The sequence below is a fragment of the Erinaceus europaeus genome, chromosome 11 (genome assembly GCF_950295315.1).
Source record: "Erinaceus europaeus chromosome 11, mEriEur2.1, whole genome shotgun sequence".
In the NCBI taxonomy this organism is placed as follows: Eukaryota; Metazoa; Chordata; class Mammalia; order Eulipotyphla; family Erinaceidae; genus Erinaceus; species Erinaceus europaeus.
The window spans coordinates 53614625-53675572 of NC_080172.1; the positions used below are offsets into that span (position 1 = coordinate 53614625).

The 60948-nt window shown below is 46.4% G+C and overlaps 3 protein-coding genes across 5 annotated transcripts; 2 read left to right on the forward strand and 1 right to left on the reverse strand.

Moving 5' to 3' along the window:
- Positions 1–11899: 11899 nt before the first annotated feature.
- SELENBP1 (selenium binding protein 1) lies at positions 11900–30463 on the forward strand. Its single transcript, XM_007530648.3, has 12 exons — positions 11900–11989; positions 16338–16394; positions 16609–16721; positions 16890–17075; positions 19559–19679; positions 22806–22988; positions 23991–24169; positions 24835–24913; positions 25007–25128; positions 26666–26758; positions 26896–27014; positions 29566–30463. Exons 1-12 carry the CDS (start codon positions 11986–11988, stop codon positions 29726–29728), a joined length of 1419 nt encoding a protein of 472 aa, XP_007530710.2. The 5' UTR covers positions 11900–11985; the 3' UTR covers positions 29729–30463.
- LOC132541367 (proline-rich proteoglycan 2-like) lies at positions 29328–53223 on the reverse strand. 2 transcript variants are annotated; one of them, XR_009552569.1, is made up of 3 exons: positions 52507–52614; positions 49865–49953; positions 29328–29453 (listed from the first exon to the last, which is right to left on the reverse strand). XR_009552569.1 is itself a non-coding variant. In XM_060201697.1 (3 exons), exons 1-3 carry the CDS (start codon positions 53221–53223, stop codon positions 29429–29431), a joined length of 531 nt encoding a protein of 176 aa, XP_060057680.1. In that variant the 3' UTR covers positions 29328–29428. The 2 variants fall into 2 exon arrangements, 1 of the variants encoding a protein (XP_060057680.1); XM_060201697.1 differs by lacking the exon at positions 52507–52614 and adding an exon at positions 52807–53223.
- On the forward strand, positions 52667–60615 carry RFX5 (regulatory factor X5). 2 transcript variants are annotated; one of them, XM_007530647.3, is made up of 10 exons: positions 52667–52784; positions 54104–54232; positions 54412–54445; positions 54834–54916; positions 55632–55751; positions 55861–55980; positions 56091–56172; positions 57679–57880; positions 58045–58145; positions 58281–60615. In XM_007530647.3, exons 2-10 carry the CDS (start codon positions 54114–54116, stop codon positions 59268–59270), a joined length of 1851 nt encoding a protein of 616 aa, XP_007530709.1. In that variant the 5' UTR covers positions 52667–52784; positions 54104–54113; the 3' UTR covers positions 59271–60615. The 2 variants fall into 2 exon arrangements, with proteins under 2 accessions (XP_007530709.1, XP_060057679.1); XM_060201696.1 differs by lacking the exon at positions 52667–52784 and adding an exon at positions 53147–53285.
- Positions 60616–60948: the final 333 nt, after the last annotated feature.

Here is a 60948-nt window from a genome sequence, read left to right on the forward strand (position 1 = left end):
CTTTTTACCCAGACTACACCTTGTTAAAGCTTCTCAGTACGTTGGCACTACCCTGTGATGCTGGGGCTCAAATTTAGGCTGTGCACATGACAGGGCATGTCCTCTACCAGATGAGACGAACCCAATCTCTCTTTCAAAGATGAGAAAACTGAGAGCCAGAGAGATACAAATCCACACAGCTATCAGTACTTGGTGGAGCCCAAGCTCAGATTCAGGCAAACTGTCTGCAGAATTTCTGCTCCTCCCTCTTCATAAAAGTGGGTTAAGTGCATGTGGTGCAAAGCACAAGGACTGGTGGAAGAATCCTGGTTCAAAGCCCCCGTCTCCCCACCTGCAGGGGAGTCACTTCACAGGCAGTGAAGCAGATCTGCAGGTGTATCTTTCTCTCCCCCTCTCTTTCTTCCCCTCCTCTCTCCATTTCTCTCTGTCCTATCTAACAACGACGACATCAATAACAACAACAATAAAAACTACAACAATAAAACAAGGGCAACAAAAAGGAATAAATAAATATTTTTAAAAAGAAATAGATAAGAATTTTATAAAACTATACTTTAAAATAAAAGTCTTTAAAATAAAGTGATGTATACTCCTATTAACTTGTAGTCTCATATAAATCACTATTTAACTAATATGAGAAGGGAAAAACTAACTGAATGTCTCAAACCTTCTAATGCACAGACCATAGGCTGAATATATATTTCCTCAGTCTAAGCACTTAAGACTTCAAACATGTAATCAGACTGAATTTTAACAGTGGTCTCAAATTGTTAATACATTTTTTTTCTGCTTCCAGTGTTATTGTTGGGGCTTGGTACTTGCACCATGAATCCACTGCTCCAGGAGGCTATTTTTTCCCCTTTTGTTGCCCTTGTTTTTTAAGTCATTATTGTGGTTATTATTACTGGGCCATGCACTCCACAGGAAACCATTTCTTGTGTGCAAGCATTGGTATACTGATCTGTCTCCACAGTGCAGACCACAATATGTAGATTTCCATTTAAAATGTTACTGAGTGTTACTGAATTGTGTTTTTAGCTGTCCCACCATTTTATGCTTTTGTTGACAGAATATAGGAAAGCCCTGCCTCCTTCCTTCCAATACTTCCATTATCAGTCTCTCTCTCTTTTTAAAATTATTTTAACCTAAGCACTGCTTTGCTCTGGCTTACAGTGGGGCTGGAGACTAAACCCAGGACGTCAGTCTCAGTCATGAAATTCTTTTGCAGAACCAGGCAATGAACTCAGTGCCTCCCACATATGTGATATTGCTGAATGGTTTCCCAGGCCAAATTCCTTCATTCTTTTTATTTCAGAGAGGGGAGAAGGAAAGAGGAGAAAGGGAGAGAGAAACACAGAAAGAAGAGAGACACCACAGCACCAAGGCATCATCATCATCCTTAGAGTTTCCCTGGTGTCTCTCTCCCCTGTCTTCTGCTGAACTCTTGGAAGTAGAGGCCAGACTCGAAACTAGGTCTTGTGTGTGACAAAGCAGGGGCACCATCTAGGTGAACCACATTGCTGGCCCCCAGATAACTTGGACAATTTCACATGTGGCTGGGGCTAGGGAGGTGTATGGGGTAGAACATGAGTGGGACATGATTTAGAGAAAGCAGTCCAGCATCAGCTATCTTCCACAAAGAGCTATGGACACATCTCCTAAAGCCTCAGGCCCCATCTCTCCTGGACACTGGCAGGAATAACTTCTCCCTTCGTCCCAGGCTCCATTTTAGAGCTGAGAGGAGAAAGTGAGGCCCAGACACCCCAGGGCAGCTGGGATCTGTTCCTGCCCATCCAGGGCCCCAGCAGAGAGCCTGACTCAGGTCTGTGACTCCAGGAACCAAAAGGTCCTTCCCACCTCCAAACAGACAGGTTTTATTTTTTCCTTTGGCTATTTGATTTACAGTTCTGGAACCTGTCCAAAATAAGGGCTTGATGAAGAGGTTTTTGATGGTTTCATTTGGGCCATTAAGTGAAACTGATGCAATTCTTTCCTTCACAGGGCTCTTAACCAACTGGGTGGAAGCCACACTGGTTTCTGCAAAGGTTGGAGGCATCGTATAAAAGCTGTTTTATGGCCTTCATCTCAGCTTTGCTGGAGCCAGGCTTGGCACAGAGAAAGGCTGGGAGCAGGGGGTGTCTGCACACTCAAACTTTCACCTGTGCCCTTGTGTCCCTGCCCTTGGTTCTGCTCCCACATTTAGCCCACAGACTTTGTTTTCAATACCAAACCACTAATTTCAAATGTGCAATAAGAAATTATTGTGCCTTTGGTCCTAGTCAGAGCCTGGGAAATCATTCTGCAAGCAACTGTCCTCTCATACTTAGAGAGTTAAAAGATTTATTGAAAGAGGCAACTGAGACATGTAAACCCTCTTCAGATCTTGATTCAAATAAATACATGGTAAAAGACAAAACTGAAGAGAACAGAGGACTCTTGGCCATTGATTATATAGTTGACCATAGGAAATATTTAATTATTTAAGTGTGAGAATGATAATATGGTTTTAAAAAATAACTCTTATCTGGAAGGGATGCATACTAGAATATTAATGCAGGGGCCAGGGGATGGCACACCAGTTGAGTGCATACATTACTATGTACAAGGACCGAGGTTCAAGCCCCTGTTCCTACCTGTAGGCAGAAAGCTTCACAAATCATGAAGCAGCGCTGCAGGTGTCTCTCTTTTTCCCTTTCTATCTCTCCCTCACCTCTCAGTTTCACTTTATCTCTATCAAATAAAAGAACAAAAGAGAGAAAGAGGGGGCCGCGCGGTAGTGCAGCAGGCTAAGCATACATTGCACAAAGTGCAAGGACCAGCTTAAGGATCTGGGTTCGAGCCCCCGGCTCCCCTTCTGCAGGAGTGGTCACTTCACAAGTGGTGAAGCGCATCTATAAGTGTCTATCTTTCTTTCCCCCTCTCTGTCTTCCCGTCCTCCCTTGATTTCTCTCTGTCCTATCCAATAACAACAACAACAATAATAATAACAGTAACAACAACTATCATAAACAAGAAGGGCAACAAAAAGGGGGGGAAATGTCCTCCAGGAGCAGTGGACTTGTAGTGCAGGCACTGAGTCCCTGCATTAACCCCGGAGGCAAAAGAAAGAGAAAGAGAGAGAGAAAGGAAGGAAGAAAAGGGGGAGGATAGGATAGAGGAAGGGAGGAAGGAAGAAAGGAAGGAAAGAAGGAAGGAAAAAAACTAGCATTGAGAGCCAGCAAGAGAGCTTAGTGGGATACCGCACCTGCTGCTTTGTCACGCGTATGACCCAGCTTCAAGCCCATCCCCTCTACACTGGGGGAAGCTTCTGTGCTGGGATGTATCTCGCTCCCTCTCTCTCTTTTTCTCTCTCTCTCTTTCTCTTTCTCTCTATCTCACTCTCTACCTGACATAGTCAACCTGAAGCAGTGAAGTCCTGGTGATATCAAGAAAGGGGGGGCAGAATGTATAGAAAGAAGAAGAAAGGAAGAATGCAAGGAAGAAATGAAGGAAGGAAAATCTAGAATCCAGTAAGGCTAGGAGGCAAAATGGAAGCATGACAGGTACTGAGCTCTTTTTTTTTTTTTTTTTTTTGAGCTGATTTTTATTGAAGGTGGTTGGCCTGGGAAGTGTCCCAGTGAGTTAAATGTTGAACCCTTAAGCATGAGGTCCTGAGTTCAGTCTTCAGCATCACATATACCATAGTGATACTCTGGTTCTCCCTTTCTGTCCTTCTCTTCTCTGGTTCTCATAAATAAATATTGATTGATTGATTGATTGATTGATTGATTGAAGGTGGGTGACATACCTGCCTTTGTAGTGTATTATTTCTTCTATGCCAGGGGCTAGCCCCAGCAGGTTATTAGGGTAACCTGAAAGATGAGGGGCATCGGCGTGGAATGAGAAAGAATGAGAGACAAGTGAATTGATGCTGAATCAAACTCAAGCAGACATCTCTGTCATACTGAAGCAGAGCTTTATTTTTATAATCTCATAAGGCTTAGATCATTAAAACAAAAATCACCAGTTCTGGTACTTGTGTGGGGGGCCGCACAGCAGAAGTAAGCCATACTGGCCTCTCGTGTTAGCTTCAGTGGCTAACAACAGGAAAAGACCAGGTGACCATTTAGTCACAAACGATCTGATTATTGTACAGAAGGCAGGGTTTAAATAGCAGAAGGGAACAAAGGACATTTTTCACATGTGGCAGTAAAGGTGGGCTTTGGAAGGTCAGAACGCCCATGGTGAAGGTCCTAAGGAATTGATAGTGGTAGAGGGGAGAGTTCTGGAATGATCAGTGGCAATTGAGTAAGACAGTCAATTAGCTGAAGGTCTTTAGAAGGACATGTTAATTATCTCAACAAGGGAGAAGTAGACAGAGAGGAGCCTTGAAGGAAGATAGACGAGTTAGATCAAAGTGGATGAGGGGTTTAAGGAAATAGGAAGGAAGGGCCTTTTGGTCAAAGCTGAATGGTGATATGTGGAGTATGTGTGATCACAGCAGGTAAACTATAGCGAACTTTAAGCAGGCAAACCATTTGGTTTATAACAAGGAAATGAGTTAAGTGTTAGGGGGTGATGCTTGTGATGCTTGGGAGACTGACAAGGGAAAACTGAGTCAGGAATGCTTTTCCCTCCATGCTTGACCCCTGGAAGGGAGAGGCTGACAGGTGGGGTATCTTTTCAGATTTCTGTCTTTATGATGGGAGTTGCCCTATGCACTTACCATGCTTTCACAATTAACCCCACAACCAAGGCTTTGATTATTAATACAAAAATCACCAAGGCTTTGGGCACTAATACAAAAATCACCAAGGCTTTGATTATTAAAACAAAAATCACCAAATAAGAACAACACAGGTAGGGAACACCTCCTGCTTTGTGGAACATTCACATTCCAGGGGCACTTTTCTCCCTAGAGATCACATCACAGTTTCTGTTTTCTGTTACTCCTGTACCTGTGTGCTAGGCAGATGTCCTACTGATTAAGATTAATATTCTACCTGTATGTTTATGCCATTCTTTTGCCCCTATGCATCAGAAGCCATTGTTCATAGAAAGTTCAAGCTTGTTATGTTTCTAGGGGCCTTAAACAAATTGAGCAGCCCATTTTTCATAAAATCTGTTCTATTGTTTGATCAAGGAGTTTTGTTTTGTTCCTTACTGAGAAGGCACCAAGGTGGTGCTGACCTGGCCAGCCTCTTCATAAGGTTAAACTCTCTAGCTAGAATCCATCTTCTGTGTATGTTCACTGTGTGACCTAGTTTCTTGTGTACTATTCCTGCATAAGGAAGTGGGAGCATAGTGGTGTGAGGTAGATGAAAAGGCCCACTGTATCTAGGCAGGTTCCATAACTTTCCATTAATTAATTATGCTATGTAAGGTGGCCCCTCCACTGAGGGAACCACCAATCTTTCTCTATATTTTAAGGGGAATACTAAAGGAAGTGGTGTAGATAAAGGGGAAAACATTTTTTCCTGTATTGGAGCCTCCTGATAAATTCTGCATTGCTGATACTGCTTGTTCCATTATGATCACTCTTACAGAGTGCAGTGCAGGTTTTGTCATTACTTTAGTTATTATTGGTCAGGCTCTGAGCCTGGCCATAGGTAAATATTATTAAGACCACACAGAGCTTAATCCCAAGCGCTTTACATGGCAAAAGGCAAGATGGTTTCAGTCTGGCCTGGAGAGTCCAGCCATGTTGAACTCCCTACGAAGCTGGTATCGTGTCAAGCAGCTCGTATGGCGGCGCCTGCATCACTTCTGTATTTATTCATCATTAGTTTTTCCACTACAAGAAAGACACTGCCCTCTCTCATTTTATATTCGCTCAAGAGAGGAAGATAAAGTAATCACAGAGCTATCATCTGTTGTTTTTAAAAGATTTATCCATTTATTATTTTAATTTTCTTTTAAAAATGTATTTATTATTAGATAGGGACTGAGAGAAATTGAGAGGAGGGAAGATAGAGAAGGAGAGAAACAGAGAGATATCTGCAGCCCTGCTTCACTTCTCATGAAGATTTTCCCCTACAGGTGGGGACCAGGGGCTTGAACCCAAGTCCATGCACACTATAGTGTGTGCCCTTAACCAGGTGCATCACTGCCTGGTGGTGACATCTGGTTAAGCACACACATTACAGTGCACAAGGACCCAGGTTCAAGCCCCTGGTACTTCACAAGAAGTGAAGCAGGGATGCAGGTGTCTCTTTGTCTCTCTCCCTTTCTTTTAAAAAATTTTTATTACTATTTTCATTTATTTATTGGGTAATGACAGCCAGGTGGGGGTAGATAGCATAATGGTTATGCAAAGAGACGCTCTTGCCTGAGGCTTTGAAGGCCCAGGTTCAATCCCCCACACCACCATAAACCAGAGCTGAGCAGTGCTTTGGTTAAAACAACAAGGGCAACAAAAGGGAATAAATAAATAATAAATAAATATTTTAAAAGAATAGGAAGGCTATCAGAGAAGAGGAGGGGATGGGATACGGAGCTCTGGTGGTGGGAACTGTGCCCCTCTTATCCTATGGTCTTGTCAGTGTTTCCATTTTATAAATAAGTATATTTTAAAAAGAGAGAGAGAGCCAGAAATCAAGAGTGAAGGGAGTGATAGAGAGAGGGGAGAGACAGAGAGACACCTGCAGCACTGCTTCAACACTTCTGAAGCTTTCCCCCTTCAGGTGGGGACCAGGGGCTCGAACCTAGGTCCTTGTACATTATAACGTGCACTCAACCAGGAGTGCCACAACCCAGCCCTGTCTCTCTATCTCCCCTTCCTCTCTCAATTTTTGTTTCTATCCAATAATAAATTTAAAAACTCTTTAAAATTTTTTTAATATTTATTTATTTATTCCCTTTTGTTACCCTTGTTGTTTTTTATTGCTATAGCTATTACTGTTGTTATTGATGTTGTCATTGTTGGATAGGACAGAGAGAAATGGAGAGAGGAGGGGAAGACAGAGAGGGGGAGAGAGAGAAACACCTGCTGACCTGCTTCACCACCTGTGAAGCGCCTCCCTGCAGGTGGGGAGCCGGGGGCTTGAACTGGCTGGGATCATTACGCTGGTCCTTGCACTTTGCGCCACTATGCTTAACCCACTGCGCTACCACCTGACTCCCAAAAAATATTTTAAAAAGAGAGAGAGAAAGGAAGGAAGGGAAAGATAATATAATATGCAAAAAGCTTCCATGCTAGAGGCTTTGAGGTCCCAGGCTCAATCTCCAGCACCAGCATAAGCCTGAGCTGAGTAGTGCTCTGGTCTCAATCTCTGTTTCTGTGTCCCTCTAGCAATAAAATAAAATAAAAAACAAAAATAAAATAAATAGGACTGAGGGAGGAAGGGAGGGCAGGAGGGAGGACTGATTAACTTAGTGAAGAAGTTTCAAGCATCTGACCAGAAAGGGTGGCTTGTAGGTAAGGAGGCAGCCCTCTAAGTGCCTCTCAGATTACACTGTGGATAAGGGGCAGAAGGAATTCTGTGCTCCTGGATTTCTCCTGAGTTGTCCAGAGCAGCAGACTCTGCCCTCAGCATTGTGCTGCTGGATGGAGCCATAAAGCACTATATCCTTGTGAGGTGAGGCAGTTACACAGAGCTGGGGGTCATGCCTGTGCCAACTGCTGGCCTGCAGGGCCTGGCCAGGTGCCCTGCTAGCACTACAACCTCCCTCCCAAGATGTGTCGTGGGTTTGTTAAAACAAAGAGAAATGGGGGCCAGGTGGTGGCACACCTCATTGAGCCCACATGTTACAATGTGCAAGGACCCAGGTTCAAGCCCCCAGTTCCCACTTGCAGGGGGAAAGCTTCACAAGTGGTGAAGCAGTGCTGCAGGTGTCTCTGTGTCTCTCACTCTCTCTATCCCTCCCTTCCCGCTCAATTTCTGACTGTCTCTATCCAATAAATAAATAAAGATAATAAAAAATTTTAATTTAAAAAAAACAAAAAGAAATGATCAGGATGGGACTGAGGAACCCTGCTCAGCTGGCAGAAAGCTCAACCCATCCTACCAGACCGGTCAGGCTACCTAATGCCATGGGCACTTAGTGCACACTTATCTTGTTCTAATTTGTTTGTATGCTGTTCCTTTGAATTTTTAAAAAAATTTTAAGTCTTTATTTGTTGGATAGAGACAGTCAGAAATTGAGAGGGAAAGGGGTGATAGAGAGGGAGAGAGACAGAGAGACACCTGCAGCACTGCTTCACCACTTGTGAAGCTTTCCCCCTGTTGGTGGGGAGCAGGGGCTCGAACCTGGGTCCTTGCGTTCAACCAGATGTGCTACCACCTGGCCCCTATATGCTGTTCCTTTACATACAGATCTGTGCCCCACACATACCAGATATCACTGCCAAATTCTCATTCTCTGTTTTTGTTGTTGTTGTTGTTGTTTTTTTGTCATTGTTGGGACTTCCCAGCTCTGGGCTGGGCCTGACATAGATAGATAGATAGATAGATAGATAGATAGATAGATAGATAGATGATAGATAGATAGATATAGACAGATAGACAGACAGAGACAGGAAGACACCACAGCACCAAAGCTTCTTTTGATGTAATGGGGGCCAGGTTCAAACCTGGATTGCACACATGACAAAGCAGTCTACTACGCAGATGAGCTATTTTGTCAGTCTCCTCTAATATACATGTTTTTTCGTTTTGTTGTTGTTCCCTCAGAGCAATGCTCAACTCTGGTTTACAGTGGTGCAGGGGGTTTAAACCTATAACCCTGGAGCCTCAGGCTTGAGAGTCTTTTTGCATAACCATTATGCTATCTATCTCTGCCCCTAACATGTATGTTTTTAATTATTCATTTATTTGAGAAAGAAAGAGACAAACACCAGAACACTGCTCGGCTCTGGTCTATGGTAGTGCTGGGAACTGAACCTGGGAACGAGGAGCCTCAGGCATGAAAGTCAGTGGCATTCCTCTATGCAAACACTAAGTTAGAAAAAGTTGAAATCCAGAAATCAATTCTTTTTACTATAGCAACAAAAACAATAAAATATCTAAGAATAAACCTAACCAAAGAAGTGAAAGACTTGTATACTGAAAATTATTAGTCACTACTCAAGGAAATAGAATGGGAGTCGGGTGGTAGCGCAGCGGGTTAAGCGCACGTGGCGCAAAGCACAAGGACCAGTGTAAGGATTCTGGTTCGAGCCCCCGGCTCCCCACCTGCAGGGGAGTAGCTTCATAGGTGGTGAAGCAGGTCTGCAGGTATCTGTCTTTCTCTCCCCTTCTCTGTCTTTCCCTCCTCTCTCCATTTCTCTCTGTCCTATCAACAACAACAACATCAAGAACAACAATAATTATAACAATAAAACAACGAGGGCAACAAAAGGGAATAAATAAATATTTTTTTAAAAAGATAGAAAAAGACACAAAGAAGTGGATAGATATTCCATGTTCATGGGTTGGAAGAATTAATATCATCAAAATGAATATACTACCCAGAGCCATCTATAAATTTAATGCTATCCCCATCAAGATCCCAATCACATTTTTAGAAGAATAGAAAAAAATGCTACAAATGTTTATCTGGAACCAGAAAAGACCTAGAATTGCCAAAAACAATCTTAAGAAGAAAGAACAGAACTGGAGGCATCACACTCCCAGATCTCAAATTGTATTATAGGGTCATTGTCATTAAAACTGCTTGGTACCAGAACATGAATAGACACACTGATCAACGCAATATAATTGAGAGCCCAGAAGTAAACCTCCACGCCTATGGACATCTAATCTTTGACAAAGGTGCCCAGACTATTAAATGGGGAAAGCAGAGTCTCTTCAACAAATGGTGTTGGATAAAATGGATTGAAACATGCAGAAGAATGAAACTGAACCACTATATTTCACCAAATACAAAAGTAAATTCCAAGTGGATCAAGGACTTGGATGTTAGACCAGAAACTATCAGATACTTAGAGGAAAATATTGGCAGAACTCTTTTCTGCATAATTTTTAAAATTCTTTTCTATTTATTTATTTTCCCTTTTGTTGCCCTTGTTGTTTTTCATTGTTGTTGTAGCTATTATCGTTATTGATGTCATCATTGTTAGATAGGACAGAGAGAAATGGAGGGAGGAGGGGAAGACAGAGAGGGGGAGAGAAAGATAGACACCTGCAGACCTGCTTCACCGCCTGTGAAGCGACTCCCCTGCAGGTGGGGAGCTGGGGACTCGAACCGGGATCCTTAGGCCGGTCCTTGTGCTTTGCGCCACCTGCGCTTAACCCGCTGCGCTACAGCCTAACTCCCTTTTTTCACTTTCTTTCCTTTACTCAAGTTTGTAAACCCTTTGGTCTTTTATTATTTTTTTTTCTTTGCCATCAGGATTACCACTGGGACTCAGTACCTGCATAACTCTACAGTTGGCATTTTCTCTGTGTGTGATAGTTGTAGAGGGCAAGAGAGTCAGAGAGAGATAAAAGAGAAAAAAGAGATAGAGAGAGAGAAAAGTCACCTGCAGCACTGCTCCACCACTGGTAAGACTTCCCCCTTGCAGGTGGGGACTAAGGATTTGACCCCAGGTCCTTGTGCATCATAATATGTGCATTCTGTCAGGTACACCACTGCCTAGCCCTCCCTGTGGTCTTACTTATTGAGTCTCCACCTCAAACTTTGGCCCCTTTACTAGCCAATAAAAACTTTACTTCAGAGCTTTCACCTGAGGCAGTGAAAGTGACTCCAGTAGACACAGTGTCAGCAGTTTCAAAGAAGAGGGGGGCAGGTACCCCAGTCAGCAATCACCTTTAAAGAAAGAGGTGGGACCCCTGGCTTCAAGATGGAGATACTCTGGATGGGGAACAGATCTTGCAGCCGGGAGCCTCCCTCTTTAGTAGACAGAGCTGCTGGCAGTCCTGTGGTTTGTCATAGCCCAGGGAGAAAGAGTGGCACTGTGCTGGACTGGCTTTGGGCCCAGTTCTCTGTCTTGGGCTGCTACTAAGCCACCAGGCTGGGAGATGGGGGAGGTGCTCCTCTTCTACTTCCTGAGGTTTCTGAAGAGAATCAGGAAGCCATGCACACTCAAAACTTTCTCCCCACTGTAAAGCTCCAGGGAGTAAAGGAATAGGTCTGGGGACAGTAGAACCTGTTCTCATCACTCAGCCCACTAGACAGAGAGGAGCAGTCCGTGTGTGTGTGTGTGTGTGTGTGTATGTCTGTGTATGTGTGTGTGTCTGTGTGTGTGTCTGTGTGTGTGTGTATGTGTGTATGTGTGTGTATGTGTGTGTGTATGTCTGTGTGTGTGTCTGTGTGTGTCTGTGTGTATGTCTGTGTGTGTCTCTGTGTGTGTGTATGTCTGTATGTGTATCTGTGTGTGTATGTGTGTATGTGTGTATGTGTGTGTGTGTGTGTGTGCACTTTTATTTGTTTGTTGTTCTTTGATCCTAGGGTTTTTACTGGGGCTTCATGCCTGCACAGTCCTAGCCATCCTGGCACTCCATCTATATTTATTTATTGAAACAATTGTTTAGACACAGAGGAGAGAAACGGCACCATTCCACTAGTCACAAAGCTGCCCTCTGCATGATGTTTCCATGTGGTGCCAAGGGCTCAGACCCTGGTCTTCTCACAGCATCCTGTGTGTGCCCTACTGAGTGAGTCCCAACCCCTGAACTGTGCCATTTAGAGCATTTATGTCTAAAACAAGAGGACACCCTTAGGGAAGCACCAACCTTGGCCATGGAGGTAGGAACAAGTGGGTGCAGACCTGGAAGCCTCTGAAAAGTTAAGAGTTAGTCTTTTGTGCATGTGTTCACATGTCCACTCAGGCCTGAATGCTCTGGCAGTCACACACACACACACACACACACACACACACACAGCCACCACTTGAGAGCACTTGGCAGGCTGCCCTGTCATTCCTGCTAGGCTCTCCCTGCCCCACCCCATTCCCCTATTGGTTGTATAAATTCCCTCCCTCTGACCCTTCTTTCAAAGGAATACTGGCACAGCTCTCCTCCATCTATTCTGCCTCCTCTGAACCAGCACTGTCCAGAACCCAGCATGGGTAAGAGGGGGCTGCCTACCCTGGAGATGAAAGGAGACCCAGGGAGAAAATGGTTGGGGGAAAAGAGCACCACTTGCCTCTGCTTAACCCAGGTTTCTGGGAGGGATGGCAGAGGAAAGGCTGGGAAGTGTAACCCTGGGTTTCTAGCCAGCTACCCAGCTGAGGCCAAGGCAGCTGAGGAAAGCAGGGGGGCAAGGCTGTGTGTGGGGGGGAACTTCCTGAATGGCTGACACGACACCGAAGGAGACAGACATGCTGCTTGTATCTGGGGTCGGGGTCTGTCAGCTTGTGACTCTAAGCCCAAGGTGCCCCCTCACTCTGTAGGGAGCCCCCATCGCCCCTCACTGGAGGAGGAAATCAGGGAGTTTACTCTCTTGCTGAAGGCTTGTTTCTGTGTCCCTAATGTCCTCCTGTCCCCACCCCTGCTCGTGGAGATGGAGATCAAGCTGAGAGATGTGTGCCTATGTCCCTAGGAAGTGCTTCCTTCCTCGGCTGGGGTCTTCCCGGCACTCAGCCTGGCATCAGAAAGTCCCACCAGCTGGCTCTGGTTTCATCTCAGACCAAAAACACTCCGAGATGCTTGGGGGGAATCAAGTGACACCGAGGCCTGCTCGACTTTGAGAGTTTCAAGGCAGCCCCTTTTCATGCCCATGTCTCCTTGTGACCAAGCAGTGTATACACATGTCTTAATGCCTTCTTTTTATTTTATTTATTTACTTATTTTCCCTTTTTTTGCCGTTGTTGTTGTAGTTATTGTTGTTGATGATGATGTCATCATTGTTGTTGGATAGGACAGAGAGAAATGGTGAGAGGAGGGGAAGACAGAGGGGGTGAGAAAGATAAACATCTGCAGACCTGCTTCACTGCCTGTGAAGTGCCTCCCCTGCAGGTGGGGAGCCAGGGGCTTGAACTAGGATCCTTACTCCGGTCCTTGCACTTCGTGCCACGTGCGCTTAAGCCGCTGTGCTACCGCCCCACTCTTATCTTAATGCCTTCTATATATAAACATATATTCTTTACTTTTAATGCAAGGAAAAAGACCAGAGCACTGCTCAGCTCTGGCTTATGCTGGTGCTGGGGTTTGAACTTGGGACCTGAGAGCCTCAGACATGAGAGTCCAATGTATAAACCGCTCTTCAATGTTTCCCCCACCCCCAGTGCCAGCTCTGCCCTAGCAGAACAAATCTCCTTAGTTCTTTTGGAGATGACAGCTTTCTCACCCTACCCTACCCCCTTCTCCACACTCATCCCCATCCTGGTCTCTGAGCATCAGATACTGCTTGGGGTTGTCCCTCATTTCAGTTATTTTAAAAAATACTTTATTTATTTGTTGGCTTGCTGGCTTTATTGGAGAGAGAAATTAAGAGGGAAAGGGGCAATAAAGAGGGAGAGAGATACCTGCAACACTACTTCACTGTGAAGCTTCCCCCTGCAGGTAAGTAACGGGGGAGGAGGAGTGGACTTGAACCCTGGTTCTTGTGTGCTTTGTAACATGTACACTTAACCAGCTGCATTACCTAGCAACCACCACCAGCCCTTCATAACTTAAAAAAAAGTTATAAAATACTTCTTTACCAGAGAGCTTCTGCATACCTGGTCTTATCTGACCGTCCTGGCCACCTGGAGCAGAAAACAGGATATCATTACTGGCAGGATATCTTAGCAGGTGAAGGTGACAATCACCAAACATGAAGGAGCTTTGACACTGGTCCCTGACACCACTGCTGCCTCTCAACCTCCTAAGTCACAGGCCAAAGCAAATTTTGGGGTGGGGGGACCCACCTCCCTGCCCCAAGGCCTGCACACCAGGGTGGGGTTCGGTTCTGCCTACTCTAGTCTCCCCATGTGTGGTCAGTCCTGAGAGCTCCATTCCAGGATTTCTTCCAACCTACATCACCCTGCCTCCCTCCCTTTCAGTCTAGCCCTCCTCCCAGTACCTCCCAGGGCGCAAGCTCAGACCACCTTATCAGCCCCTAAGACTCTGGGCCAACAGGTCAGTGTGGCTTCCCTGCACACTGCTGGGAACCAGGAGGAGTGGGAGGATTAGAAGGGCCTCTCACTGCAACACTGTTGGGGGCCTCTGAGAGTCTTAGAATTGGTCCCAGCACCTGACTTAACAGATAAAAGTGTCTGGCTCAAGACCAGGTGTGCATGGTGTCCATCTGGGGAATATCCAGCTGCTCTCAGCTCCACAGCCTTGAACTTCAGCCTCTTAGCCCCTCCCAAACTCTTGGTTATATAAACCAGGATCTGGACTGCAGCCCCAGGTCCTGACCCAGAGGAGAAAGGAGGAAATTCCCCAGGTCTTGCAGGAGGTGGAGCCCAGCAGGCCTAGCCCTCTCCTTCTGAGAGGTGTTCACCACTACCCAGCCTACTGGCTCCCTCCAAGCAGGATCCAAGCTGCCCCTCCCTGTAGACTACATATAAAACCCACTCTAAGGGCTGCAGGGATAGCTCACTGGGTAGGGTGTCTGCCTTACCATGCATGCATGTGGCCAAGTTTCCAGCCCTGGCACCTAGGAATGCCACGGCACAGGGAGAAGTTCTGGCTCTGTGTGTCCCCTTCTTCCCAACACACACGGTCTCAGAATTTGAATTGAAAAAAATAGTTGTCACCTTCTGTACCCCATAATGATCCTGGGTCCATACTCCCAGAGGGATAAAGAACAGGGAACCTTCCAATGGAGAGGATGTGATACAGAACTCTGGTGGTAGAAATTGTATGGAATTGTACCCCTCTTATCGTACAATTTTGTCGATCATTATTAAATCAATAAAATAAAAGAAAAAGAAAAAAACTGAGCTGGGTGGTCTGGAGGTGGCACAGTGGATAAAACACTAGATCTTCAAGCATGATCCCTGAGTTCATTCCCTGGGAGCACATATACCAGAGTGATGTCTGGTTCTTTCTCTCCTCCTACCTTTTTCATTAAAAATTATTATTATTATTATTTTAAAAACTTAGCTGGGAACAGTGAAATCAAACATTCCTCTGACTCCTAAAAAGAAAAAAAGTAGTTTTTTTTTTAATTCTTTGTATTTTATTTATTTTTTAGAAGCAGAGAGAAATCAAGAGGGAAGGGGGATGATAGAGAGGAAGAGAGACACCTACAGACTTGCTTTACTGCCCATAAAACTTTCCCCTTGGGGGTCAGGCGGTAGTGCAGCTGGTTAAGAGCACGTGATGTGAAGTGCAAGAACTGGCATAAGGATCCTGGCTCCCCACCTGCAGGGGGTTTGCTTCACAGGCGACGAAGCAGGTCTGCATATGTCTATCTCTCTCTTCCCCTCTCTGTCTTCCCCTCTTCTCTCCATTTCTCTCTGTCTTATCTAACAACAACAACATCAATAATAACTACAACAATAAAATAACAAGGGCAACAAAAGGGGGTAAAAAGAAAAAAAAAACTTTTCCCTTACAGATGGGGAGAAGGAGTTTATACTCTGGTCCTTGTGCACTCTAATGTGTGCACTCAACCAGCTGTGCCACAGCCTGGTCCCTTCTTTTTTTTTTAACCAGAGCACTTATGATAGTGCCTGGGATTAAACCTGGGGCCTCTAAGCCTCAGGCATGAAAGTCTATTGTATAAATTGCTATGCTGTCTCTCTGGCCCATTGTAATATATTTTAAGATTTATTTGTTTGTTTATGAGAGAGAAGCAGAGCATCTGGCAAATGCAATATCAAGGATAAAACTCACCTCATTCTTGAGAATCCTCACTAGTTCACTGCTTTATCTACTCTACCATCTCCCGGGCTTTTTACAGATGATGGAAGTTTGAAGCTGGAGAAGTTTTTTTAAATTTTTTTAATATTTATTTATTTATTTCCCCTTTTGTTGCCCTTGTTTTTTATTGTTGTTGTAGTTATTATTGTTGTTGTTGTTGTTGATGTTGTCGTTGTTTGATAGGACAGAGAGAAATGGAGAGAGGAGGGGAAGACAGAGAGGGGGAGAGAAAGACACCTGCAGACCTGCTTCACCACCTGTGAAAAGTTGGAGAAGTTCATTGGCCCAGGCTTTATGGCTGGGAAGGCAACCCATGTTGAGGTCATAATTCCTACACCACACAGCCTCTGCTGCTGCCTGACTGACTGACCCCTCCTGGGGGCTGCTGGAATACCTGCCCACCTTCAGGCGTCATCTCTGAGCTCTGCCGGCCTTGATCACACATTCATCAGGGTTTTGAGGGCACTGGGAAAAGAGGGTAATGATGGTGACCTGGGACTGCAGGAGGAAGCTGCTTTAGCAGCGAGGCAAGCTGGATCTGAGTTGCAGCAGGTAGGAAAGGAATCTTCACTGTCCAGAGCCTGGTCCTGCTAACCATCCCACCCCTACTTGTTTCACCAGCTAAGAAATGCGGGGATTGTGGTCCTGGCTACGCTACCCCTCTGGAGGCCATGAAAGGTAAATGCTACGCGTAAGCCAGCGCCCCCTACTGGCTGGTGGCGGGGCCACAGGCAACACTGCATACTTTCTACTGGTTCCTGGGCTGTTGGGCAGGGTCACATTACTGCACAACCCTTATTGGTTCCCGGCCTAGGGGTCGCGCCCAGTTCTGCACCTGCCCTACCACCTACCCCACTGAAACCCTGCCCACTGCCTGCTTTTTACCCTCCAGGACCCAGAGAGGAGATTGTCTACGTGCCCTGTATTTACCGAAGCACTGGGACTGAGGCCCCAGACTATCTGGCCACCGTGGATGTCGATCCCAAGTCTCCTCAGTATTGCCAGGTCAGGAGGGGCTTGGGCACCCGAACACCCTGAAACGCCTCAGACCTGGCCGGCGATGCCCTCCCTGGGTGCACTGTCCAAGAGCACCCCCTTTGTCCCAGAGTGGGGCGCGTCCTTCCACGTGCGATGTGGTGAACACAACCCTCTCCCCCCACACCCCCGTCTCAGGTCATCCACCGGCTGCCTATGCCCTACATGAAGGACGAGCTGCACCACTCAGGCTGGAACACCTGCAGCAGCTGCTTCGGAGACAGCACTAAGTCACGCACCAAGCTAGTGCTGCCCAGTCTCATCTCCTCCCGAATCTATGTTGTGGACGTGGGCTCTGAGCCGCGGGCCCCCAAGCTACACAAGGCGAGTTCTCTAGCCTGGCTGCCCTGGCCCTTAATGTACCAGCTGCCACCTGCAGCCCGAGGGCAGGAAGCTGGTCCTAAAGTAGCCACTTTCAGCTCCTGCAGGGTCTGGGCTCAGCAGCAGGCAGAGAGGTTAGTTTTCAGAGTACAGTTACCCAGATGTGCTTCGTGTGGCTGGGCACTGAGTAGAAGGGAGGAAGTTGTCTTGTTTTGTTCGCTTTGCTCTGCTCTGCTCTACTTCATTTCTCCCTGCCACCCAGGGCTTGGCTGCAATTCCTTGTCTTGATTCCACCACTCCCAGTGGAATTTTGCTTTCCTTTTTTTCAAATAAAGACCGAGACAGAGAGGGAGAAAGAGGAAGATAAGGAGAGACACCACAGCATTGCTTATGAAGCTTCTTTGTATGGTGTCCCCATGTGGTGCCAGGCAGGGCATAACGTCCTCTCTACTGGTTTAGCAATCTCATCCACACTCCCTAGCTCCCCCCGCTAAAAAAAAAAAAATGTTGTTGTTGTTTATTAACAAAAGAGAGAACTAAAGCATCACTCTGGTATACATCATGCCAGGGACTGAATTTGGGACCATAAGCCTGCAAGTCCAGTCCTCTGCCTGCTGACATTTGTAGCTTCTTGCTTTGACTCCAGGAGGGGAAGGAGCCATTATTTCTCAGGCAGTCATAGGCCCTCACTTCCTTTAAGCAGGTGCCTCTAATCCTTAAGCACATGGTTGAGTACGTCTTACTTGGCAATTAGCTGACTGCCAAGGATATAAAGTCAGTGAGCCCGGCATCTGATCTCCCAGGACTGTGAGCATCTTCCAGACAGACAGAGCAGTCAGAGCTGTCTGCCTGAAGACTCTGCAAAACTCTGACTCTCCCTCAAGAACAGAATCTTTGCCATCTCTGCCCCGAGAGAACAGTGCCCCTAACTTGAAGGAAAAGAAGTCAGATTCAGGGCAGGGGAGAGAGCATAGTGGTTATGCAAAGAGACTCTCATGCATGAGGTTCCAAAGCCCCATGTTCTCTTTATCTAAAAAGGAAAAACCTGGTTAAACATACATTGATATGGGGGGGGGGTGCTTCATGAGCAGTGAAGTAGGCCTGAATGTGTATATCTTTCCCTGCCCCTCTCTAGCTCCCTTCCCTCTCAATTTCTATCTTCTCGAGTAAAAAGGGAAAGAAAAACATGTAAAAAGTGGTAGGTAGATTCATAGTGCAGACATCAAGCCCCAGCGATAGCTCTGGTAGCAAAAAGAAAAAGAAAGAAAGAAAGAAAGAAAGAAAGAAAGAAAGAAAGATTAAATAAACCAGGGTCAGATGGTAGAGCACCTGGCTGAGCATACACAGTACAGTGCATAAGGACCTGGGTTCAAGCCCCCATCCCCATCAACAGGTGGCAAGCTTTATGAGTAGTGAAACAGGTTTGCAGGTGTCTTTTTCTCTTTCCCTCTTAATTCCACTTCACTCTTAATTTCTCTCTGTCTCTATTCAAAATAAATGAATATATATATATATATATATATATATATATATATATATATATATATCATAGAGATATAGGGGAGTGCCGGAGAAGTGAATGGGAATCCCAAGCTCTGGAAGATTCTGACACATTTCTGGGGCACAAAGAAATGACTTACCTGGGGAGTCGGGAGATAGCGCAGTGAGTTAAGTGCACGTGGAGTGAAGCACAAGGACAGGCGTAAGGATTCCGGATCAAGCCCTGACTCCCCACTTGCAGGGGGAATGACTTCACAGGTGGTGAAGCAGGTCTGCAAGTGTCTGTCTTTCTCTCCCCCTCTCTGTATTCCCCTCCTCTCTCCATTTCTCTCTGTCCTATCTAACAACAATGACATCAATAACAAAAATAATAACTACAACAACAATGAAAAACAAAAGGGAAAATAAATAAATATAAAAAATTTTTTAAAAAAAGAAAAAAATGACTTACTTGGGAGTTGGGCGGTAGCGCAGCGGGTTAAGTGTAGGTGTCCCAAAGCGCAAGGACCAGTGTAAGGACCCTGGTTCGAGTCCCCGGCTCCCCACCTGCAGGGGAGTTGCTTCACAAGCAGTGAGGCAGGTCTTTCTCTCCCTCTCTCTATCTTCCCCTCCTCTTTCCATTTCTCTCTGTCCTATCCAACAACAACATCAATAACAACAACAATAATAACTACAACAATAAAACAACAAGGGCAGCAAAAGGGAATAAATAAATAAATATTTTTCAAATGAATGACTTGCTTGGTAGAGGACATGCTTTACCATGTGTGGGGACCTAGTTCAAGCCCCTGAACACCGCATGGGAGTACCACAGCACAGGGGAAGCTTTCAAGTAGTGCACCAGTGTTGTGTTGTGTCTCCTTCTCTCTGTCTTTCTCTTTCCCTCTTACCCGCTACCTAGAAAAAATTTAAAGTCTGCGGGGAGTAGAATCATATAGATGTAAATCCACAATGAAAATTCTGAAACCTCCCTTGCCTCCCTCCAGGTCATCGAGCCCCAGGACATCCATGACAAGTGTGGCCTGGGCTACCTCCACACAAGCCACTGCCTGGCCAGTGGGGAGGTGATGATCAGCGCACTGGGAGACCCTAAGGGCAATGGCAAAGGTAACGGCAGACTCAGAAGTCACATCTGTGGAAGAAGCAGGTTCCAAGTGGGGGGAGGTGGGGGGGGGAGAGGAATTCCAGGGAGAGCCACAAGCTGGGTCTCGTCCCGTTTCTAAGCTAGAGTTGAGTCTATGTTGTTTCAGTTATTTCATGAAGTTCAACCTTGACTTGTGAATTCACCCAAAAGCTACAGTCTAGGAGACCAGGACATGGCTCATTTGGTAGAGCTCACAAGTCACCATGCACAGGGCCCTGGTTTTGATCCCCCAGCTACCACATGGGAAATCCTGCAGTGGGGGAAGCTTCATGAGCAGTGGAGTGGTACTGTAGTGTCTCTCTTCTCCTCCCTCTCTGTATATCTCTGCCTCTCATCCTCTATCTAAAAAAAAAGAAAAGAAAAAGTTGCCTTAAGCAGTGGAGTCAAGCCCCAGAAATAATACTGGTGGCCAAAAAAAAATTACAGTCTGAGATAGGTCAGAGCATTAGTGCCTGAGAACCCAGGTTTAATACCAACGTATGCCAGAGATCAGAGAAGAGTTGTATTCTGGTCTCACTGATAAAATAAATGAATAAAAATGTTATCTTTAGAATGGTGTGATCTAGGGGAATATGAGCTCAGGCATGACCCCAGAAAACACATGTATTTAGTATCGGCCTTCCTGACTTCATGAGCAAACCTCAGAGTCCTTAGAATTCCTTCCCTTTTTTTAAAAAAAAAAAAAATTTATTATCTTTATTCATTTATTGGATAGAAACAGCCAGAAATTGAGAGGGATGGGGGAGATAGAGATGAAAAGAGAGGTCACCTGCAGTGCTGCTTCACTACTTGCAAAAATTTCCCCTTGCAGGTGGGGACCAGGAGCTTGAACCTGAGTCCTTGCTCGTTGTAACATGTGAGCTCAACCACATGCACACCACCCGGCCCCCTAGAATTCCAGTCCTCACATTTGCTGTCTTGTTTAGGGTCTGATGAGAATTGACATTTACAAAATGTCTCCTATGTGCCAGACACAACCTATTTTAAAAATTTGTATTTATCTAGAGGAGGAAGAGAGAGAGAACCAAAACATCCCCCTGGCACATGCAGTGTCAGGGCTTGAACTCAGGACCTTGTGCTTGAGTCCAGTGATTTATCTACTGCACCACCTGCTGGGCTACAGATCCCTGTGCTCAAGACAAGAAAAACTTGGGCACCCAGAGTCAAACAGCAAACAAGGTGCAGAGCTGGGACACAAGTCCTCAACCTGAGCCCAGCCAGATGAGTTCTAACTACAACACTACATTCCCTCTCTCCAGCCCCTCACTGTTTCATGAGGACTCCCCTTTGGGAGCTTGGAGTGGCGCCTCAGAGAAATTATCCAGCTAAGTTCACTGCTGTAGGTCCATTTAGATACTTGTCCCAGGATATGGAGAGAGCACAACCTGTCTAGACTTAGGAGTCGAGAGCTAGCAATTTGTAAAGAAATGTTGAAGTCTCAAGATATACTGAGTCAAGAAAAACATGATGGGAATTTGTGTTGAATTACAGGTGATAACAATGTGTCTACCTACAAAAAATTTTAAAGGTCTTAGTTACTTGTGTGAGAAAGGAGAGAAGAGGGAAAACCAGAGCATCGCCGGAGATTGAACTCAGAACCTCATGCTTTTGGGTCCAGTGCTCTAGTCACTGAGCCACCTCCTGGGTCACCAATTTTTTTTTAACTTTTTATTTATAAAAAGGAAACATTGACAAAACCATAGGATAAGAGGGGTACAACTCCACACAATTCCCACCACCAGAACTCCGTAACTGATTCCCTCCCTTGATAGTTTTCCTATTCTTTATCCCTCTGGGATTATGGACCCTAGGTCATTGTGGGATGCAGAAGGTGGAAGGTCTGGCTTCTGTAATTGCTTCCCTGCTGAACATGGATGGGCGTTGACTGGTCGGTCCATACTCCCAGCCTGTCTCTCTCTTTCCCTAGTAGGGTGGGGCTCTGGGGAAGCAGAGCTCCAGGACACATTGATGGGGTTGTCTTCCAGGAAAGTCTGGTCGGCATCATGCTAGCAACTGGAACCTGGAGGTTGAAAAGAGAGTTAACAAACAAAGCCAAACAAATTGTTAAACAATCATGGACCTAAAGACTGGAACAGTGCAGATGAAGTTGGGGGGGGTCCTCTGTTTTGTAGATAGCTTGTAGGCATATTTTAGTTATATTCCAAAAGGCCTGTGGCTATACTACTGGTTTTTTGTTTGTTTGTTTGTTTGTTTTTGTTTTTGCCTGAGCCTGAAATCTGATATGCAGGTGGATCCTAATTATTGTCTGAGGAGATGATATCATGGCTGACAGAAGTACCAGAAAGCTGGATCAGGGAAAAGAGTAGCTCCCAAATATGGGAAAGGTGTATAAATATTGTTGACTGTAAACCCCATTGATTTGATGTGATCTGGGGCCCATATTCAGCTTAGGAGCCTGTGTGACCTCTGCATCCCTGTAGATCTGAGCTCACATTCTGTAGTCACGAGTAGGAACATGCCAAGCTGCCCCAATATCAGGACCCATCTTCCTCAGGTGTAGCATAGAGTATATTGTCCAGTCTCCCTTCGGAGGATGGAACATTCTCTACCATTGTTGATCCAAGTTGAGGACAAGGTCCTATGGGGGCCCACAAAGGGGCTATTGTGTTGTTCCTCATAGAAACGACCGGTAACAATGGAGAGAGGGATTTATTTGAGGTCTAGGCCCATCATGTCTATTTGGGAATCTCAGAACTCCCCAATTAGGGCCCCAGCTTATGGGGACCAATTTATTTTTTAACTGGACAAAATAGAACTTAGACTCTACGAGGAATCCCACAACAAAAATGAGAGCCTGCGAAGACAAGCATAGGGTGCTGGGCCCAAGAAGTCTGGGCTCTGGGGAGACGACTCCTCCTAGGGCCTGGGGGCAGGGCTGGCCCTTGTAGCAAGGTGCTCAGAGAGTGAGTCTCCACCTCTCCAGCTGCTGCTGAGCCCCTCTGCCACCTGAATTTAATTAGTGGTCTGGGGAGCCCAGTGAAAGGAACATAGGCATTTGACTCTATGGGATGTGGGGAGTGATAGTGCCTGCAACCTTCACCCTCCTCTCTCCTTCCTTCCCTGTCCAGGGGGATTCGTGCTGCTGGATGGAGAGACCTTTGAGGTGAAGGGAACATGGGAGCAGCCTGGGGGGGCCGCACCCATGGGCTATGACTTCTGGTACCAGCCCAGGCACAATGTCATGATCAGTACTGAGTGGGGGGTTCCCAGTGTCTTCAAAGAGGGCTTCAACCCTGCTGACGTCCAAGCAGGTAACAAACTCCACCCTCCCACCCCACCCAATCCCCAGGGACTGGCAGCAGTTCATGCAAAGGCTAACACTAGCTTTCTGCTTCCAAGCCTACTCTCCAGCCCTCCTCCTTCTCATCTGTGGACTCCCACTCAGACTACTGGGGTAATGGCAGCTGAGGCTGTGCAAGTCCTTTAACTTGCTCATTTGTTCTGATCTCTTCAACCTACTTTTTAAAAGCTTTATTTTATTTTATTTATTTTCCCTTCTGTTGACCTTGTTTTTTATTGCTGTAGTTATTACTGTTGTTATTGATGTTGTCGTTGTTGGATAAGACAGAGAGAAATGGAGAGAGGAGGGGAAGACAGAGAAGGGGAGAAAAAGAAAGACACCTGCAGACCTGCTTCACTGCCTATGAAGCAACTCCCCTGCAGGTGGGGAGCTGGGAGCTCGAACTGGCCTCCTTATGCTGGTCCTTGCACTTTGTGCCATGTGCACTTAACCGGCTGTGCCACCGTCCAACTCCCATTTTATTTTATTTTTACCAGAGTACTTCTCAACTCTGGTTTATGGTGGTGCAAGGGATTGAACCTTAGAGCCTTAGCCATCACCATTATGCATCTTTTTGCATCACCATTATGCTATCTTCCCTGCCCTTTTAAAATTAAAATTATTATTATTATTATTATTGCCAAAACACTGCTCAGCTCTGGCTTATAGTGGTGTGAGGGATTGAACCTCCAGGGGTGTTTTTTTATTTTTTGCATAATGATTATACTATCTCTTCCACCAAAAGCTTTACTTATTTATTTATTTTACTTAGAGAACCAGTGCATCACTATGGCACATGTGATGCCAGGAATTGAACTCGGGACCTAATGCTTGAGAGTCCAACACCTTATCCACTGTGCCCCCTTCTGGCTCTGCCAAATTGCTTTTTAACCTTGTGCCCTGGACTCTGCACCAACCTTTGACCCCCTCCCCTCCCGACTCCTGAGCTGACCTCGGCCCATCCCCATGCCAGGGAAGTACGGGAGAAACTTATACGTGTGGGACTGGCAGCGCCATGTGATCGTGCAGACCCTGCCCCTACAGGATGGGTTCATCCCACTGGAGATCCGTTTCCTCCACAACCCGGCAGCTGCCCAGGGCTTCGTGGGCTGCACACTAAGCTCCAACATCCAGCGCTTCTACAAGAATGAGGTGATCAGGGCTGGCAGTGGCAACCCCAGTTGAGCACACATGTTACCATGTACCAAGGCCCAGGCTCAAGCCCCAGGTTCCCACCTGCAGAGGGGAACTTCACAAGCAGTAAAGCAGTGCTGCAGGTGTCTCTCTGTCTCTCATTCCACCTTTATTTCTCTCTGCCCCACATCTCTTCAGTCAGCCCTAGGCTCTCTTCTCCTGAAACCCTGGCAGTCTGTGTTAATACATTAATTCCAGAGCCAGGGAGGTGGGTGATAGATAGCTCACCCCATAGAGCACACACTTTACATTAGGATCTGGGTCTAAACCCCAGGCACCACATGGGAGCACCATGCACAGCACCAAGGGAAGCTCCAAGAATGGTGGAGTGTTTCCTTCCATAGTTTTTTTTCTTTCTCCCCCCCCCCCGTCCCCCTCTCTCTTTCGGAGCTCCAATGTTAGGCACTAAGCAATGTGCTGCTCAGTAGTATTGCCTGTGTGGCCCTGGCCTTGGGAGACTTGCACAGGAGTTATAGGTCACAATAACAAGATGACTCGTGTCCACTGTCTCCCATCCAAGGCCCTGGAGGACCTCAGATATGACCTATACACACACCACCAAATCCAACAGGCTCACCTTGTCTTCACCTCCTGACTCTACCCTCCTCTACCTCCATATGCAGGGTGGCACATGGTCTGTGGAGAAGGTGATCCAAGTGCCCCCCAAGAAAGTACAGGGCTGGATGCTGCCTGAAATGCCAGGTGAGTTCTGGGCAGATGAGGCGGGGAGACTGGCTCCTGGCCTGGGGACCAGAGTTCTCAGGTGAACCCCACCCCACCCCACTTCCCCTCCAGGCATGATCACAGACATCTTGCTGTCCCTCGATGACCGCTTCCTCTACTTCAGCAACTGGCTGCATGGGGACCTGCGTCAGTACGACATTTCTGACCCGAAGAAGCCACGCCTCACAGGACAGGTGAGGCCAAGCAAGGGACTGGGAGGGCAGAAGAAGAGAGTCTAGGCATCCCAGAAGGGGTGCTCTGGACAAAATCCTGAACTTCTGAGCATGATGTCCCAAGTATGGTCCCTGGCATTGCATATACCAGAGTGATATCTAATTCTCTCTCTGACTCTCTTTCTGTCTCTGTCTCTCTATCTCTCTCTCTCATAAATGAATGAATAAATCTTTTTAAGGATCGAGGGAGAAAACATCATGGTTGTGCAAGACTAGCATACCTGAGGCTCTGAGGTCCCTGGTTCAATCCTCAGCACCATCATCAGCCAGGGCTGACCAGTGCTCTGGTCTCTATATATCTATCTCTCTTTCATTAAAAACAAATTAAGTGTAAGGATCCCGGTTCAAGCCCCCAGCTCCCCACCTGCAGGGAAGTCGCTTCACAAGCAGTGAAGCAGGTCTGCAGGTGTCTGTCTTTCTCTCCCCCACCCCTGTCTTCCCCTCCTCTCTCCATTTCTCTCTGTCCTATCCAACAGTGATGACATCAATAACAATAACAATAATAACTATAATAATAAAACAAGGGCAACAAAAAGGAATAAATAATTTTAAAATACAAAAATAAACTAATAAAATTATTTTTAAATAAATCAGTTTTATATAATAAGGAAGCTCTTTTAATATTTTATTTATTTTAATAAGAGAGAAAGAGATCAGAGTGCTGATCAACTCTGACCTATGGTGGTGGTGCTAGGGATACCTGGGACCTCAGAGCCTAAAGCATGAAAGTCTTTGCAAAACCACTACACTCTCTCCCTAGACTAAAATAAATCTTTAACAAGAGGGGCCAAGGGCCAGGTGGTGACACATCTAGTTAAGGATACATGTTGCAATGCACAAGTATCTGGGTTCAAGTCCACTGTCCCCACCTGCAGTGGGAGAAGCTTCACAAATGGTGAAACAGTGCTGCAGATGTCTCTCTTCCTCTTTATCTCCCTTTGCCCTCTCAATTTTTCTCTATCTCCATCCAATAAATAAATTAGTTTAAAAGAAATTTTAAAAAGAAGAAGAAGAGGGGCCAAGCCATGGTGCACCCAGTTAAGTACCCATATTACCATGTGCAGTGGCTCAGGTTCAAGCAGCAGCCCCCACATGCAAGGGGGAAACGTCACAACCGGTGGAGCTGTGCTGCACGACTCTCTCTCTGTCTTTCTCTCTCTCTCTTCCCTCCTCTCTCACTTCTCTCTGTTCTATAAAAAAAAAAAAAAAAAAAAGGACCAGTGAGCAGTGAATTTGTTGTGCAGACATGCAGACATGCAGACACTGAGCCCCAATGATAACCCTGGTGGGTTTATATAAATAAATAAATAAATAAATAAATAAATAAATTTTAAGAGAGTCTGGGGAAGAAAGAGAGGGTGTGACCAGACTGGAGGTGAGCAGGAAGGTGCAGATGAAGCCAAAATGGGGGTGCTGTGGCGAGCCTTGATGGGGTCTGTTCTTACAATAATCCACAACTGTGCTGTCTGCTCTTGCCTCCCTCCTCCGCCACACCCAGCTCTTCCTCGGAGGCAGCATCACTAAAGGAGGTCCTGTGCAGGTGCTGGAGGACCGGGAGCTCAAGGCCCAGCCGGAGCCTCTGGTGGTCAAGGTGAGGCCTCCCCTCCCCTCCCCACCCCCACCTCAGATCCCCCAATCTTGCTGGAGAGTAGGGACAGGTTCTGTCCATGCTCAGGAGCACCCAGGGATGGATGTGTCACCCTGGAGTCTGAGTTGTGGTTTCCTCAGGGGAAGCGTGTGGCCGGTGGCCCCCAGATGATCCAGCTCAGCCTTGATGGGAAGCGCCTCTATGTCACCACATCACTGTACAGTGTCTGGGACAAGCAGTTCTACCCTGACCTCATCAGGTGAGGGGCCCAGTGGGGGGTTGGGGTGGGAGCTGCCTGCCTACAGGGGACTCACGGGGCTTTCTGCAAACTCCTGAGCACTCCATCTTCCCCTCCACCACTCAGGCCCTGTTCCCAGGCCAGGGAGAGAGCTTAGCCTGATAGAGACAGGGCTTGAATTTCTGAGGCCACAGAGGTCACAGGTTCAATCCACAGCAACACCATATATCTGGGATGAGCAGTGTTCTCTCTCCTAACATACAAATACATCTAAGCACTGCCTTCTTTCTCCTCTTCTTCTTCTTCTTCTCCTTCTCCTCCTCCTTTTTTTAAAATATTTATTTATTTACTTATTTATTCCCTTTTGCTACCATTGTTGTTTTATTGTTGTAGTTATTCTTGATGTCATTGTTGTTGGATAGGACAGAGGGAAATGGAGAGAGGAAGGGAAGACAGAGAGGGGGGAGAGAAAGACAGACACCTGCAGACCTGCTTCACCGCCTGTGAAGCGACTCCCCTGCAGGTGGGGAGCCGGGGCTCCAACCAGGATCCTTACACCGGTCCTTGCACTTTGCGCCACCTGCACTTAAGCCACTGCGCTACCGCCTGACTCCCCTCCTTCTTCTTCTTAAAGGTGGATTTACTGGACAGCAGTAGATAGCATAATGGTTATGCAAAAAGACTCAAGGGAGTCAGATGTAGCACAGCAGGTGAAGCGCAGGTGGTTCAAAGTGCAAGGACCTGCGTCAGGATCCCAGTTCAAGCCCCCAGCTCCCGACCTGCAGGGGAGTCGCTTCACAGGCGGTCTGCAGGTCTGCAGGTGTCTGTCTTTTTCTCCCCCTCTCTGTCTTCCCCTCCTCTCTCTATTTCTCTCTGTCCTATCCAACAACAACAATAATTACAACAAGAGCAACAAAAGGGAATAAATAAATATTTTTTTTAAAAAGACTCTCATGCCTGGGACTTCAAAATCCCAGATTTAATTGCCCTCACCACCATAAGCCAGAGATGAGCAGTGCCCTGGGGGGAAAAAAGTATTTATGAGAGACAGTCAGACATCATTCTGGCGTCTGCAATATGGAAAATCAAACTCAGAACCACAAACTTGAGAGCTCAACATTGTGTCCACTGTGCCACCCCCACCCCACCCCAGGATGCCAAAAGAATAAATCCTTTTTAATTATCTTTATTTATTTGATAGAGACAGCCAAAAATTGAGAGGAAAGGGGGTATAGAGAGGGAGAGAGACAGAGAGACACCTGCAGCACTGCTTTACCACTTGTGAAGATTTCCCCCTGCAAGTGGGGGCTGGGGGCTTGAACCTGGGCCCTTGCATACTGTAATATGTGCCCTTAATCAGGTGTGCCACCACCCAGCCCCCAAAAAGGATAAATCTTTAAAAAAAATAGAGGAGGTCAAGTGGTAGCACAACTCAGGTTAAGTGCACGTGGCACAAAGCACAAGGACCGGCGTCAGGATCCCAGTTCAAGCCCCTGGCTCCCCACCTGCAGGGGAGTTGCTTCACAGGCAGTGAAGCAGGTCTGCAGGTGTCTATCTTTCTCTCCCCCTCTCTGTCTTCCCCTCCTCTCTGGATTTCTCTTTTTCCTATCCAACAACAATGACAGTAATGACAACAATAACAACAACAACAATAATGATAAACAGCAAGGGCAACAAAATGGGGGGGGAATAGCCTCCAGGAGCAGTGGATTCATAGCGCAGGCACCAAGCCCCAGAAATAACCCTGGAGGGGAAAAAAAAAAGAAGAAAAATAGAGAGTAGTCTGGGAGATGGAACATCAAGTACAATGTCTAACTTACAAACATGATGATTCAAATTTTGATTTTCCATACTGTATGTGTCAGAATGATGTCTGACTATTTCTCATACTTTCTTTGCCATCCAATATGACAATGCTCTCTGGTTTTCTCTCTTAAATAAATAAATAAATACCCAGGGGAGTCAAGTGGTAGCGCAGCAAGCTAAGTGCACATGGCACAAAGCACAAGGACTGGTGTGAGGATCCCGGTTCAAGCCCCCGGCTCCCTACCTGCAGGGGAGTCTCTTCACAGGCAGTAAAGCAGGTCTGCAGGTGTCTTTCTCTCCCCCTCCTGTCTTCACCTCCTCTCTCCTTTTCTCTCTGTCCTATCCAACAACGATGACATCATCAACAACAATAATAAACTACAACAACAATAAAAACAAGGGCAACAAAAAGGAAATAAATGCATACATACATACGTACATACATACATACATATATATATATATATACATACATAACCAGGCCAGCTATCTCAACAGGTAAGACATGCTTCATCAGATGTATGGCCCAGGTTCAAAACCTGGCAGCGCACAGGAATGCCACAGCACCAGGGGAAGCTCTGGTGCCATGGTGCCTCTCTGAATGCAAAAGCATCCAGGGAGTGGTGAAATCACAAACATAAGACCCCTGCTCCCCTGCCAAAGGAAAAAAAGTTACATTCACAAGATTCATCTGTGTTCACAAGATTTGAGTTGCAAGAGACAGCCCACCTCTGACCACTCCCTTATTCCTTTCTGTTCCCACCAGGGAAGGCTCCGTGATGCTGCAGGTGGATGTAGACACCGTAAATGGGGGCCTTAAGTTAAACCCCAACTTCCTGGTGGACTTTGGGAAGGAGCCTCTCGGCCCTGCCCTGGTCCATGAGATCCGCTACCCTGGTGGGGACTGCAGCTCTGACATCTGGATCTGACCTCCTCCAACTCCCACCCCCTCTGCTGCTCCAGTTCCCCCACCCTCACCCCCCAGCCTCACATCTAGTTTCTTCCAAGCATCCTGATGCCATGCAACCTGAAGGTATGGCTCAGGGTCTGCAGGCCTAGCCAGAGCTGCCCAAGGTTCACTGCACTGTTTTCCCATAGGCTTTGGGAGTCGCTTCATAAAAAAAATAATAAACTGGTGGCTGGGGAAATAGTGTCATGATTCTGCAAAAAAAATCTTCATCCTGGGGGGCCAGGCGGTAGCGCAGTAGGGTAAGTGCACATGGCGCAAAGCACAAGGACCAGCATAAGGATCCCGGTTCAAGCCCCCGGCTCCCCACCTGCAGGGGAGTCACTTCACAGGAGGTGAAGCAGGTCTGCAGGTGTCTTTCTCTCCCCCTCTCTGTTTTCTCCTCCTCTCTCAATTTCTCTCTGTCCTATCCAATGACAACAACAGTTATAACAACAATAATAATAAAAACAACAAGGCCAACAAAATGGGGAAAATGGCTTCCACGAGCAGAGGATTCATGGTGCAGGCACCAAGCCCCAGCAATAACACCGGAGACAAAAAAATCTTTATCCTTGAGGTTCTGAGTTCGCAGGTTCAATATCTTGCACCACCATAAGCCAGAGCTGAGCAGTGTTCTGGTCTCTTTCTGTATTTGTCTCTTATTACGATAAAATAAACAAAATGTGTTAAAAAATGAAATTACAAAAATAATAAATTGGTGTGTACATCGTCAGATTTCTTGTCTTTGGACCCTTCTGCTGTCCCTCTTGGTATATTCCCCTGGAGAGTCACACGGAGGATGGCAAGTGGCATATGGCTGGTTCATCCCAACAATTATACTGTGATGCGAGTGAATGATGTCTGAATCTCATTTGAAAGTCACTGAGGTAATGGAATCAAAGAGATCTAGTGGGAGAGAATGCTAGTAGGTATTTCCAGATTTATCTTTTTAGACTATGTTTCCTTCTCTTTCACACATACTCACTTTCAATTTGCTTATTGGATAGAAACAGAGAAACATGGAGGAAGAGGAAGATAGAGAGAGCTTGTGAACTTGTGAAGCTTTTGCCCTGCAGGTGGGCACTGTGAGGCTTGAACCTGTGTCCTTGTGTATGGTAACACGTGCGTGCACTCACACAAGTGTGCCACCACCCAGCCCCTCAACTCTCTCTCTCCTTCCTTCCTTTTTTTTTTTTTTGCCACCAAAATTATCACTGGGCCTTGGTGCCTTCCTGGCTGGCCCTCACTGCATTGGAACATGGTGTGTGTGTGTGTGTGTGTGTGTGTGTGTGTGTGTGTGTGTGTGTGTGTGTGTAGAATAGGGAGCTGTGAAGTCCTGGCAACAAGAAGAAAAATAACCTAAAATATCCCCTCACCACCTGCAGAAAATAAAATGTACCCTCACACATAGCCCCTCACCCTCCAGACACCGGAAGAGATGGTAAAGTTAGTTCCCAACATTAAGGAGACTTCTAATATATTATATTTGGATAGAGACAGAAATTAAGAAGGAAGAAAGAGATAGAGAATGAAAGAGATAAAGAGACACCTGTAGCACTACTTCACCACTCGTGAAGCTTTTCCTCTGCAGGTGGAGACCAGGGACTTGATCCTGCATCCTTGTATACTGTGATGTGTTTTGCTTAAACAGGTGTGCCACCTGGTGACGCTTTCTCCTTGTGGTAGTCACAGGCTCAAATTAGGACCTTACACATGGTAAAATGTTCTTCTCCTGTCTCCTGGCCCCCTACTGTGTCATTTTCAACAGCTAATCTTTTTCAGAAAAAGCAAGGAATACATATATTAAGGTTGTCTCTGTGTGTCTTGTATCTAGGATGTGTGAATAACTCACAACTCAATAGTTTTGTTTTAATGAAATGCCGATTAGAACCAGCAAGAGAACACAAACAGGTCTCTTGATGTAGAATTGAACATTTCTGGGGGCTGGGCGATGGCACAATGGGTTAAGCGCACATGGCACAAAGCGCAAAGATCAGTGTAAAGATCCTGGTTCGAGCCCCCAGCTCCCCACCTGCAGGGAGGTTGCTTCACAGGTGGTGAAGCAGGTCTGCAAGTGTCTGTCTTTCTCTCCCCCTCTCTGTCTTCCTCTACTCTCTCGATTTCTCTCTGTTCTATCCAATGACACTGATAACAACAACTTCTTCTTCTAGCATTTGCCCTTCTTCCGTAGCCAGTCAACAGCATCAGGTTGAGCCTGATGTAAAGTTTCGAGACCTCCTTTGAATCTGGAGAGGGGGCAGTCGTTGACTATGTGGGTCATAGTCTGTCTGTAGCCGCAGGGGCAGTTCGGGTCGTCTCTGGCTCCCCAGCGATGGAACATAGCGGCGCACCGGCCATGGCCTGTTCGATAGCGATTGAGGAGGGCCCAATCATAACGTGCTAGGTCAAAGCCGGGTTGACGCTTGCAGGGGTCTGTGATGAGGTGTTTGTTCTTTACCTCAGCTGACTGCCAACTCTGTTTCCAAGAGACTGGAACAGAGAAGTTCAGTGTAGGCATAGGGGACCAGATTGGGTGACGAGACATCAAGCGTTGGACAAGGTGGGCGAAGATATCCGCGTATATTGGCAGGTCCGGTCGAGCGTAGACGTGGGAGATGAACTTAGATGATGCCGCATCCCGACGAATATCTGGCGGGGCGATGTTGCTAAGAACTGGCAGCCATGGAACCGGGGTGGAACGGATGGTTCCAGAAATTATCCTCATGGAGGAATATAATTTGGAATCGACCAAGTGGACATGGGGGCTACAGAACCATACTGGGGCACAGTATTCTGCAGTGGAATAGCATAATGCCAGAGATGATGATCGTAGTGTGGAAGCGCTCGCGCCCCATGAGGAGCTGGCCAGTCTTGCAATGATGTTATTCCTTGCGCCCACCTTTGCTGCAGTTTTTATGAGATGTTCGTGAAATGACAGAGTGTGATCGAGAGTAACACCAAGATAGACTGGCTGGGCTTCATGCCGGATTCTCGTATCGCCAAGCTGCACATTAAGCTCACGCGAGGCCGAGGCATGGTGTAGATGGAAAACAGATGATACCGTTTTTGCAGTGCTACGGATTAGTCGCCATTTTTTACAGTAATCAGATATCAGAGACATGTCTTTCGTGAGTGTTTCCTCGAGGATGTCAAACTTGGATGCCTGAGTAGCAAAGCTGATGTCATCGGCGTAGATGAACTTCCTTGAAGAAATTTCTGGGAGGTCATTGATGTAAATATTAAATAGTGTAGGAGCCAGAACAGAGCCCTGGGGGAGGCCACTTGAGACAAATCTCCATCTGCTAGACCTGTCACCCAGATGCACCTGGAATCTTCTGTTTTGGAGAAGAAACGATATAGTGTTGGCCACCCATGGAGGCAGGCATCTTGAGATCGTGACTAGGAGACCACGGTGCCAGACCGTGTCATAGGCTGCTGTGAGATCAACAAAGACAGCACCGTCTTTAAATTCTTCTGGAATCCATTTTCAATGTAAGTTGAGAGGGCCAGGGCTTGTTCGCAGGTAGATCTTCCTGGGCGGAAACTAGCTTGGGCAGGTGATAGGAATTTCTCTGTAAGAGGAGAAATACGTGACAGAAGCAGCCTCTCAAGGAGTTTGTAACACACGGAGAGGAGAGAAATTGGTCTATAGCTGGCGGCCAGTGTTGGGTCTTTCTTTGGTTTCAACCGCTATAATCTTCGCAAGACGCCAAACTTTGGGCATAGACTCAGATTCCAAGATGTGGGACAGGAATGAAGCGAGCCACTTCTTTGGCGCGGGACCCAGGTTAAGAATGAGTTCTGGGGTGATGTTATCATAGCCAGCAGCTGTTCCCGGTTTAACCCTCTTCAAAGCGTCTTCCAGTTCAGACAGTGTAAAGGGAGAGATAATCTCCAAATAACAACAACTAATAATAAATAACAAGGGCAAAAAAAGTGAAAAATAGCCTCCAGGAGCAGTGAATTCGTAGTGCAGGCACTGAGTCCCAGCAATAACCCTGGAGGGAAAAAAAGAAAGAAAGAAAGAAAGAAAGAAAGAAAGAAAGAAAGAAAGAGGAAAGAAAGAAAGAAAGAAAGAAAGAAAGAAAGAGGGAGGGAGGGAGGGAGGGAGGGAGGGAGGGAAAGAAGGAAGGAAGGAAGGAAGGAAGGAAGGAAGGAAGGAAAGAATAAAAGGGAGTCGGGCAGTAGTGCAGTGGGTTAAGCACACGTGGTGCAAAGCGCAAGGACCGGCGTAAGAAAGGAATAAAGAAAAGTTCTGGAGGAGTAGAAATGTGGCCCGATTTAGAAAATGCAATCTTCCATACGTGTGAATCATTTCTTTAAAATTATCAAGGGGCAACCCAGGAGGTGTGCAGTGAATAAAATATTGCACCCTCAATATTGCACTGAGTTCAATCCCTGGCATCACATGTTCCAGAGTGATGCTCTGGTTCTCTCCTCTTGTAAATATATACATATATACAGGGGGCCATGTGGTGGCGCACCTGGTTAAGTATGCACATTACAGTGCTCAAGGACCTGGGTTCAAGCCCCTGGTCCCAACCTGCAGGGAAAAGCTTCACAAGTGATGAAGCAATGCCACAAGTGTCTCTCTGTCTCTTTCCAATAATAAGTTGAAAGATTAAAAAGAAAAAAAAAGAATTCCATACATAAAGAAATTTATGGGCGGAGGGTAGATAGCATGATGGTTATGCAAACAGACTCTCATGCCTAAGGCTCCAAAGTTCCAGGTTCAATCCCCCACACCACCATAAGCCAGAACTGAACAGTGCTCTGATTAAAAAATAAAAATAGATGTCACTTCTGGCAGGGCGGAGGAGGCGGGAGTGTAAGAGACTGGAAGACGAGTTCTAGCGGAGGCGGAGCTACGAGCAGCAGATCGCTTTCTCTCCTCTCCTCTCCTCTCCTCTCATGGATCAACTAGGAATACCAAAGGAGACCACCCGGACCAAAACAAGACAGGACTAGAATGACCACAGGAACCCAATAAATCACCCGTGAGTACAAACACACGTGGCTGGTGACAGAGAGGAGAGAGGGGCCTAAGGAGAGATTAAGTGACTGCTAACAGTTCAACAGTTTATCAGTGGAGACACCACCTCCAGTCTGCTCCACCAACAAGGGGACAGCTGAAGGGAGGAAAGGACTCCCCAGAGACTCACCAAGTGCAACTCTGAGTCTCCATTGCTACTACCCTCAGAATCTGGAGCAGCAACAGGGAGGGACACCAGGGGACAGAGATCTAACCGGGAAACTCAGGAGAAGACCTATACCTCGGTGGCATAGCTGAGGGACAGTGAAAGTCTCTTTGCATAACCACTGGATTATCTCTGCCACACCCTACTTTATCTTTTGGTCAGGAGTCAGTGATTAAGCTAAAAAGCCTATTGATAGTTTAAAAGCCCTCAGGCTCCCATAGCCTACGGGGAAGAAAAAAAAAAGAGGCTTTTACACCACTGATCTCCAACTCAGGGATTGAAAAAACTGTTAACTTCCACCACGGTAAACCCTTTAATTAAATTACTTAGACACAAGTCAATCCAGGCAATAGTGATCAATAATTTGAAAAGTACTGATAAAGGGAACTCATAACATAATATATAAAATGGTTAAAACAACAAGAAAAAATATTGGAGACTCGAACCAGGACAAGAGTCTAGCTAAAAGTCCTCCAGAGGGTGAAGCACAAAACAACGAGTTCAACATCCAAACATTAGCTAAGGAAATAATAAGAGGAGTGAGTAAAGAATTTTAAAAAATTGTAATCAGAAATGCAGGAACAACAAATAAGAATATGGAAGAAAATTCTAATTATCTCATGGTTATTAGAGAGCTGAAAGCTGAAATCGCTGACCTAAGAAGACAACTAGCTGAACAAGCCAAAAACAGTATCAGAGCAGGGCAACAAAATACATGAACTCCAGAAAGCAGTAGAGGGCAGAGAGAATAGAATCTATGAGGCTGAAGACAGAATTAGCAAGATTGAGGATGAATTAGAGACAACTAAAAAAGAAGTCAGAGATCTCAAAAAGAGATTAAGAGATGCTGAAAACAACAACAGAGTCCTATGGGATGACTTCAAAAGAAACAATATACGCATTATTGGCTTACCAGAGGAAGAAAAAGAAGGAGAGGAAGAAAGCATTCTCCAGGCCATAATAGCTGAAAATTTCTCTAGTCTAGACAACACCAAAGACATAAAGATTCAAGAAGCCCAGAGGGTCCCAAACAGAATTAACCCAGACCTAAAGACACCAAGACATGTCATACTTAAAATGGAAAGGAATAAGGATAAAGAAAGGATCCTCAAGGCTGCAAGAGAAAAACAAAGAGTCACCTACAAAGGAAAACCCATAAGATTAGCAGCAGATTTCTCCATACAAACACTACAGGCCAGAAGAGAATGGCAAGATATCTATCGAGTGCTCAATGAGAAAGGCTTTCAGCCAAGAATACTATATCCTGCTAGACTGTCATTCAGACTAGATGGAAGCATCAAAACCTTCTCAGACAAGCAACAGTTGAAGGAAGCAACCATCACCAAGCCTGCCCTGAAAGAAGTTCTGAAAGGTCACCTATAAACAACCAGACCACCACAAATAGGACATATATCAAAACACTCTAAAACTCTACAAGAATGGTGTTAAAATATCTTCAATCTTTGATATCAATAAATGTCAATGGCCTGAATTCACCTATTAAAAGACACAGAATAGGAAGATGGATCAGAAAACACAACCCAACAATCTGCTGTCTACAGGAAACTCACCTAACGCAACAAGACAAACACAGACTTAAAGTGAAAGGATGGAAAACTATCATTCAAGCCAATGGCCCACAAAAAAGGGCAGGAACAGCTATTCTCATATCTGACATGATAGACTTTAAAATAGATAAGATTAAAAAAGATAGGAATGGACACTACTTAATGCTCAGAGGATCAGTCAATCAAGAGGACTTAACAATTATTAATATCTATGCACCCAATGAGAAGCCATCTAAATACATCAAACTTCTACTGAAGGAACTACAGCAATATATTAACAGTAACACAATCATAGTAGGGGACTTCAACACCCCACTATCTCAACTTGACAGATCATCCAGGAAGAAAATCAGTAAAGACATAAGGGAGCTAAATGAAGAGATAGATAAACTAGAACTATTGGACATTTTCAGAGTCATTCATCCCAAGAAACTGGAATACACATTTTACTCAAATCCACATGGATCATTCTCAAGGATAGACCATATGTTAGGCCACAAAGACAGCATCAGCCTATTCAAGAGCACTGAAATCATCCCAAGCATCTTCTCAGACCACAGTGGAATTAAACTAACACTTAACAATCAACAAAAGATTAGTAACAGTCCCAAAATGTGGAAGCTCAACAGTACACTTCTTAACAACTTCTGGGTCAAAGAAGAAATCAAGGAAGAAATCAAAACGTTTCGAGAGTTCAATGAAAATGAAGACACAAGCTATCAAAATATTTGGGACACAGCTAAAGCAGTCCTAAGAGGGAAGTTCATAGCTATACAAGCACACATTAGGAAACAAGAAAAGGCACAAATAAACAGCCTGATGGCACATCTTAAAGACCTAGAAGAAGAACAACAAAGGAATCCTAAAGCAACCAGAAGGACAGAAATCACTAAAGTTAGGGCAGAAATAAATAACATTGAGAATAGGAAAACCATACAAAAGATCAATGAAAGTAAATGTTGGTTCTTCGAAAGAGTAAACAAAATTGACAAACCTTTAGCCAGACTTACAAAACAAAAAAGGGAGAAGACCCTTATAAATAAATCGGATAGTAAATGAAAGAGGAGATATCACAACAGACACTGCAGAAATTCAACATATCATGCGAGGCTTCTATGAACAACTATATGCCACCAAGCTAGAGAACCTGGAAGAAATGAATGATTTCCTAGATACCTACCAACTTCCAAAACTAAGTCAAGAGGAAGTGGATAACATGAACAGGCCCATCACAGCTAATGAAATTGAAACAGTTATCAAAAATCTTCCCAAAAATAAAAGTCCTGGACCAGATGGTTTTACAAATGAATTCTACAAAACTTTCAAAGAAGAACTAATACCTCTACTTTTAATAGTCTTCCAGAAGATTGAAGACACTGGAATACTCCCTGCCAGCTTCTATGAAGCCAACATCACCCTGATACCAAAAGCAGACAGGGACACAACCAAAAAAGAAAACTACAGACCAATAACTCTGATGAACATAGATGCGAAAATATTGAACAAAATGCTAGCCAACCGGATACAGCAGTATATCAAAAAGATTGTTCATCATGACCAAGTGGGGTTTATCCCAGGCATGCAAGGTTGGTTTAATATACATAAATCAATCAATGTGATCCACCACATCAACAAAAGCAAGACCAAAAACCACATGGTCATATCAATAGATGCAGAGAAAGCCTTTGACAAAATACAACATCCCTTTATGATCAAAACACTACAAAAAATGGGAATAGATGGAAAATTCCTGAAGATAGCAAACCTACAGCCAACATCATACTCAATGGTGAAAAACTGGAAGCATTTCCCCTCAGATCAGGTACTAGACAGGGTTGCCCACTATCACCATTACTATTCAACATAGTGTTGGAAGTTCTTGCCATAGCAATCAGGCAGGAGCAAGGAACTAAAGGCATACCGATTGGAAGAGAAGAAGTCAAACTCTCCTTATTTGCAGATGACATGATAGTATACATGGAAAAACCTAAGGAATCCAGCAAGAAGCTTTTGGAAATCATCAAGCAATATATTCAGTACGGTGTCAGGCTACAAAATTAACATTCAAAAGTCAGTGGCATTCCTCTATGCAAACACTAAGTTAGAAGAAGTTGAAATCCAGAAATCAATTCCTTTTATTATAGCAACAAAAACAATAAAATATCTAGGAATAAACCTAACCAAAGAAGTTAAAGACTTGTATACTGAAAATTATCAGTCACTACTCAAGGAAATAGAAAAAGACACAAAGAAGTGGAAAGATATTCCATGTTCATGGGTTGGAAGAATTAACATCATCAAAATGAATATATTACCCAGAGCCATCTACAAATTTAATGCTATCCCCATCAAGATCCCAAGCACATTTTTTAGGAGAATAGAACAAATGCTACAAATGTTTATCTGGAACCAGAAAAGACCTAGAATTGCCAAAACAATCTTGAGAAAAAAGAACAGAACTGGAGGCATCACACTCCCAGATCTCAAACTGTATTATAGGGCCATTGTCATCAAAACTGCTTGGTACTGGAACATGAACAGACACACTGACCAGTGGAATAAAATTGAGAGCCCAGAAATGAGGCTCCACACCTATGGACATCTAATCTTTGACAAAGGGGCTCAGACTATTACATGGGGAAAGCAGAGTCTCTTCAACAAATGGTGTTGGAAACAATGGGTTGAAACATGCAGAAGAATGAAACTGAATCACTTTATCTCACCAAATACAAAAGTAAATTCCAAGTGGATCAAGGACTTGGATGTTAGACCACAAACTATCAGATACTTAGAGGAAAATATTGGCAGAACTCTTTTCCGCATAAATTTTAAAGACATTTTCAATGAAAAGAATCCAATTACAAAGAAGACTAAGGCAAGTATAAACCTATGGGACTACATCAAATTAAAAACCTTCTGCACAGCAAAAGAAACCACTACCCAAACCAAGAGACCCCTCACAGAATGGGAGAAGATCTTTACATGTCATACATCAGATAAGAGTTTAATAACCAACATATATAAAGAGCTTGCCAGACTCAACAACAAGACAACAAATAACCCCATCCAAAAATGGGAGGAGGACATGGACAGAATATTCACCACAGAAGAGATCCAAAAGGCTGAGAAACACATGAAAAAAATGCTCCAAGTCTCTGATTGTCAGAGAAATGCAAATCAAGACAACAATGAGATATCACTTCACTCCTGTGAGAATGTCATACATCAGAAAAGGTAACAGCAGCAAATGCTGGAGAGGGTGTGGGGTCAAAGGAACCCTCCTGCACTGCTGCTGGGAATGTCAATTGGTCCAACCTCTGTGGAGAACAGTCTGGAGAACTCTCAGAAGGCTAGAAATGGACCTACCCTATGACCCTGCAATCCCCCTCCTGGGGATATATCCTAAGGAACCCAACACATCCATCCAAAAAGATCTGTGTACACATATGTTCTTGGCAGCACAATTTGTAATAGCCAAAACCTGGAAGCAACCCAGGTGTCCAACAACAGATGAGTGGCTGAGCAAGTTGTGGTATATATACACAATGGAATACTACTCAGCTGTTCTTCTTCTTCTAGCATTTGCCCTTCTTCCGTAGCCAGTCAACAGTGTCAGGTTGAGCCTGATGTAAAGTTTCGAGACCTCCTTTGAATCTGGAGAGGTGGCAGTCGTTGACTATGTGGGTCATAGTCTGTCTATAGCCGCAGGGGCAGTTCGGGTCATCTCTGGAATGGTGACTTCACCGTTTTCAGCCGATCTTGGATGGACCTTGAAAAAATCATGTTGAGTGAAATAAGTCAGAAACAGAAGGATGAATATGGGATGATCTCACTCTCAGGCCGAAGTTGAAAAACAAGATTAGAAAATGAAACACAAGTCGAACCTGAAATGGAATTGGAGTATTACACCAAAGTAAAAGACTCGGGGGTGGGTGGGGAGAATACAGGTCCATGAAAGATGATGAATGACATAGTGGGGGTTGTATTGTTAAATGGGAATCTGGGGAATGTTATGCATGTACAAACTATTGTATTTACTGTTGAATGTAAAACATTAATTCCCCAATAAAGAAATAAATTATTTTAAAAAATAATAATAAAATAAAATAAAAATAATTTAAAATAATAATAATAAAAGTTATTTGAAAAAAAAAAGAAAAGAAATTTACATGGGCTGGGAAAGAGCTCACCCAGAAGGGTAAGCACCTAAATGTGCAAAATCCCAGATTCAAGCCCCAGCAAACCTTAGATGGCACTGGAGGAAGCTCCATAGATGATGAAATTGTGCTAGTGCCTGTCCTTTCGGTCTCCCTTGTTCTCTCTCTTTGAAAATATTGAAAGGTTGCAAACCTCATCAGGAGCAGGGGCATCATGCATGCATGAGACCCCAGCTTTGTGAAGAAGGAAAAGGGGGGACGGGCAGTAGTGCAGAGGGTTAAGCACACATGGCACGAAGCACAAGGACCAGTGTAAGGATCCCAGTTCGAGCCCCCGGCTCCCCACCTGCATGGTCGCTTCACAAGTGGTGAAGCAGGTCTGCAGGTGTGTTTCTCTCCTCCTCTGTCTTACCATCCACTCATGATTTCTCTCTGTCTTATACAACAACAATGACAACAATAATAATAACAACAACAATGATAAACAACAAGAGCAACAAAAGGGGAAAAATAACCTCCAGGAGCAGAAAAGAAAAGAAAAGAGGAGCAGGAAGGATACAGAGAAACAATTACTAAGACCATGCTGGTGGTAATATAGAAAGGTACAGATACTCTGGGAAATAATTTGGCATTTTCTGATATGGATTAAATATGCACTTATCATAAGAGCTAGCAATTGGACTCTTTTCAAAAAAATATTTATTTTATTTTAATGAGAGAGATACAGAGAGAAAGACACAGAAAGAAACGCCAGAGCACCACTCAGCTCTGGCTTATAGTGGTGCTGGGGGTTGAACCTGAGAGTTTGGAGCCCCAGGCAAAAAAGTCTTTTGCATAATCTTTATGCTGTATCCCCATCCCTCTTTTTTTTTTCTTTATACATGTTAAATATTGAAAGACTGATTGATTGATTGATTGATTGATTGATTGATTGTATAGAAAAAGAGAGAAATCTGAAGGAAAGGGGAAACAGACAGGGAGATTGGGTCCGGTGGTGGCACACCTGGTTGAGTGCACATATTCCAGTGTGTAAGGTACCCCCAAGTCCCCACCTGCAGGAGGAAAGGTTTTTTTTAAATCTTTATTTCCTTTTGTTGCCTTTGTTGTTTTATTATTGTAGTTATTGATGTTGTCGTTATTGGGTAGGACAGAGAGAAATGGAGAGAGGAGGGGAAGACAGAGAGGGGGAGAGGAAGATAGACACTTGTAGACCTGCTTCACCACCTGTGGAGCGACTCCCCTGTAGGTAGGGAGATGAGGGCTCAAACCAGGATCCTCTCTCCGGGTTCTTGCGCTTTGTGCTATGTGCGCTTAACCTGCTGCACTACCACCCGACTCCCAGGAAGAAAGCTTTGTAAGTGGCGAATCAGTGTTGCAGGTGTCTCTCTTCCTCTCTATCACCCCTTCCCTCTTAATTTCTGGCTATCTCTATCCAATAAATAAATAAAGATTTAAAAAAAAACCCGTTAAAGAGAGAGAGAAGGAGGGGGCCAGTTAGTGGTATACCCGGTTAAGTATACACATTACCATGCATAAGGACCACGGTTCAAGCCCCCCCACACACTCCCTACCTGCAGGGGGATGATTCACAAGTGGGGAAGCAGGTCTGCAGGTGTCTATCTTTATCTGTCCCTCTGTATCTTCTGTTTCCCTTTCAATTTCTCTCTGTCCTATCTAATTAAAAATAGAAAGAAAAAATGACCACCAGGAGCAGTGGATCCATGTGCCAACACTGAGCCCCCGCAATAACCCTGATGGCAATTAAAAGAGACACACCCAGAGAGAGAGAGAGATGCACTGCTTTACCACTTGTTTATCAGATGCATCACCACCCAGCCTCCCACAATCGGACTCAAGCATTTAAACCCCTAAACTGAATATGCATGTCCACATAAAAATCTGTACACAAGTTGTTCATAGCAGCCTTGCCCAGAATAACCCCATACTAGAAGCATCCCATATGCCTTCCTTGTCATTAATGATTATAGAAACTGCTCGCAGAAATTAAGAAGGTTGAGCAATTAATACAGGTAACACTTGGGTGGGTCTCAGGGCAATTATGCCCATTGAATAAAAGCCAATCTTGAAAAATTAGAGTTTTATGCCACCTGCAGCCCATCAGTAACCAGTGTGGTAATGGATATAACCTTTGTGATACTTATTATGATTATAGATGTCCTTTGGCAAAAATCAGCAGGAAACCTGGAAAAACAAGGTCATGGACAAGACCGAGAAAAGACATAGCACACGTGGGGACACACTGGCAGTGGTGGTGATGGTGGGGTGCACATTTCTGGGAGTTTGGCTGGAATTAGGTTGAGGGCAGAAGCCCAGGGTTTCTCAGCCTTAGTCTTTCTTGGTAAGTTTAAAGCAAAAGAGTAAGGCCGGACAGTGGTGGACCCTTTAGAGCACATACATCACCATGTACAGGGACCTGGGTCCAAGCCTGCAGTCTCCACCAGCAGGAGAAGCTTCATGAGCAATGAAGCAGTCCTGCAGGTGTCTTTCTCTTCCTCTCTCTAGTTCCCCCTTCTCTCTGACTCCATCCAATATATATATATATATATATATATATATATATATATATATATATATCATAGGAGTAGTAATTTAAACAATGGGAGATAAATAAAAGTGGAAAAGACACAGGCTTCCAAATGGCCAATTATCTAAATTAACCAGGGTCTGTATAACAAAAGAGGGAAGTGGCACAGTGGTAGAATTCTGAACGTGCCAGGCATGAGGTCCAGAGTTCAGTCTGTGCCAAAGTGCTACTCTGGTTCTCTCTCTTATCATAAGTTCAAATGTGAGTAAATAGGGACCAGGTGGTGGCACACCTGGCTGGGTGAACATTACAATAATGCTCAAGGACCCAGGTTCAAGCCACCAGTCCCCACCTGTAGGGGGAAAGTTTTGCAAGTGATTAAGCAGTGCTGTAGGTCTCTCTCTCTCTCTCACCCCCTTCCTTCTCGATTTCTGGCTATCTCTATGTAATAAATAAATAAAGTTAATAAAAATTTAAAGTGAATAAATTTTAAAAAGAAGAGGAGAAGGAGGACAAGGAGGAGAAAAATGAGGAAGAAAGAAAGGTGAGGAGGGCAGGATAGATAGCGTAATGGTTATGCAAAGACACTCTCATACTTAAGGCTCTAATGTTGCAGGTTCAGACCCCTGCACCACAATAAAGCAAAGCTGAGCAATGCTCCGGTGTGAAAAATTAAAAAAAGGAAGGAAAATAAAGAAAAGGTAAAGGAGAGGAGAAAGAAAGGAAGGAAAGGAAGATGAAAGGTCAAGGTCAAGGTGGTGAGGCAAGAGCTCGAGAGAGGGCTTGTTCTTGTTGGGTTATCTTATTCTGGGTTAGGATGGCTCTGGGGATGGGGATCAGCTGTCAGGAGATAAAAATACTGCCTATGTACTGGCTATCTACAAAATGGAGGACCCCCCCTAATACTTAATCTGCACTAGTCCAGCCTTTAGGTCCATGGCTGTTCAACAATTTGTTTGGCTTTATATGTTAACTCTCTTTTCAGCCACCAGGTTCCAAATGCTAGTAGGACACAACCAGATTTCCCTCGACAGACAACCCCACCAATATGGCTTAAAGCTCCGCTTCCCCAGAGCCCTTCCCTGTAGGATAATTGTGAAAGCATGGTAGAGCATAGGGGAACTCCCATCCTAAAGATGGAGGTCTGAAAAGACACCCCACCTGTCAGCCTCTCCCTTTCAGGGATGGAGCAAGGAAGGAAAAGCTTTCCTGACTGTTTCCTCTTGTCAGTCTCCCAGGCTTCACAAAAGCCTACGCCCCCTAACACTTAACTCATTCCCTTGTTCCAAATCAAATGATTGCCTGCTTAACATTCACTATAAGTTCACCATCTTTGATCACATACAAACTATACTCCATCACCCTGCCTTGTCAGAAACATAATAGTAAGGCCCACACTCTATTTCCTTGTTCTTTGATTACTACTCCTTGTATCAATATTCTGCCTTTCTCTGTTTACCTCACCCTGCTGGTATAATTATCATGTTTTTCTAAATACCTTTAATTAATTAACACTCTTGCCCCATAGCAACTAATCACGCTGAACTCTCCTCTACCCCTATCAATTCTCGTCTTTCCTTAGATCCTCTACATGAGGGTACTGACCTTTTATAAACCCATCATCATTGACATATGTGAAAAATGTTCTTTGTTCCATTCTGCTATTTAAGCCCTGCCTCCTGTACAATAAAACGGATTGCTTGTAGCTGAATTACCTCCTAGTGTTCTGTCTGTTTATGTAGCCACTAGCGCTAGCACGGGAAACCAGTTGGCTTACTCTGTTGCGAGACCACCCATGTGAGTGCCAGCACTTCCCCACTAGAGAAAGAGAGAGACAGGCTGGGAGTGTGGAAGCCAGACCTTCAACCTTCTGCATCCCACAATGACCTTGGGTCCATACTCCCAGAGGGTTAAAGAATAGGAAAGCTATCAGGGGAGGAGATGGGATATGGAGGACTGGTGGTGGGAACTGTGCGAGGTTGTACCCCTTATATCCTATGGTTTTGTCAATGTTTCCTTTTTATAAATAAAAAAATTAAAATTAAAAAATTAAAAATACTGGCTATAAGGGAGGAGGAAAGCGTGCTATAGTATAGTTTTCTGGTAACTCCATCAGCCCATCTGTTATCCCATGGGTTATGGATGGTGAACTTGAGGGAGCCTAGGCCAGAAAAATACTGTTTCTCGGGCCTGTATGAGCTATAATATTGGTTGTAAGCGACAGGGAACCCATGAATATTACATGACCAATAGTGAAATTCTCCATAGCAGTTGACCCACTCTAGACAGCTCCCAGAGTTGTCAAAGGGGAAACAGACATAGAGGCATCCTTGGGCACAGTGGGAGCAAGTTGTCATGGAGGCAGGGATGACTGGGATGATGACGGCTGACTGGCACACTTGCATGGAGCAATTCCCAGTTCCTATAATCTTGTTAATCCCATTTAAGTCTCCCACACCTGAAACTGACAGAGAGTAGCAGGTGCAACAGAGGTGGCAAGGGCAGATAGTAAGACAAGATATACTGAAAGAGCAAGGGGTGAAAGGGGGGCCATAGGGAGGTTTTGCCTCTGGGCTATGTTTCAGGTCATGCCATGTCACATTACGAGTCCTGGGGGGCACTGTCATACCATCCTGTGGGCAATGCCGGACATGGCAGGCAGGGACCCAGATGGGCTTCAGAGAGTCCTGTGGAAAAACACATGCAAATCCCCTTCCTATGGTTAGCAGGGGGCCTGGTCCCTTCCAAAGGCCATCTAAGGGGTCCTTCCATCTGACCTGTATAGCAGGGAGTGAGTGGGGAGCTTTCCAGTGGTTAACTATAGGGGGTTTTTTAGAATTTTTATAAATATTAAAGAGATTAAGTGTTGAGAGCCATGGCCAGCTGGACATTCAGGGGGTGTATTACCCCTTTTTCTTTTATTAATTGATTTTTTAGCATTTGGTGAGCTCTCTTGACAATACCTTGACTTTGTGGATTGTAAGGAATACCTGTGGTATGAGTAATACCCCAAAGTAAGCAAAAGGCTTTGAATTATTGGCTAGTAAATGCATGACAATTATCAGTTTTGACATATAAGGGGAGGCCCATAATGGCAAAACAAGATAACATATGGGATACAAGTTTCTTGGCATTTTCACCAGTTTGAGCTGTAGCCCAGATGAACTTGGAGTATGTATCTATTGTTACAAAGACATACTTTTGCCTGCCGAACTGTGGGGTGTGGGTGACATTGATATACTGCAGATCATTGGCCTTAAGGCCATGGGGGTTGACCCCAGGGGCTTGGATCCCAGGTGTTCTGATAAGGGAGGCACAGGAGGAACAGGTTTTAATAATGCATTTAAGTTGGGCTATAGGAATTCCTGGGAAATGCACTTGTCAGCCTTTAAGGTTGGTATGGGTACAACAGCAAGAATGGGTCTTTGGAGAGAGGCACACACCAAACAATGAGAGGCATTGGGGGGTAGTTTGAAAATTTTAATTTTTGGAAATTTTGAAAAGATTAACTGTAGCTAAGGCTATGGCTAATTGTATGTTGGGGGAATATAAAAAAACTAGCGATACAAGTGACCTAAGGGGTCACTACACATCCATGAGTAAAACATACAAATATTGTTGTTAAATCACATAAGCTGAAATTGGACTATATATAGGGGAGCTTCTTATATTAAGATATTACCATATCGTCCTTGCTTTGGCAGCACACATACTAAGATCTTACCATATGAGCAGTTGGCTCTTCATGTGAAGGCTTGTCACAACTGTAATTGTTCACTTGTGAAGAAAAAACTTGTACCAAGTTAGAAGTTCACTGGAATTGATAACTCAATGATTAGAATTGGCTTAAATAGGGAGTTGGGTGGTAGTGCAAGGGATTAAACATAAGTGGTGCAAAGCGCAAGGACTGGCGTAAGGATCCCAGTTTGAGCCCTTGGCTCCCCACCTGCAGGGGAGTCGCTTCACAGGCGGTGAAGCAGGTCTGCAGGTGTTTATCTTTCTCTCCCCCTCTCTGACTTCTCCTCCTCTCTCCATTTCTTTCTGTCCTATCCAATAACAACATCAATAATAACTACAATAATAAAAAAGGGTAATGAAAGGAAATAAATAAATAAAAGAATTGGCTTAAATATCTTTATATAATTTTGGAAGGCCTTATTAAGAATAAAATGATTATCATCTCTTTAGTATGATTTAAAGCTGCTTAAACAATTTAAGCACAATATTAAAAATTAGTTTACTGCTAGGATCTTAGTAATTTATTTATTATAGATTTATCACAAGTTTATTTAATTACTTGTTCATACTCATATTTTAGCTGTATTTTATTTCTTATGTAACACCCTTTGAGTGGTTATGAGTAAGGATGGATATAAAACTTTACTAGATCTTACACTTTAAAATTCTGATATGGGCGTGTTTGTTGGAAAAGCAGAGGCCAGCAGCAAGCCTCGTATGCCCTGGATATTTATAGTCTTGTTAAAAGAAACCCTTAGATCTTGAAGGGGGCTTATTTAAAACAGAGGCCTTGAAGGCCAAGGAAAACGGCTGGTGTTTAAATGCCACCATTTTTTCTCTGACTCACAGAGCACTCCCCCTGCCTAAGGAGGGGGCGAAGCCAGGGGAGAAGGTTAGTGACATATAGGCTATCAGAGAAAAGATTGAAAGGGTCTCTAACGTGGTGAAGAGTGAGATAGCATATAATTCTTTAAATTGAGGGGAACCGTCTGGGAGTTCTTCAAAGAGAATCTGCAGGGAAGACATTGGTGGCATTAGCAATAGGGGAGTTCTGGAAGAGTTTGGGGCCCATCCAGGGCAGATGGGGGAGGTATTAAAGACCAGCAGCTGGAGAGGCAGAGAGTGGTCATATCTGGCCAGCTCAGGGCCTGATTAACCTGTCTAAGAGCTTCAGAGGCACTGGGTGTCAGATGCCTGCAGGAGGCAGGATTCTTATTGCCTTTGAGCAGATGGACATAGGATTGGTATGAGGTCCCTCCCATACAAGAATATAAAGTCCTTTCTTTATAAGCGAGAGCAGAGCAGCTTTCACTGCCTCTTGGAAAATGGTAGGGCTATTAACCATGCCCTGGGGCAGGACCACTAACCAGTCTGCCAGCCCAGAGAACAGTCATGGAGGTGTAGGGGTATGGAGAAGAAATAATCCCAAATGTCCAAAGCAATTATAGGAATCCTGGTTGGGATGACTGAAGCAAGAGGTAAGTCTCTCTGGGGGGGAGAGCCCCAGATGCACATCGTCTTATTGACCGCATGGAGGTCTTGAAGTAATCGCCATTTTCTGGATTTTTTCTGGATGGTAAATACCAGGGTATTCTAAGGGCTACAAGAATGGCAGATGTGCCCCAGAGCAAGTTGTTCTTGGATTTAAGAGCGGACAATTTCTCCCTAGGTAGAGGCCACTACTCGACCCAGACTGGGGAGGGGCTTCTGGCGATTAGGAGTCAAATTAACAGGCAGAGTCAGAACGAGGTCTTCAAGAAGGTTCTGATTGTGAAGGAGGCACAGGCGCTCTGTGTCAGAAGGTGGAGCAGCCGGCAAAGATGGGAGATCACAGGGGCCAAGTGGTGGCACACCTGGTTGAGTGCACATGTTACAGTGCACAAAGACCCAGATTCGAGCCCCTGGCCCCCACCTGCAGGGGGAAAACTTTGCAAGTGGTGAAGCAGTGCTGCAGGTGTCTCTCTGTCTCTCTCCTTCTCTATTACCCCCTTCCTTCTCAATTTCTGACTGTCTCTATCCATCAAATAAATAAAGATTTAAAAAAATGTAAAAAAAAAAAAAAAAGATGGGGGATCATAAGAGGGGGGCAGAAGGCTCAGCATAAGGTGGCAGGGGAAGATATTTTGACTTGGAAGGAGGGGGGTCCACAGGGATCTGAGGTGCCTTGTAGGCCTCAGTGAGACAAGCGATCTTATCTTTAAGTTATTGCTGCCTCCATGGACTCTGGGTCATGATCCTCCTCGTCAGAGTCTGATTCAACCTTTCCACTAGTGGGGGAGGGCTTGGTGTGTGGGGCAGGGGGCTTTGATTCAGCAGGGTTGGCACATTGGCAGAGAGCCAAGACAATGGCCATAAGATGTAAAGGGAGTTCAAGAATTCCCTCTGTTTCTTCCTTGCAAGCTAAGTAAGTTACCTGGACCCAGGTGTCAGATTTGTAGATGTTATCTATGGATAATCAGGGGGCAACTTGGATGACAACATCCCAGAAAGAAAGGGTTTGTTTTCTAGAGAGCTTAATACTTCGGGTTTCTAGGAGGGCACGAAGGCACCTAAGTTTTCCGTTGGCTTATGGGAAGATTGCCCATGATAGATGGAAAACGAGGCACTTTGGGGATGGCCAAGGTGCAGTCCCTAGACACAAGCCTGATCTCTGAATTTAAGACGAGAGGTGAGGAGCAGGTCCAACACCCGTACGGGCAGTCGGAGACAAGACAGAGGGGATGTGACCTTTGCATCACACCAGAGAGTGCTCTGGCCAGAGATCCTCATCTTGTATCATGTCCCTTGCGATGGTTTCCTTACCTCAGAAATAAAAGGGATAGAAAGTAAAGGACCTACGGCGCCTCGATAGACTGATGACACTGAGAGCTCAGGAGCCTGTAATCCCAAGTCCGATCTCAGGGAATTCACCTGGTAGCTGTAGTCAGGCCTCTTATGCCTTGTGGAGTGTTCTCAGTGGGGGAAAGGTGCCCCACGTTGGGCGCCAGACGTCGGAGTTCCTTGGGGGGGAACGAGGTAGGAGTAAGCTCGATAAAGGGTCTTCCAGCATACCATGGCAGCAGACAATACACAAACCTCTTTAGGGTACCATTGCAGGAAATGGAACATCTTTTTTTGTTTTGTTTTGTTTTGTTTAAACAATACAAGGTTTATTAGGGTGAAACAGGTAAAAGGCAAAATAAGCAATCATCATCAAGGGTTAAGAGTACGCTAGGTCCATAAGGTGTAAATATAGTTATCAAAATTTTAGTCCCGTAAGATAAACAATTATCAGGAGTGAGGCAGTAGTGCAGTGGGTTAAGTGCACCATGGCGCAAAGCAAAAGGACTGGAGTAAAGATCCTGGTTCGAGCCCCCGACTCCCCACCTGCAGGGGAGTCACTTCACAAGCAGTAAAGCAGGTCTGCAGGTGTCTATCTTTCTCTCCCCTCCTCTCTGTCTTCCCCTCCTCTCTCCATTTCTCTCTGTCCTATCCAACAATAACAACATCAATAATAAATACAACAATAAAAAAGGGCAATAAAAATAAATAAATATTTTTTTAAAAAAAGATAAACAATTATCAGCTCTGCTAAAGGCTGCTCATGGCTGTAGAGGGGTCTCAAAGTTTACTGGCTAGCAGAGTCACACGTGTTCAGTTCCCAGGAGAAGTAGCTGTGACGGATGGATGCCTGGAGCACCTCCGTCGAGATGCTTCTGAACAGGAGAAGAAGCTGCAACCAAAGAGCATGGAACATCTTTATTGCCGCAGTTACACGTTTATAAAGGGGTAGCTGTGCAGGGGAAGTAGCCAGCTGGCCAATGAGGTCAATATCTCCTTACAAGGGAAAAGAGAGCAAGACAATGAGAAGGTATGGATGTGGTGCAGGAATGGGGAAATAGAAATATAAGGAAGGTGAAGCCCACCAGAGGGAGGAGGGGTGGGGTGATGTGGCGAGGCTGATGGGGATGGGAAGGTTGGAATTCCCTGGAGTACTCTGGCCACATCTCACTTGACCACAAGGCTGGCATGCCAAGGAGAGTCTGACAGATGAGCTTCCTGAGGGGTTAACCATCCATGCTCAAACACACATCAGACCCACAGTGTCTCTCTCTTTTTCTCCCCTTTTGTTGCCCTTGTTTTTTTTTTAATTGTTGTTGTGGTTATTATTATTGTTGTTATTGATGCCTTTGTTGTTGGATAGGACAGAAAGAAATTGAGAGAGGAGGAGAAGACAGAGGGGGAAAGACAGACAGCTGCTGACCCGCTTTACCACACGTGAATCGATCCCCCCCCTGCAGGTGGGGAGCCTGGAGCTCGAATGAGGATCCTTGGCTGGTCCTTGCGCTTTGCACCATGTATGCTTAACCCACTGTGCTACCACCTGACTCCCCTGCTTTATAACTTAATGCTTTTCAGCCACTAAGTTGTAGTTGTTACCATGACGCCAACCTAAATTCCCACTTATAAATATTTTGTTTATCTTTTTTAGTTGGTCTGGGAGTTGTGGTTTATTGTTAAGCTGTTTGTTTTTATTTTTTTTTTTATTGGATAGAGACAGAGAAATCCAGAAATAGAGGGGAGGGGAAGATCGACACCTGCAGCACTGCTTCACTGCTTGTGAAGCTTCCCCCTGTATGGGGGTGGGGTAGTGAGGCTTAAAATTGGGTCTTCGAACATAGGTGACGTGTGAGCTCAAATGCATGTACCAACATCTGGCCCCTGAAATATATTTTAATACCGATTTCAAATAGGAGCTTAGCATTTGGAGCATTTGGAATAGTGTCTGGTACACAGCACACTACAAATCAGCTTTAGCTGTCAGAAGAAAGCCCTCTGAACTATGTAGCCTTGGTCCCCCAACTCTGAAGCCCCTCAGTTAGCTACCCCCGCGCCCACAGCCAAAAGCGTGTGAGAGAGAGAAAGTCACATAAGAAAGGGGAGAAAGAGAAACCAGAGCACCGTTCGTTTCGGGTACGTGGCGGGAGGTGTTAGAAGCCAGAGCCACAGCTGAGTCCAGGAAGCGGTGCAGCTCAGGGCTCCCTCAGCCCGGGGCCTGCAGCTGTTCTGGGTTGAGAGAAGGGCCCCTGGTCACAGTCAACTTCTCTTCCTGATACCCAGATGTTGCTCTATATAGTCATTTTAATCACCCACTAGTGTTTTTCTCCCAGGACCTCTGATTACCAGAGGCAAAGTTGTAATGTGAGCTCTTAACCAGGTGCCCCACAGCCTAGCACCCAACCAGATGCAAAACTGAAAGGCGGAGTTCAGCTGCTAGAGCACCCGACTTGCATGCCTGGAGGTTAAGAGTTCAAACCCCAGGTCTGCGTATACACGAACGGTGCTCTAGTTTCTCTCTTTCTCACGTGAAATTCTCTCTCACACATGTAATAAATAAATGTATATATTTATAAGAAGACCCAAAAAAAGCTGAAAGGTGGGAAGGGAGGACAAAAGACAAGAGGGTGTCAAAAGGCACCGAAAGCCCAGCTTTTCGTCCTGCGGTCCCTTTAAGAGGAGAACCTCTCAGGACAGGCGGTCCCAACCGACCCCTGTTTTAACCGAAACCTTACCCGGACTTCCCCCTCTTGAGTCAAATAAGACCAACTTTGGATTTTCCCTCCCCGGACGACCAATCAGCTCCTGTTGCCAGGCAGATTGGCGAGGCTGCTGGTGCTGGCCTGGAGCCTCCTGTCTCCAGTTGGCGGCGGGGACCAATCAGAGGGCGGGCCGGCCGAGTATCTAGGCAGATCCCGGCCGCCCCAGCCATTCAAAAAAAAGAAAATAAAGCAACGCACGAGCCCTCGGGGCCAGGACGGCGGGGCCGGGCTCGAGTGAAGGTGGCTGCGAGGTAGTTTCTCTTTCCGCTCTACCTTTCGGGCTGCGGCGGGAAGGCCAGTGCCCGGGGCGGGGGGCAGCGCCGGGCCGGGTGGGCCGTGCCCCCGCCGCGCCCTGCCCCGGCACGTGCCTCGAACCCAGGCGCCCGGCCCCGCCGGCCCCTCGGTCCGCCCGGGGTCCCGCGGCGCGGAGCCCGTTGTGGGCGGCGGCGGGTGCGGGGCCGGGGGCGGCGGGGCTCCGGGCCGCCGTGACGCAGGGCGCGGCGGGCGGCCGCGGGGAGGCCGGGCCGGGCCGGGCCGGGTGCTGTGGAGCCCGGAAGCGCGCACGGCTCCCCGCCCGCCGGCCTCGGGGCGACAGCCCCCGGGGAAGGGGAAGTTTGCGCGGCGCTGGCGTCGCCGGCCTCTCCCGGGAGGGGGCCGCGCGGGGCGCGCGGAAAGAGGCGCTGGCAACATGGATTCCCAAGCCGCGTCTCTGCCTGCAGTTTTGCGCGTTTAGGAGACTGCGGGAAAGTGGGGTGTGTTTGCGTGTGTGGGTGCGGGACTGAGTGGAGGGGGACAAGGATTACGTTTGGGGGAAAGGGAGTGAGAGGATAATTGATGATTTGGGGAGAAGGTGAGCGAGGATGGGGAAAAAAGACCTTTGCCTGCCGGTCTCTCCTGGAAAAGAGATGGGGACTGTGCTGGAGCCTCCAGGGGGAGAGAAGTTAAAGCTTCCATCGCTCTCTTTTTAAGAGAGAACCAGGACATCAGTCTAGCACAAGCAATGCCAGAGAACCACTCAGGACCTCATGCTTGAGAATTCTGTGCTTCATCCACTGTGTCAGCTCCATGCCTTTAAAAAATAAATAAATCGGGAGTCGGGCTGTAGCGCAGTGGGTTAAGCGCAGGTGGCGCAAAGCGCAAGGACTGGCATAAGGATCCCGGTTCGAACCCCGGCTCCCCACCTGCAGGGGAGTTGCTTCACAGGCCATGAAGCAGGTCTGCAGGTGTCTTTTTCTCCTCCTCTCTGTCTTCCCCTCCTCTCTCCATTTCTCTCTGTCCTATCCAACAACGACAACAATAATAATAACTACAACAATAAAAAAAAACAAGGGCAACAAAAGGGAATAAATAAATAAATATTTTTTAAAAATTAAATAAATAAATACGTAAAACATTTTACTTGTTTGTTTTCAAGTGTGAGGGAGAGAGACCACACTGCTAAGCTCTGATTTATGGTGGTGCCGGGGATTGAACCTGGGACCTCTGAGCCTCAGGCATGATAGTCTGGTCCGCTGTGGGCTGCCCGCTCTTGGGCCACCATCTTCATATCCTGTCCCCTCTCCATTCCAGCCCCTCATGTCATGATGGCAGAGGATGAACCTGATGCCAAGAGCCCCAAGACCGGGGGGAGGGCCCCCCCAAGTAATGCTGAGGCCGGGGAACCTACCACCCTTCTTCAGAGACTCCGAGGAACCATCTCGTAAGTGCCCATTAAGCTGAATCTTGTGCTGGAGCTGGGTTGAAATCCCATGGCCCATCACTGCCACTGTCAAACCTCCATGGGCACCTGTGGGCAGCTCAGCCTCTTCCTCTCCTGAACACTCAAGGCTGGAGCATAGCTTGGCCCTGACTTCCAGTTTTCTCCTCTTTCTTTTACAGCAAGGCCGTGCAGAACAAAGTAGAGGGCATCCTGGTGAGTGTCTTGGGAAGGAGGGCATGAGAGAGAGGGAGTGGGTGGGAGAGGAGGAGGATGTGGGGGTCTGGGTTGATGGGAGAGGCAGTGTTGTGCACCATGTAGGAAGTTGACTGGCTTTATAAGCACTCCCCACATAACCTGGAACAGCCCATGGAAATCTGTGACCTCTCAGGTAGAAAGAAGCCCAAAAAAAGGAAACCCCCACATCCCACTCTTAACCGTGGTTTCCCCTAGGGTTCTGGGTGCAGTGAGCATTCAGCCTCCCATCACTTCAGGTTCCTTTTCCCAGCTGACAGTTTCAGAGTCAGCTCTTGGCTAGGATCTGAGGGAGCTACCTACCTTGGGCCTGATTCTTTTTCCTGCCTCTGTCTCTTCCCTTCCTCAGCAAGATGTACAGAAATTCTCAGACAATGACAAGCTGTATCTCTACCTTCAGCTGCCCTCAGGGCCCAGTACTGGAGACAAAAGGTAGGTGTAGGGAGTCGGGCGGTAGCGCAGCGGGTTAAGCGCACGTGGCTCAAAGCGCAAGGACCCGTCAGGATTCCAGTTCAAGGCCCCGGCTTCCCACCTGCAGGGGAGTCGCTTCACAAGTGGTGAAGCAGGTCTGCAGGTGTCTCTCTGTCTCTCTTCCTCTGTATCTCCCCTTTATCTCTGTCTCTACCCACTAACAAAGTTAAAAATTTTTTAAAAGGTAGGTGTGGTGCCAAGAGGTTTCTGTCTGAGAGGTTCTGACTCTTTAAAGTAAGACCAGAGGTGGGGTAGGGCACACACCTTGCTGTGCACAACCTAGGTTCGAACCCTGAAAGCACATGGAAGGCACTGTGGCACCAGGGCTGTAGTCGGTCAGTCAGTCTGTCTCTCTGTCTGTCTGTCTCTCTCTCTCTCTCTCCTTCCCTCCCTCTCCCATCCCCCCAATGGGAGGGGGTGTGGGGGAACTTTGAAACCACACATGCACAAAAGACCCTGGCTTAGCAAGAGTAAAAGGAATGCTCAGAGAAGGGACAGGATGAAGAGGAATTACTGTTGTCCTTGCTCGAGAAGAAAGGCCTGTGTGCTACCACCTTGGCTGGTTCGTCAGGGAAAGGTGGATGTGTCACAGATTTGATCTCAGTTGGAGGTCTGAATGGCACCAGCTCAGCTGTTAGATTCTTAAAACCACTGGTCCCTTTATTTTTCTCCGCAGCTCTGAGCCAAGCATGCTCAGCAATGAGGAGTACATGTATGCATACCGCTGGATCCGCAACCACCTGGAGGAGCACACCGATACCTGCCTGCCCAAACAGAGTGTTTATGATGCCTACCGGTGGGTGCGCAGCATGCCAGGGGCCAGCGTGGCTTCCAAAAGGGCTTCCCTCTGCACCCCTCCCTGCTCCCTTATCTTACTGTCTTCTCCCTGGTGCCCACTCCCTCAGGAAATATTGTGAAAGCCTGGCCTGTTGCCGCCCACTCAGCACGGCCAACTTTGGCAAAATCATCAGAGAAATCTTCCCTGACATTAAGGCTCGAAGGCTCGGCGGCCGGGGCCAGTCCAAGTATCCTTCACTAGCGGGGCTGGGGCTGGAGGGCCTGGGCAGGAAGGCACGTGGTGCAGGGAGCCACAAGTGGAGACCCTGTTTGTTGGCTGTTCCTTAGCCCGAGACAGATACTGTTACAGTGGCATACGGAGGAAGACCTTGGTGTCAATGCCGCCTTTGCCCGGACTTGATCTTAAGGGTTCTGAGAGTGTAAGTCACAGCCCTCTGGTTATATGCTGCTCTCCCAGGTGGAAGCCAGAGCCTTGTGAAACATATTTGGTGACTGAGAACTCAGGGCATCTCTACATAGCTTCTGGGTGTGCGGGCTGAGCCCTCTGCCCATGACTGAGACAGGGTGCAGAGACTGCAGGCTCCTGGGAGGGACCAGCAGAGGCTGCCCTAGCCCCAGAATGGATAAATATATGGATATAAGTAACATATCTCTGGAGATTTATTTATGAATTAATGAGAGAACCAGAGTACCACTTTGGCATAGGTGATGCTGGGGATCAAACTCTAGACCTCATGCTTGAAACTCCAATGCTTTATCTACTCTGCTACCTCCCAGGTTGCAATTTTTTTTGTGGGGGAGAGTTTGGTTTTTTTTTTTTTTTTTGCCTCCAGGGTTATTTGCTGGGGCTCAGTGCCTGCACCACGAATCCACTGATGCTGGAGGCAATTTTTTCCCTTGTGTTGCCCTGGTTGTTTTATCATTGTTGTGGTTATTATTATCATTTGTTCTTGATGTCGTTGTTGCTGAACAGGACAAACAGAAATGGAGAGAGGAGGGGAAGACAGGGGGAGAGAAAGATAGACACCTGCTTCACCACCTGTAAAATGACTCCTCTGCAGGTGGGGAGCCGGGGGCTCAAACCAGGATCCTTATGCGGTCCTTGCGCTTTGCACCATGTGCGCTTAACCCGCTGCAATACCGCCTGACCCCCTTTTTTTTTTTAAGTGAAGAACTTTTTTATATTAAAATTTTCTTTTATTTATTGGATAAAGAAATCGAGGGGGAGATAGGTGAAGAGGGACACCTGCAGCCCTGCTTCGCCACTTGCAAAGTTTTCCCCCTGCAGGTGGGGACTGGGTCCTTGTGCATTGTAACGTGTGCTCAACCAGGTGCACCACCACCAAGCCCCAATTTTTTTTGCCTCCAGGGTTATTTCAGGGGTTCAGCACCTGCACTACGAATCCACTGCTCCTGGAGGCTATTCTTCCCATTTGTTGCACTTGTTGTAGTTGTTATTGTTGTCATAGTTGTTACTGTTGTTACTGGATAGGACAGAGAGAAATGGGGAAGACAGAGGGGGAGAGAAAGACGCCTGCAGACCTACTTCACTGCCTGTGAAGCAACTCCCCTGCAGGTTGGGAGCCGGGGGCTCCAACTGGGGTCCTTAGGTTGGTCCTTGCATTTCACACTATATGCTTGTGCTTCGTGCTATGTGCGCTTAATCTGCTGCGCTATTGCCCAGCCCCCCCCAAAAAAAAATTTATTTTTATGAATAAGACTAAAGCAGTGCTCTAGGATATGGTAGTACTGGGGATTGACCCTGCGGCCTTCGGCATGCAAGTCCTTCACTCTGCCACTGAACCAGCTTTTCCAGCTTCACCAGTCTGGCCTTAGCTGTGGTCAACATTGATGTTTGAGAGAGGGTCAAAGGTCTTTTAATCTGGAGTGTGATTAGATGTGTTCTCCCACACACAAACCCAAAGCCAGAAATGGGCCCTGAGGTGACACCTGCACCCCGGGATGAACTGGTAGAGGCAGCCTGTGCCCTGACGTGTGACTGGGCTGAGCGGATCCTCAAGCGCTCCTTCAGCTCCATTGTGGAGGTGGCCCGCTTCCTGCTGCAGCAGCACCTCATCTCCGCGCGGTCCACACATGCCCATGTGCTCAAGGCCATGGGGCTCACTGGTGAGTGCACCCCCACACCTGTCTAAGAGGCCGCTTCTCAAGCTTGCACAGACACATCCAGCCTGAACTCCACCTGCCAGCTTGAGCCCCCTTTTTTGCTCCTCACCTTGTCCATACGCCATGAGTACCTCCTCATCTCCTCACCCCTGCCTTTCCCACTTCAGAAGAAGATGAGCAGGCCCCACGGGAACGGTCCTCCAAGTCTAAGAATGGCACGGAGCACCAGGAGGGGGCCACCCAGAAGAAGCCAGAGCGGTCAGCACAGGTGAGGTGTGGCCTTGGCCTTGCCACCCTGGGTTGGGGGCTCAGTGTGCCCCTCCCCTAGAGGCCCTATAGTTGTCCCACCTTCCATGCCCGTTTCCCCAGAGCCCACTGACCTTACCCTCCTTTTGTTTCACAGCCTGCTAAGGAGCTGGAGCCCCGGGCTGGCACTGGCACCCCCATGCGGGGCGAGCGGAAGAAGAGTGTTGTGGAGAGCCAGGCCCCTGCAGCAACTAACCCGCAGGTCAATGCCCTGGTGGCCCGGTTACCTCCGCTCTTGCCCAGGGTCCCCCGCTCCATTATCTCGCCGATCACAGTCTCTCCACCCATCCTGGCCCCCAAGTTGTCGCCAGGCTCTCTGAAAGTGGCCACACTACCTCTTCCCAGTAGAGCGGGGGGACCCCAGGCGCCTATGCCCATCATTAACATGATCTTGCCCACTGTCCCTGCACTGTCTGGGCCAGGGCCTGGGCCTTGGCGGGTTCCCCCTGGAGGGCTCACCCAGCCCCAGAGCACAGAGAGCAAGGAGGTGGACGTAGCTGGTGACCCAAGGTTCCATGACAAGGGTGTCAAAAGGACAGCTGAAGTGCTTGTGAGTGAGGCCAGTGCGCAGGACCCACCAGCCAAAACAGCAAAGCAGGATAGTGAAGAGACGGGGGGTGACACTAGGAGGAAACGGGGTCGCCCTCGGAAAAAATCAGGCGGAAGTAGAGAAAGGAATTCTACCCCTGACAAGCTTGCCACAGACTCAGCCCCCTCCCCACGCTTGCCACAGGAGGTCTGGGTCTCTTCAGGTGACAGCTGCCCTAGTGGGGGCATCACCAGGCCAGGACCAGTGAGGGAGCCTGAGAAGAGGGTACTGCTTACCCCAGGTCAGGAAGATGGTGCTGTCTCCAAGGGGGGGCGGGTCCTCAGCTCCCGCCATGCCAAAGAAGCAGAAGGGAAAATGCTTCTTGTTGCTCCAAAAGTGAGTGTCATCAAGGGCAGCAGCAGGAGCCACAAGGAGACTCTCCCACTGCCCACCAGAGAGGCAAACACAACAGCGCAGGGTAATAAAGACTTAAAGGGACACATGCTTCAAGCTTCTTTATCCCAGGAGCGGAAAGACCCCAAAGCAGCACCCCCATAAGTACCCCACAAGGACGCATTTCTCCCCGCGTGCTCACTCTACCTGCCAGCCTGTCGGAGGCCCTGCTCTGCACCTGCTTCTTACCCGGCTCCTCTTCTCCCACGCGGTCGTGCTCTCCTCCCACAGACTGCAGAGGCCCCCAGCTTACACAGTGCCTGCTCCCTGCATCTCCCCTTTCCAGCTCTCTAACCTCAACTTTAGAGTCACTAATAAATCTGCAGTGACCTCACCTGGAGCCCTGTGCTGTCCTGTGGGAAGACAGGGATGGAAGAGGCGTGAGGCCTATAGAGGTAGGAGTCTGGGTTTGGAATTCACACAGTACACTGGACTCGGACTGGGAAGGGAAACAGGCTCATGTGCCTTGGGGGCGGCAGGGTCGGGGGATTCCCAAGGCAGTGCTTCCTCCAGCTAGAGCTAGTGGCGAGTCCCTCCTTACCTCCTGTGAGAGCATCTGCTCATACTTCCAGGGTACACGTTTTCCCATTCACATCCAGCCAGAGACAGATCTTTGTGGCAGGATTTTAAGGTTCCCTCCAACTAGATAAGCCTGGTTTACAAGTTCACTGCTAACCAAGTGCTGTGGCCAGAAGGTGGCTGGATGCTGGTCGGCTTATTCACCATCATCAGGAGCACCTCTGAGGAGAGGGAGGGACCCACCGCTGCCTGGAGGCAGTGATAGCTGGCTACTGAGTGTACCAAAGGTGGCTTGAGGTAGCTAGGTTGAGGTCAACTGTGCCTGCTTCCTCTTCCCTCGGCCTTGCTTTGCCCTGACTGCAGCTGTAGCCCCTTTCCATTTGTCCTATTTCAAGGAAGGAGTGGGGAGTCACTCTTCTTTAAGGACTTCCTCTTTTCATCTCACTTAAACCACATCTGAAAGAGCCTTTTCCATGGCTGACCTTGACTCTTCTCTTTCTGCCTCCCTCCCGTCCTCTGCTTTAGCAGATTAAATTCATTCTGCATCCACCAGGTGTCAGTCTCTTGTCACACCTGTTAGGTGGTAGGGTTCAGTACAGTTACATGGAAGGAAAGCAGTAGCTCCATACACAGGCCAACAGGTGCCAGGGGGAAGGGACTTTATAGACTCCCGCGTGGCCTTGGGGAACACAGTCCACAGACTGTTACTGGGGATCACCTTCGTCTCCTGCATAGGGTAGCTTCTGTAGAGGATCCCCAGAAATCCAGATTTTCTTTCAGAAAGACTTCATTTATTTCCAGCACAGAGGACCTAATGTAATATTTGATATCTATAAAGGATATATTTAACATGAATAAATTATAATGTGTAATGATTAAATGAGTACCAGTGAACTATCACAACTTACACATTAAAACATTAGAAATACTATCAGGTGTCTTGTGTTCCTTTCCTACCACCCTACTTATCTGTCCTAAATTTTGAGTTTATTACCTGACATCATAGATATATATCTGGGAAGCCAGTGTAAAAGTTACGCAAAAGATTTTCATGCCAGAATCTCTTAAGGTCCCCATTTCAATCCCCAACACCACCATAAGTCAGAGATGAACAATATTTTGGTAAAAAAGGAAATTATGTATATACATATATTTGCCTCCTTAATATTCAGTTTTGCTTTTTAGTTTACAAGAAAAAGAACAAAGTACTAATAGTTGCTGTAGTTTTTCTTATCATTATTTCTAAGACTCACTCATACTACAG

What these genes read in the sequence shown, in the direction of transcription:
- RFX5 (XM_007530647.3), top strand. Translation starts at nt 54,114, where the DNA reads ATGATGGCAGAGGATGAACCTGATGCCAAGAGCCCCAAGACCGGGGGG. An exon ending in ACAAAGTAGAGGGCATCCTG is followed by an intron (nt 54,446 to 54,833) that starts GTGAGTGTCTTG and finishes TCCCTTCCTCAG; the next exon opens with CAAGATGTACAGAAATTCTC. An exon ending in AGTGTTTATGATGCCTACCG is followed by an intron (nt 55,752 to 55,860) that starts GTGGGTGCGCAG and finishes CCACTCCCTCAG; the next exon opens with GAAATATTGTGAAAGCCTGG.
- LOC132541367 (XM_060201697.1), bottom strand. Translation starts at nt 53,223, where the DNA reads ATGTTGCCAGCGCCTCTTTCCGCGCGCCCCGCGCGGCCCCCTCCCGGG. An exon ending in TTCCCGCCGCAGCCCGAAAG is followed by an intron (nt 49,954 to 52,806) that starts GTAGAGCGGAAA and finishes TTCCCCCCCAAG; the next exon opens with GAACTCCGACGTCTGGCGCC. An exon ending in GGCCTGACTACAGCTACCAG is followed by an intron (nt 29,454 to 49,864) that starts GTGAATTCCCTG and finishes TTCCTTTGGCAG; the next exon opens with GGGAGCAGGGGTCTTATGTT.
- SELENBP1 (XM_007530648.3), top strand. An exon ending in CCCTGCTGACGTCCAAGCAG is followed by an intron (nt 22,989 to 23,990) that starts GTAACAAACTCC and finishes TCCCCATGCCAG; the next exon opens with GGAAGTACGGGAGAAACTTA. An exon ending in AGCCACGCCTCACAGGACAG is followed by an intron (nt 25,129 to 26,665) that starts GTGAGGCCAAGC and finishes CGCCACACCCAG; the next exon opens with CTCTTCCTCGGAGGCAGCAT.